The sequence below is a fragment of the Pinus tabuliformis genome, chromosome 8 (genome assembly GCF_031772625.1).
Source record: "Pinus tabuliformis cultivar Carrire ecotype Pingquan chromosome 8, CPIR1, whole genome shotgun sequence".
Classification (NCBI taxonomy): Eukaryota; Viridiplantae; Streptophyta; class Pinopsida; order Pinales; family Pinaceae; genus Pinus; species Pinus tabuliformis.
The window spans coordinates 1,662,922,110-1,662,994,198 of NC_142294.1; positions in this window are offsets into that span (position 1 = coordinate 1,662,922,110).

Below are 72,089 nucleotides of genomic sequence, written 5' to 3' on the forward strand. Positions count from 1 at the left end.
GGCACACTTTCAGCATCTGCATTCCATGCAAATCTGGTACATTCTTTACAACCACATAGAAATCCACACATGACTCAAACAACCCCATACTTGCCAAAAGTTTATAACACACACTCTTTGGTCAAGTTTACATCATAATAGAAACTAATAACCCAACTATCAACAAAAGGGAAAAAAACATCATCGTTTATTTAGTAAGCGATGGAGAACACACTATCACATTTACAATTATTCACAACACATGATTTACAAGATGCGGCCATGACAAGCTACTATTTTTAGTAACACCATCTCTTACTCAATAAATTGAACCACCATGAATGTGGCAAATTTGTTTGTTGAACATCTTTTCTAGCTGAATTCTTTAATGATGCTTGGTGGGCATGGAGTATCTGACACGTGGCTTTCTGGTGCCCAACCTCATTGCAATGACTGCAATAATTCTTTCTCCTCCAAACTTTTTGGATCATCTTGGAACACTTATTCGTAGTTCACCTCTGATGAGTTCCCGCGGAACCCTCACTATCACCAGAATGTGATGAAGTGCTCTCATCATCTGTTGTTGGTTGGTAGTTGGATGTCCTGGATCATTCCCCAACCTCTTTTCTAACATATCCAGGTCTTGCATAATGAGGCAATTCCTCCACTTTGATGGGATTCATAATGCCTTGGCCATTAATGTCGAGGCCCTTTCCTTGATACCCCATTTTCTTCAACAATTTTGATCAAATTCCTATAGTATGTTTCTCCAAAGCAACAAAACCATCATCATAAAAGGTACATGAAACTGAAGAATCACTTTTTACTTCACGCTTGTTATGTTGCAACTTTTCCAAGGCCTCCTCCTTGGCTTGTAACTGATGTTTCAACCTGTGTTTCTCCTTCTCTGCTTCTTGTAGGAGTCTCCTTAGTTCAAAATTATCCACCTAAGTGATTTGGTTGATTTATTCGAGTTCTTGGAGCCATGCTGCATTTGGTTCCCTTTTCATTTTTGGCACAACATCTACTGAAATATTTGTCTCATCACCCAAGATTAGAACCAAAGTTGATGGGTCCATCTGCTGCAATCCCAAGAGTTGTAATCTTCATTTCATCACCCGATTCTAATCCCAGGTCGATTGGTCCATGTAGAGCCTCTAACTTGCACTTGATTATCCATCATTACCTACAGCTTTTCCTCACTTATCCCTCTCTTTTGCTCTATTTTCCGCATAAACTTGCCCAGATCATTACATTTGATGTCTTTAAGCATAATTAGTTAACTTTGCTTATGTTGTACTGTTGGTTTATATTTTTGACATATAAACAGATTTTCCGCAGCTATTCAGCAATTCCGCAGCTGTTCAGCAATTCCGCAGCTGTTCAGAGATTCCGCAGCCTTTTTGTTGTTTGATATACTCCACGTGTCTTATCAAGGAATGGTCCACATGGGCATGTTAGGTTGGATGTACACATGGATCGTATGCTATTGGTTGAGCCAAACCAGTCACGTATGCCTTTGGTCAACGCAGGTATTCCCTCGGTCAAACGGTCAAGTTCTAAACGGTGGCATGGGAGCCGTGAGCAGTTGGGACACGGAACTATAGCTGGCACCTCCTCCACGCCACGAAGACAGCTAAAGACATGATCCAAACATAGATTTGTCTCCCATGATGACCGTTTCCCTCAAAAGTGCACGGAGTTGCCTACGTGTTTGCTGCACAAGTTAATTAGCTAAGACTGCGTGTTGCTGCGTAGTTAATAAGTTAGGCTGTAGTTGCTTAGTTCACGCAGAGAGTAGTTGCCTCTGTGCTTATAAATAAAACGTGTGCCAACGCTTATAGATTAGATTTTTGAATATTGTAATTTCTGCGCTGATTCTGTTATAAAAACTTTGTTTTAGAAGGTTGTTCCTACAACACTTTTCACTGTATTTTGACATGCTGGTTTTATAAAAAGAAGACTGTTCTGTTCACCTTTTCGTAGCTAATCTTTTAAGTTGGTTGCGTGGATGGAGGGCCCCCATCTATGACAGCCTGTGTACATAGTGTTTGATTTCATTTTCCTGCTTTCAGCAATCTTTATTTCTTTCATCATGTATAATAGTATACCATTTGATTTCATGTCATTTTATTTCCAGCATTCATTTTAAACTGATCAGTATTGTTTTTGCAGGTTTTTAACCCGGGATTGTTTTTTCTTTGTGTATTTGCTTTATATCTGATGGTATTTTCAGTTGACATATTCAAAGTTGCTGCCTTTACTCTATTTTCATAGCTGATTTCTAGTTTAGTTTCTCAAAGTTGTATGTTAACATATTGATGGTCTCTTTATCATAAGTTGTTCATCTTTTAGAGATCAGAATACTAATAAATTACAGCTGGCTTTGAGTACTTTTTAGACTAATCTTTAACTACTTCCTAATCGTGCTTCACATAATTCCATATGCTGAAAGCAGAGAGTTAGGAAGAGCTGAACATTATAACTAGTCTTTAAAGTAGATTTTTCTCATTTTTGATCACTTTTTAAACTCATCTCTAACTACTTCCTAATCGTGTTTTACATAGTACCATATGTTGGAAGTAGAGAGTTAGGAAGAGAAAAACATTATCATTGGTTTTTAAAGTGGTTTTCTTACCTTTTTATTTGCAGCAGCATGAATAGTGTCTAGTGCCATTAGAAAGTGGTTCTTTGCTTTCAGTTTCATTTCAAGTTATTTCTTTCAAGCTTTTTCTTTGCAAGTTTAGAAGGTAGTTAGAATCACCTCACACACTTACACACACACACACTCACTCATCTGTTTATAAAATCTCCATTCCATCTTAGGAAGATAAATTGACCACAAACAACACCCCCAAATGACAAAAAGATCTAAGAGGTTGCTTAAGTACATATAGTACACCTTCACTTTATCAGCTTACGAGCCCCGGGTTGACAATTAATGACATCAATTTAGAAACACTAAATTGACTAAACATTTTGGCGCCGTTGCCGGGGAAGTGAAATTAAGTAGCCATATTCTTAGAAAAAAAAACATAAAAATTTCAAGGAAAGAAGTTGATAACATATCAAAGTATGCTCTCCTCTTGCACTTCAAGGTGATCTGGAGGATCAGAAAAGAGAAAGTTATTGATTTGGTAGTTTCTTGAGTATGCTCTCTTCTTGCACCTAGAGTGAACTGGAAGATCAGAAAAAGAACTATTAACTTGACTTGAAGAAAAATAATAAAAAATGACATGCATAGAGCTAGAGATTCTAGGGGAAGGTTTTTAGCTAGAGCTCGAAGTTCAATTTTTACAAGTCCATCTGCTTCAAGGGATAGACAAGAGACACCTCCCTTATCTCCAACCGACACTCCTAGTCCTAGAATTCCTGGAATTCAAGAGCCAAGAGTTGACTCTCCTACACCTTCTATTGAATTTGAACCAGGAAGAGACTCTTCTCTTTCTCCTACAGAAAGACTAATTGTAATTGAGGAAGTGGAATCATCTGAAGAAGAAGGAGAAATCTCTTCTCATTCACCTTTTGTAGAGGAACCAGAAGATTTTGAAATCCCTAGGAGAACCATCATGGCAGAGGAAGAAGGAGGTGGTATAGGTAGAGGTAGAGGTCGAGGAGGAGGAGGAAACAACAACAATAATGGAGGTAGAGGTCCCCTTGGAGGAGGAAATAGAGATGGGGATAATTCATTTGGGTTTCCCATTGTTAATGAGGATTCCTGAGCCACTATGAAAAACATATCACCATCTGTCCTCCCAAATTTCCATGGGTTAAGAACTGAGGACCCTGAAACATTTTTATTTGAGTTTGAAGTGGTGTGTCGAACTTATGACTACCTGGATGACTCTCAGAAACTCAAATTGTTCCCTTCAACACTGAAGGATCAAGCCTTGAAATGGTTCATGGGGTTACTCACTCAATCCATTAGGTCTTGGGATGAAATGAAACAGACATTTTTGGATAGGTATTTGGACTATTGTATGCCTACTAATCACAAGAACGAGGTTTTTAAAATGATACAAAGAGAAGATGAGAGCTTAGAAGATTTACTTGAAATATTTCAATATAACTTGAAAAGAGCAAAAATGAGTAGCTTGGATGAAGAGACCTTAAAAGCCCTCTTATTAAAATCCATTAGGGATGAATGGATAGATATCTTAAACATGATGGGGAAAGGGGATATTTCTCAACTTTCACTCAATGATATAGCAGAACTTTGTATCCATCTCTCAAGAGGCAAATCAAAAACTCAAAAAGGGCCTAGAGATCCTTCTCTCCTTAGAGAAAATAAATCTGCAAGAGGATCAGTAAGTAGGGCTGAAATCGGCAATATGCTTGATGAATACAAAACTGACATCTTAGGGAGTCTTAGTGAACAACTAGATACCCTTAAGATTCACAATAAACAAAAAGCGGAAGTTGAGGTTTTGGCCATTTTTTGCTCGAAATGTAGAAAGAAACATGCTTTAAGGGAATGTCCCTTGGACACACACGTTGTAGAAACATGTGTAATTTGCTCAGAAACTCATGAGACTAAGGATTTTCCTTCAATACCTGGCCTCAAAGCAGTCTTTCAAGAGGATCCAAATACACTTGAATCTCTTTGTTTTATTGCAAGGAGACCTTGGCAAGGGCAACAGAATCAAGGGTTTAACAACTCTATGAATTCTCAATCCCAACCAAATTGGAATCCTTGGCAACAACCTTGGCCTCAACCTCAAAATGCTTTTCAAGCATGGATGCAAAGCATGCAAAATCCTTATGGGAGATTTGCTCAATTCTATCAATATCCTCCATCATTTCAGAATCAGCAGGCTCCACAACTTCCAAATCAAGGTCAACAACTATCATTGCCATACCCTCAACAACAACAACCTCCTCCACAAAATCAAAATTCTCAACTATCGCTTCAATCCCAACAAAAATCAAAGAACTTCCCTCTCAGCCATTACCAAATCCAAATAATAGGAACCCTCAAAATGCTTACATGATGGAAGGTCAACCATTCCCTACCTATATGGTTGTTCCTCTCAATGAAGTACAACTCAGATCAGGTAGAATCTTAGATCAACCTTCTAGAAGTGTTCAACAGCCAAGCATTTCTGAGGAAGAATCTCTCAAAGTCAATAAGGGTTCTGAAGTATCACTTCAAAACCAAAATATCCAAAAAGAAAAAGAAAAAGAATCAACCTCTACAACTCCCATAGTTGAGCAACCTACACCTTTAGCTACACCTCCTTTTCCTAAAAGATTACAAATTGACAAAGGAGTGGAAAAGAAAATATGGGTGCCTGACTATAGTTTTCTAGATGAATTGAAGAATGTCTGTATCAAGATCCCCTTGTTACAAGCCATTAAGGAAATTCCCATTCTAGCGAAGACAATAAAGGAGTTGAGTTTGAAGAAAACAGGAAAGAGAACCAGAGATACCAAAAGGATACATCTAGTTGGAAAAATTGCAGACATTATGATGGGTAAGATTACCATGCAAAAGTATGTGGATCCCGGTAGCCCTATTGTCAAGACTCATATTAATGGGGTTGAAATCCCAAATACTTTGATTGATTTAGGAGCCGCTATCAACATCATGAGTAGACAGACCATGGATCAGTTAAAGCTTCCTAACCTTCTCTTTACACCTACTTTACTGCAACTTGCAGATAGATCAATCATTAAACCTGATGGTGTATTGGAAGACATTCCAGTCTCCCTAGACTCTTGGGAATATCCAGTTGATTTTATGATTTTAACTCCCAAGAACAATCTAGGAGGACATCCTCTTATCTTAGGAAGACCTTGGTTAGCAACAGCTGATGCTTTTATCAGTTGTAGGTCTGGGGACATGTATATATCAGATGGTAATTCCACCAAGAAATTCAACTTGTATCCTCCAGCAAAGGCAATAACAGAAATAGGAGAAGATGAGTGGGTTGATGATGAGGATACTATTCAACCTGTTCTAACCATCTCTGAGATCAGTGAGGATAGTCAAATTTTAAATACATTAGAAAATTTTGAAATACCTTTAGAATATGACTCTACACAGTTTTAGTTAGATGCAGACATTGAATATCTCTCCTCTAGACAGATGTCTCTCTTCTCAATGGAAGAGTTTGGTAGTTCTACAGTTGAAATCCTTCCAGGAAAAACATTGAACATTAACAAAAACTTGGAAAGACAACAACAAGAAGAATTAACTAAACTTTTGCAAAAACATTCCACTGCATTTGCATGGGAATACACTGACATGAAAGGAATCGATCCTAAGACTTGTATTCATCACATCTATATTGAAGAAAACAGCAGACCTATTAGGCAACCACAAAGAAGGATGAATCCAAACCTTAGGGAAATCGTGAAAGAAGAACTCCGGAAATTGCTCAAGGTAAACTTCATTTACCCCATTTCAGATAGCCAATGGGTTTCTCCCTTGGTTATAGTGCCCAAAAAGAATGGTAAATGGAGAGTTTGCATTGATTATCGAGAATTGAACAAGGCAACCTTAAAGGATCATTTCCCTCTACCTTTTATTGATCAGGTACTAGACACTTTAGCAGGTAAAAAGTATTTCTCATTTCTGGATGGTTTTAGTGGGTATAATCAAATTCAGGTAGCACCTGAAGATCAAGACAAAACCACATTTACTTGTCCTTGGGGAACTTTTGCCTACCGAGTACTCGCTAGGCAAAAGTTCCCCAAGGACAAGTAAATGTGGTTTTGATCTTGATCTTCAGGTGCTACCTGAATTTGATTATACCCACTAAAACCATCCAGAAATGAGAAATACTTTTTACCTGCTAAAGTGTCTAGTACCTGATCAATAAAAGGTAGAGGGAAATGATCCTTTAAGGTGGTCTTGATATTTTGCCTACCCGCTACATTTCAAAGGGCTGTACTAGGAATCTTTTTAGATCTGATTCATGATTGTGTAGAGGTATACATGGACGATTTCAAAGTTTATGGTAATACATTTGAAGAAGCTTTGGAAAATTTGAAAAAAGTACTGATAAGATGTAAGGAAACAGATCTTTCTTTAAGTCATGAAAAGTGTTTTATGATGTTTACTGAAGGGATTGTTTTAGGACATCATATTTCAGGAGATGGGATTAAGGTTGATAGATCCAAAGTTGAAGTCATCTCTAAGTTACCTGTTCCAAATTGCCAGAAAGATGTTAGAAGTTTTCTTGGGTTTACTGGATATTACAGAAGATTTATTGAAAACTTCACTAAGATAGCATCTCCTCTTTTCAAATTGATTACCAAAGACTGTGAGTTCAAATGGGATCCTGAGTGTCAATCTGACTTTGAAGCTTTAAAGACTAGAATATCTGAAGCACCCATCTTAAGGGGGCCAAATTGGAAACTCCCTTTCCACATTTCTACTGATGCTTCAGATACAGCTCTAGGAGCTGTTTTGGGACAAAAGGATTTGATCCCTTATGCCATTTATTACACCAGTAAAAATTTGACTCCCACTGAGTTAAATTATACTGTTACAGAAAAAGAGTTCTTAGCTGTGGTGCATGCGATCAATAAGTTTAGACACTACATAACCGGCTATGAAACCTTTGTCCATACTGATCATTCTGCCATAAGATATCTAATGAACAAACCTGTTACTAATGGTAGAGTTACAAGATGGCTTTTACTCTTACAAGAATTCAACATTACTGTGTTAGATAGACCTGGAAAACAAAACACAATAGCTGATTTCTTGTCTAGAATCCAAAACACTAATGAAGATTCTCCAGTAGAAGATAAGTTTCCAGATGAATACTTGTTTGCAGTAACTACCAAGACTCCTTGGTATGCAAATATGGCTAATTATCTAGTTACAGGGAAGCTACCTCTACACTTATTTCCTAATGAGAAAAGGAAAATCATTCAGGAGAGTTCACATTATTCTTGGATTTCTAATGAATTGTTCAAAACAGGGCCAGATTGTATAATCAGAAGGTGTGTTCGGGAAGATGAAATGCCTGACATCCTTAAGGCATGTCATGATGAACCATGCAGCGGGCACTTTGCTGACAAGAGGACAGCCTATAAAATCCTTTCTCTAGGATATTATTGGCCTTCTCTCTTTAAAGATGCAAAACAGTATGTTAGAAGGTGTGACAGCTGCCAAAGAGTTGGGAGACCAACTCCTTCAAATGAAATGCCACTACAGCCTCAGGTATGCATCGAACCCTTTGAGAAATGGGCTCTAGATTTCGTTGGACCAATTAATCCACCATCAAATCAAAAGAAGTATATACTGGTTTGTACTGATTATGTTACTAAGTGGGTAGAAGCCAAGGCATTGCCTTCTGCCACTGAAAATTCAGTTGTTCAATTTCTTTTTGAGGATATTTTCACTCGTTTTGGTGTCCCAAGGGAAATTGTAACAGATCAGGGCAGCCAATTTACATCTAAATTGATGGAGAAGCTGATGGAGGAATATAAGATCAAGCACAGAACATCTACTCCCTACCATCCGCAATCCAATGGCCAAGTGGAATCTACCAATAAAGTTCTTGAAGGCATCATCACCAAGATTATTCATCTTCATAGAAGAGATTGGGCGGAAAGGTTTCCTGAAGCCTTATGGGCCTATCGAACCACATGAAGGAACACAACAGGACATTCTCCCTATGAACTTGTTTATGGGAAGGAAGTCCTGCTTCCCATTGAGTTCCAAATCAAGACCTTCAAGATGGCAGTCCAATTGGGAATGAGCCTCTCAGAAGCCCAAAAACACAGAATGGACCAGCTAAATGAGCTAGATGAAATAAGACAAGATGCAATTCTAAGGACCGATCTAGTTCAGCACCAAAGATCTAAATGGCATGATCGTCATATCAAAGAAAGAAAGTTTCAGAAAGGAGATTGGGCTCTATTGTTTGATTCAAAGTTTAAGGACTTCAAAGGAAAATTTCAAACTCATTGGCTTGGGCCATATGAGGTTGATGAAGTATTTAGTAATGGAGCAGTTCGAGTGAAAACTATTGATGAATTTCATACTCCTCTTATTGTGAATTGCCATTGCCTGAAAATCTACCAGAGGCCACTCTCAAAAGAGGAATTTGTCAAGTTGTTTAAAGAAGATTCTACAATCAGGTTGGTGGAGAAGGATTCTTCTCCTCCATCAGCCTAATCTTTGGTTTTTGAAAAAAAAAAAAAAAAAAAAAAAAAAAAAGAATAAATGTATAAGCTTGAAAACCAATCTCTGATTGGCAGTCTTATGCAGAAAACCTAAGGTGAAAATCAGGGTCACCTGACACCTCATGTTTTCCAAAAAAAAAAATCTCTCTCTCTTCCATCTCATTTCGCCATTTCATCCACTTCATTCACCATCTTATTCATTCAACCACTCTCACTCCACCTCATTTCTTTCCATTCATCCATCCATTACATTCCATCCACCAATAAAGTCATTGTCAGATTTATTTTTACACAGCTAAAGTTGTTTTGTGCAGTCAGAAGGGTATTTCTGCAGTTTCTGCAGCTGAGGAGCAATTCCGCAGCCAATATCCCAATTCCGCAGCCAATACACTTTCTGCACCTGCATAAAAAAAAAAACACAGTCTGTTTAAAGAAGGAATCTGCAGTCCAAAGGTCATCAGCAAAAATTGAAAGGTCATGTAGCAGCAACAAACAATGAAAGGTTGATGTCAGATAAGTAAAAGGAATCAAAACGCGGACACCTAAGGTATGATCTAATTTCTAAATCTATGGTTATAACATTTTGCATAGTTTACGGGTTGTGTTTTTTGCCATTCAATGTAATGATTGCCAATCCTCTCCATTACTCGACCGAAATCCCCGTACCTCTCAGCCTTAACAGCCACAATTCATCACAATTTAAAAGCCCACACACGGCTGCGTTTCCATTTAAATTTTCGTACCTAAGTGACGTAGACAATTGTACTACGACTCTCTGCATTATGATTCCGTAGCCAAATGTACACTCATGACCGAAGTCTAAGGACTTAACCGTTTCTTCCCATCATTCATAACCCTCCTACGCATGTATTATCTCATTCACGCAGATGTTTCACTTCCGCATTTTCCTTGCTTTCCACTGCTCTGCCTTATTCACCACTCTGTCATCGTAACCATACTCTGTTTTGTTTCTCTCCTCTGCTAAACTTTCACCACTGTTGTGAATGTATTACGGCTATTGTGTTGAAGCCGTAAGTCTACTGTGTGGAAACCACTGTTGAAACCGTATAACCCTTCCTCAAGAGTATTAAAACAGAGCCGTAAAATAGAGCCATAGAATCGATGGGTAAACTTCTGAGGGCAGAGCCAGAGGGCTCCAAATTTCTGGAAGGATATCCCCAAGTCAAAGACCCTTTGCAAAAGGAAAATTGGCTCCAGTGCATTCAAAAATTCAAGGGTTATCATAGGGAGGTCACAAAGACTTTTGCACGTTCTTTCAAAGAGAAAGACAACCAAGTGGAGATAGGAGATCTGAAATTCACAGTCACCGAGAGAAGTTTGGCACAGGCCACTTCACTACCACAAACTGGGGAGAGATGGTTCAAAAACCGATCAGTACAAGACCAGCAATGGAAGCAAATTCTGAAGAATCCAGGTATGGACACTAGCATCTTTACAAAAGGAATCCCTGTTAATCTTGTCAAAGAAGAATGGACAACTCTGCTTCTACTAGTACAAAAATTCTTTACATGTGAGGGAAGGTTTGGAGTTCTATATGTTTATCATGCCAAAATTATGATGCATTTCTTAGGAGAGCATGACATTAACCTTCCATACTTTTTACTCTCAAGCCTTAGAAAAATGTGCTCAATAGTCCAAAGAAACCCAAGAAACATTGAGCCACATTTATACCATCATGGGCTTGTCAAAATACTAGTTGAAGAACAATTAAAGGCCAAAAGGGATACCTGGGAAAGATTTCTTGTGAGAAACCACTTCGAAGAGGCAGGAGAAGCCTCTGTGCCTAGAAAGAGTAGAAGAAAAAGAGAAGAGGTTACCCCAGAAACTGCTGTCCAAGAAGAAACTGTCCAAGACCTTGTTGAAGAAGAAAATGTTGCCCATCATTCTGAACATGAAATTGACCCTGAACTTGCTGTAGACATTGATCAAACAGCCCAAGGAATCATTACAGAAACCCTGCAAGAAATTGTACAAGAAGCTGCTCAAAAGAAAAAGGAGAGTAGGAAGAAACAAAAGAAAGATAAAGGAAAAGCCATAGCCCAAGAAACCTACCTTACTCCTGAGAATTCCAGTGAAGAGGACACTCAGCCATTGGCACATAGGTTGGCCCAACTTCATGAGGCTGCCCTTTCCAAGAAGATGTAAAAACAAAAACAGAAGCAACAAAAAGAAAAACAGAGCATCACCACCGTGAGAAGGAGCAGCAGGTTACAAAGCAAAATGGGGGCCACAAAGAACAAAGAGTCATTCTTTATTGACTTCAGCACACCTAAAAAGGTTGCTACAAGACTTGACTTTGAGAAAAGCTCTCCACATGTTGAGCAGGTTGAGACTAGCCCTCCACGTGAGGAAAGTCCTTTTGAGCATGAGCCTGAATTTGAACATGAACCTGAATTTGAGCATGAGCCTAGTCCAAAGAGGTCACCAGAGATTGACCCAGACCAGCAGAGAGTATATAACTACTTGGAAACATTAGAACAAGCTGTTGCTGGTCCAAGCACTGTTCTACCTCTTGAACAGCAAGTTCAATCACTGAAGCAAGAAGTATTTGAGCTAGAGGTACTAAATCGCCACATCAAACAAGAAAATGAAAAACTGAAGGAACAGAGCAATGTGGACAAGATGGTCCAAGACAATACCATGCTTCATATGGGCCTTTGGCAAAAGGAAAACAAAAAGCTCAAGAAGAAATGCAGGAAGTTAAGCAGAGCTTTGATCAATTTAAAATTCAGATGTTTGATGAAAAGACCAAGAGTCAATGTGGCCACACAGAGGAAGAGGAGAAGACTAGATGTCTTAGCAGAGGCATCTCAGCAGGTGGATTGAACAATGTTTTCGTTGCATGAGGACATGCAACACCCTCGTAGTGGGGGTATGTAGAGCCTCTAACTTGCACTTGATTATCCATCATTACCTACAGCTTTTCCTCACTTATCCCTCTCTTTTGCTCTATTTTCCGCATAAACTTGCCCAGATCATTACATTTGATGTCTTTAAGCATAATTAGTTAACTTTGCTTATGTTGTACTGTTGGTTTAGATTTTTGACATATAAACAGAGTTTCCGCAGCTGTTCAGCAATTCCGCAGCTGTTCAGCAATTCCGCAACTGTTCAGAGATTCCGCAGCCTTTTTGTTGTTTGATATACTCCACGTGTCTTCTCAAGGAATGGTCCACATGGGCATGTTAGGTTGGATGTACACATGGATCGTATGCTATTGGTTGAGCCAAACCAGTCACGTATGCCTTTGGTCAACGCAGGTATTCCCTCGGTCAAACGGTCAAGTTCTAAACGGTGGCACGGGAGCCGTGAGCAGTTGGGACACGGAACTATAGCTGGCACCTCCTCCACGCCACGAAGACAACTAAAGACAGGATCCAAACATAGATTTGTCTCCCATGATGACTGTTTCCCTCAAAAGTGCACAGAGTTGCCTACGTGTTTGCTGCACAAGTTAATTAGCTAAGACTGCGTGTTGCTGCGTAGTTAATAAGTTAGGCTGTAGTTGCTTAGTTCATGCAGAGAGTAGTTGCCTCTGTGCTTATAAATAAAGCGTGTGCCAAAGCTTATAGATTAGCTTTTTGAATATTGTAATTGCTGCGCTGATTCTGTTATAAAAACTCTGTTTTAGAAGGCTGTTCCTACAGCACTTTTCACTGTATTTTGTCATGCTGGTTTTATAAAAAGAAGACTGTTCTGTTCACCTTTTCGTAGCTGATCTTTTAAGTTGGTTGCGTGGATGGAGGGCCCCCATCTATGACAGCCTGTGTACATAGTGTTTGATTTCATTTTCTTGCTTTCAACAATCTTTATTTCTTTCATCATGTATAATAGTATACCATTTGATTTCATGTCATTTTATTTCCAGCATTCATTTTAAACTGATCAGTATTGTTTTTGCAGGTTTTTAACCCGGGATTGTTTTGTCTTTGTGTATTTGCTTTATATCTGATGGTATTTTCAGTTGACATATTCAAAGTTGCTGCCTTTACTCTATTTTCATAGCTGATTTCTAGTTTAGTTTCTCAAAGTTGTATGTTAACATATTGATGGTCTCTTTATCATAAGTTGTTCATCTTTTAGAGATCAGAATACTAATAAATCACAGCTGGCTTTGAGTACTTTTTAGACTAATCTTTAACTACTTCCTAATCGTGCTTCACATAATTCCATATGCTGAAAGCAGAGAGTTAGGAAGAGCTGAACATTATAACTAGTCTTTAAAGTAGATTTTTCTCATTTTTGATCACTTTTTAAACTCATCTCTAACTACTTCCTAATCGTGTTTTACATAGTACCATATGTTGGAAGCAGAGAGTTAGGAAGAGATAAACATTATCATTGGTTTTTAAAGTGGTTTTCTTACCTTTTTATTTGCAGCAGCATGAATAGTGTCTAGTGCCATTAGAAAGTGGTTCTTTGCTTTCAGTTTCATTTCAAGTTATTTCTTTCAAGCTTTTTCTTTGCAAGTTTAGAAGGTAGTTAGAAATCACCTGTAACACACACTCACTCATTTAGAAATCACCTTACACACACACTCACTCATCTGTTTATAAAATCTCCATTCCATCTTAGGAAGATAAATTGACCACAAACAACACCCCCAAACGACAAAAAGATCTAAGAGGTTGCTTAAGTACATATAGTACACCTTCACTTCATCAGCTTACGAGCCCCGGGTTGACAATTAATGACATCAATTTAGAAACACTAAATTGACTAAACAGTCCACCGCCTACAAATCCCACAACTTTGATCTTCTCATCATCCTTTGATTTAGATTCTTGGTCTTTCTGCATGGTTGAAACTGTCTTCTACTTCTCTTTTTATGTCGTTCCTCTTAGGTCTCAATTCTGGATGCAGTTTCCAGCAATTCTCCTCATCATTCCCTTCTTTCTCACAATTAGTACAAGAGGGCCTTTCTTCTCTTCTTTTGGTTGCTACTTCCCTCTTTGGGTGGTCATCTTGCTCATGCTTCTCCATGCTTCAAGAGGTACAACCTTCACACTAGCTTCATCAAGAGACTTAGGTTCAAATAATAACAATTAATGATGAAAATAACTATGCAAAGAGGCAATATATTTCATCAACGTCTCAGAAGTGTCTAGTGGAACATTCAATGCTAATGCTTGTTTTCTAAACTCTGTAAAATTCTGAACAGTTTGACCTTTTCTTTCAAATGTTGTCATTCCATCATGGCCTTATATCTATAACCTATTGGGTAAAATTATCCTCTTAAAGCAGAATTGAACTCAGACCAGATAAAAGAAGTTTATCACTACTCTTACTACCTTGTTGTAGTTTTCCTTTCCACCAAACGAGAGAAGTGCCACACAATCGAAGGGATGTTAGTTGGATCTTGGTTTCATCCTGTTTAATTTATTTTTTGCGATAATACACTTCAACCTATCTTATCTAGTTATCTAGATTTTCTACATTATATTCTCCACTAAATACATGTAAATCAAATTTGACATCCAACTTGAAAAAGGGATTTTTAGATGCATTCCTCTGATTCTTGTTAGCATGATGAGAAGAGGAAGAAGGAGAAATTTCACTGGAGGACAGAGAGGGAGGAGGATCTTTTCCTCCACCTTCACGATTTACCGAGGCATGATCATATGGTTCCTTCTTCTTAGGCTTGATTGTCTTATCATATTTTGCAAACAACTTGTTAAATTTCTTTGCTATGGTGAAGAAGATCTTGCGATAATTTCGCTCTTTCTCCAATCGAGCTTCCTCATATGCCATGTTTTGTCTTTGTGGTACACACCCCACTTTGGGATCAAAGGACTTAATTTTTCCTTCACCTCTTTGGATATTTTTCCTGGTTAGCATTCACTCATGCAACTCATGTCAAGAAGACCTACTCAGATGCCAAACTTGATCCAAATCTTTTAACTTCAATGATGCATTCAAAATTGCATATAAAAGAGCATATTAACCAACTTAACACATGTAAAAGAAGAAAAAATCATAAAGAAACCATGAGGTAAAAGGCACACAAACAATTTTATTACAGATTTCACCCAATGTGAGCTATGTCTTCGAGCCCTGCTCAAAGTAGCAACTTTACAAAAATGACCCTTATACCTCCAATTCAGATGATGGCCTGAAATTGGAGACCTCGGCTAGAGAAATAGACAACACGATTGAATTCCTGGCATGAAAACATGCAAAATTGACTATAAACTTTTCAAATTTTGACGCTGGCACCTTTGACCCTCTAAAGGAATCTTTTTAGCATCTTGCAGATTCCCTTGCTCATGGTTCCACTCCTCTGGCCGCTCTTGGTTATGTCGAATCCGCCCTTCGCCGGTATGATTTGAATGGTAGAAGTGAGGTTAAATATAAGCTCATGGGCGAGTTTTCCAAGGTAAGGGCCATTGGCCCAATGGTAAGGCTCGGAGGATTGGTGGAGGCGGACAAGGTTCAAACCATCCCCACCCCATACTTAGTGTGAAAACGTTTTACAAAATTTTACTATATGTATTTTTAAACTCAACAGTTATAATATGATTTGTCCCGGGGTTAACATAAGTCTAGCGGTTAACGTATGTGGTTCGACGGGGTTTGTATTTGGTATATATATTTTGGAACTGCCCAGGTGGCAGGTCGACCCACCAGGATGGGCAGGTTCAAGCCCCGCCAGTTCTGCTCCTTTACAATAATATGTCTACCATTTTGGTGGGTTGGGTGGGTCCTCTAGGGGTGGCCCACCCACCACACTTATCTAAAACATATCCAATACAATCGTTGGGATGGGTGGTGGGGTTGGTGGCCTGCCACCCGAAATTGTTTTTTTTTTTTTTGGTTTTTTATAACAACATAGTTGAAATTTTTCCGCCAGAAATTAAGGGTTATTAGACAAATTAAAGAGGAAAAAAATTCACCTATTTCGGTGGCTGGATTTTGTGTGCCGGGAGTCTACCAAATTGTTGCCTCATTAGTCACTACCACTTGGCCAAGTTTGACCAGAAAATTGAGCAGCTGTAACTTGAGCATACGAACTCATATTTTAGTGTCATTCACATCGTTAGAATTAGGGTGATGAGCACTACGATATGGTCCTAGTTTCACTTCCATTTATGGATCCACTTTGATCACCCAAGTCCCTATTTATTCACACTATTCTCTTGGTAATTAGCCCCTATTTAATTGGGAAATTCCATAATTATGAATTGCATAATCCTCATAGGCCTTCCTCTGATTGCATGCACCATCAATTTAATTTAGATGATTTTACAACTAATAGTACATTGTCCCTACACTCCAATATCAATAAGGTATTTCTCTGATTTGACATGAATGAGTTAATTATGAGTGAATCTTCAATTTACTGGTTGATCATTGCAAGAAGAACCCCAATGTTCGAAAGGAAGCACCCAACTACTGCAGGCAACACCCCACTACTATAGGATGCACCCCACTACTACAGGTTACACCCCACTATTGCAGGTTACACCCCACTACTGAACCTCTCACTAATTCCTCCATCAGTTGGAACTAGTTTAACTACCTTTAACTCAGTTAGACTGAATTAAATAATTACAACTCAAAATAAACTCAACTAGTGCTCCTAATTGTAAAAGACACTCCACATGACTCTAGTTAAACCCTCAACTCGAATTAACTGAGATAAATAAGTCAAATTAACTTAGTTAACTATTACAAGTTATCATGATATGTGGAGTTACAATTTTATTCCCAATTTACTTCAAGGACAAAATTAAATTAGGATTTTCTTATTTAATTTTCAACGCTCGCTCTCAATAAGAAAAGGATTATCTGCTACCCCGATCCTGCCTCTGTGAAACTTGAATTTTCATCTTGACAATGCCTTTGTCGAAATATTGGCATCCTGCTCCTCTGTAGTAATGTACTCCAACAACATGATTCTCCTCTACATACAAGCTCATAGATGGTAATACAATATGTGAATATGCTTGGATCGATCATGAAAAAATGGATTCTCATATAGTTTGATACAACTTTGATTTTCACAGTAAATCATTGTAGGATCCATCTGCTAACCAAATAACCCAACAAGGATCTTCCTCATCCAAATAGCCTCACAAGCTTCTTGACTAGCAGCGATGTAATCTACTTTTGTTGAACTAAGTTCAAATGATCTCTACTTATTTCTGTACCAAGAAACTTATGTTGACCCAATACTGAAGATTCCCCCTAATGTGCTCTTCCTGTCGGATGGACTCCCTACCCAATCTGCATATATGAAGCCTTGAAGATTCATTCCCTCTGTCCATCTATACCAAATACCAAACTGAGTAGTGCCTCTAAGGTATCTCAACGCATGTTTAACTACATTCCAATAGATTTTGGTTGGCTTAACCACAACTTGACTAAGCTGGTTAAATACAAAACACATGTTTGATTGTGTGTTCACAAAATACATAAGTGAACCCACAAGATGTCTATAAATAGTAGTCTCCACTACTTCACCTAAAGTAGCATCTTCCTTCTTCCAATTACTTGCTAAAGGAGTCTCCATGGGTTTGCTACTCTCCAAGTGGAACTTTTTCAATATCTTGTTGGAATACTTTCCCTGAGAGACAAATAGTTCCCCATTTCCTTGCCATACTTCCATACCAAAAAAGTAATGCATCATCCATAGGTCCTTTATCTCGAATTATCTTGAAAAATCCTCTTTGAAAGATTTTATCATATTCTCATCACCTGTTAGAATCAAATCATCAACATATAATACTATAGTCAACAATTTAGCTTCAAACACAATATGGTAAAGGTTCACATCTGCTTCACTTTTGGTGAAGCCCAACCCAGTGAAATAGCTTTCAATCTTGGTGTACCAAGCATGGGGTGCTTGTTTTAGCCCATACAATGCTTGCTTGAGTCTGCACACATGAAATTCTCTGTTGAAGGCCTCAAATCACTCCGGCTACTGAATATACACCTCTTCCTCAATCATATCATTGAGGATTGTTCTCTTCACATCCATCTGATGTATCTTCCATCATATTTGCGCTGAAAGTGCTATAATAGATCTGATTGAAGAGTACCATACTAATGGTGCAAAGGTCTCCTCGTAATCAATTCCATCCACCTGAGAGAACCCCTTGGCCAAAAATCTAGCCTTTTGTTTCTCCACACTCCCATCCACTGCTCGCTTTACCTTGTAAAGCCATCTGGAACTCACCACTAACTTGTCTATTGGTCTTGGTACCACTTCCCAAACACTGTTTCTGATAATGGAGTCATACTTCTCAACCATGGAATCAACCCATACTAGTTACTACACTTCTTTCTTGAATTAGGATGGCTCAACCTCTACACTCTCACTTATTAGAGCCATGTAGCTAGTGTACTGATCTAGTGACCTCCTCTCCCTATATTGTGATACAGGTGCTCCCAGATTCTCTCTAGCATCATGCATCAATTTTTCAACCTATCTGGTGTACTTCCTTACATCTCTGGAAGTATCTGGATGAGTAGGTGCTTCCACTCTCTGCTCCTCTACATATGGAAGGTACATCCAATAGTTGTCAGGTGTACCAATGTACCCCACAAATATGACCAACTCAGCTGTTGGCTCTAGCTTTTTCTGTGCATACTTGGTAACATGACAATAAGGTGATGAACCGAAGATCTTGAAGTGTGACACATCTGGTTTCTTACCTAAAAAACCTTCTTCTGGTGTACTCATCCCGAGAGTTCGATGAGGAATTCTGTTTTGAAAATAGACAGATGTGTTGCATGCTTCAGCCCACAAGGGCAATTGTAACACCCTCCTCCCAAATCTACCCAAGGAACTGTCCAATCGGGGTAAACATGTGACGAGAAGTTACTATGATATGATTCTACCTCCTAGGTGACCTTAAGAAAGTGTGATCTATGGAAACAACCACACACGCCCTCCACATCAGCAACAAAACTCCCATGAGCCAACCCAACCACTCAGGTAACTAGCCCCTGATACCAACTAAAGTTTTAGACCACTAAACCCCCATAAACTCCCTTGATATGAAAATGCATGCATCTAGGAGGCTCTGGACACTCCCACAGTATGGGTATGCATGCATAGAGGGACTTTTCTGCCTAGTGTTGTGCTTGCGTCTCCAAGATTTGAGCCATTTTTTCAGGCCCAAAGCCCAGGTCATAACCTAGAACTCAATGACACTTCCGGGAATGAATTTTCACAACATAACAATGATGCATTTGCAAAAACAATGACAAGTGATAGATTGGACCCCTACTAGCCATGACAAGGTTTTCATCAAACATATCACAAATAACTTGTCCTGACGATGAACCACACTAGTTGGTTCGAAATGCGTCGACAAATGGTATCCCATGTGATGTTCGCCAAAAAAATCTCTCACAAACTTGATATGGATCACAGAAGCCTGAACTCTATAATATCACAAATATGTAATCTATAGGTGTAAACAAGAGATCTGAGCATATGGGTCTCATACTTATCTGAGAATAGCTAAGAAGCATTGTTCCCTTATATCATTATCTGCATTATCATCTATTAGATCATAGATACATTATTCATTCATTTACAAATCAAAACATGAGGAGATCCATACATCATCACTATCATAAAACATGCTTATAACCAACATAATAACAACAGAAATATCAAGGATACATCAACCATAGAATCCACATATACACCAGTACATTTACACATAAGATGTTAAGGAAAGAACCTCTTATTAATGAATGCAAAATACAACTTGGGATGGGACTACCACATTCCACCTAAACATAGAATGGATGTGCCAATTCTCTCTTCAGCCATTCACCCCCATGCCATATTCCAAGCATGAATGTGGGACTCAACAACAAGAACCAACTAGGGAATCCCAAGGCTAAACCACCTCACCCTCATCAATAGAAATCAGGATTTACTTTAATCCATCCCAAATCACTAGGAAAAATAATAAACATGTAATTATAGGCTTTACCATGATCTCCACTAGATCACTAGTCCAACACAAGAATGGATGCCACCTAATTTTTCCACCTACACCATGAGGAATTTTCTTCTCTCCTAGTCTCTCAAGCTTTACCACAATCCACACTGGATCACTAGGTCCTAAACTAAGACCCACCCTCCAGGCTTTACTGCATATCCCATCTCAATATTACTAGTTCTGATGGAGAGCACCCACCTCTCATCTTTACCGTATATCTCGACATTCACTGGTAGAGGATTCCTAAGCCCACCGAGGCAACACAAAATCTGGTTTTACCGCAACCCACATCCAGTTCAAGGCTAGGCCATGTGTTCTATTATTCAAAGATCCACCTCACTCAACCTCGAATCCATATGAAAATCCCTCTCAACCAAAACATGAGAACCCCATCACACCATGGATATCTAGAAATGGAAAGGCTAGCCTGAAAATCATTGTTACACCTAGAAAAACCCATGCCATAACAACAAAAAACCAATTGCAATATCATGCATTCCAAATCTAGCAAGGAAAACAGACATGTAAATCGATACCTACAAAGAATCCTTTTGTAGCTGCTTGATCCTGCTCTTCCTTCCTTGCTCCCTCCTTCCTCTTGCCTTCTTTGCCTTTCTTGATTCAATGCCAAAGTGCTCCCAGAAAAATCAAGTGTCCAAGAGTGAGAGAGAGAGAGAGAGAATAATGAGAGAGCTCCAAAACTTAATTGGAAAAAGGTACCAACTGATCCTTAGAAGCCTTTTTATCAATTAGGCATCTATTTTCTTCATTTTCCTTAATTTTCCTCCTTACATGCAACCTGTTAACTTTCACCTTCCTTTTCTTTTAATTTCCATTATTTTCATAAATAAATTTGCCAAAAAATCCACTTTGCCTTTCCAATGCCTTTGATATTGCCTTTGCCAGTTTCCTTAGCCATAATAAACCAATGAACACCCACATTAGGATGTCTTTCCTAAAATTCAACTTGAAATAAGTGTCCCATCAACCGTGTTTATTATTTTTTCCTTTAAAACTTTTATTACATGTAATTTTCACAAGGGCTATTACATAATCCTCCCCCTCGGGGGACACCGTCCTTAATGTTATCCCACACCTATACGTCAACCAAAACTGCTGAAAAGAAAACATACTGCCCATGCAGCTTTATGACATAGATCGATGCAGTATTTACAATGATCACCTTGCTAAAAATAAAACCAACATGACAACATAACAACATGACAACTATAATGACATCAGACCCATACCGCTTATTGGAGCTTTATAACATAGACCATAGAGGTATTTATATCCATAAACATATGTACATATGCCAAACATCACCAAAACATGTACCAAAAACATATTCCAAAACATCCGTTCAACCAACGAATAAGGAAGGATACTTAGTCCACATTTGATCGACCATATCCCATGTAGTTTCATCAGGCCCAAAGTGATTCCACTACACTTTAACTGCTCAGTTTCTCAGTTCCGGAGCATGAGCACCTTTCTATGCAATGTACACTTAGGCTCCGACTGGAGTTCTCCATCTAGGTCCAACTGCAATACATACCAGTCAATTACATGATTAAGATCTTTAACATACTTCTTAAGAAATGACACATGGAAAACATCACAGACTTTCACTATCGAAGGTAGTGCAAGTCGATAGGCTACTGGCCCAATCCGCTCTATAATCCAGAAAGGTACATAAAACCGTGGTGCCAACTTGGCATATGATCCAATTTGCAAGGATCTCTTCTTTGGTTTGATGTGCAAGTACACCTGTTCCTCAACCTGGAACTCCTTGAACAACTTGTTTTGATCTGCGTTGATCTTCTGCCTATCCCGTGTTGCCTTTATATTCTTCTTGATTACACACATTTCCCGCTCCATGTTTCCCAACATGTCCGATCCAATCAACACCCTATTAACTGGATCACTCCAACTGATGGGAGTATTGCAACTCCGCCCATACAATGCCTCAAACAAACTCATCTTCAAATATTCTTGATACCCATTGTTGTAATCAAACTCTACCTTCCACAGGTAGATTTTGATTATAACATGTCCAGTCCAATCAACACCCTGTTAACTAAATCACTCCAATTGATGGGAGTATTGTACCTCTACCCATACAATACCTCAAATAGACTCATTTTCAAATATTCCTGATACCCATTGTTGTAATCGAACTTTATGAGTGGAAGGTACTTGATGAGCCTTAGTATTGCAACAAGGATACTGCAATTCCTAGGGCTTCAAACTTTACTTTATCAACCCGGGGTTTCGTACAAACTTGGAGGTGATAGTGCTATATGCACAAAATATGCAACATTCTACTCATGTCACTTCTCAACTGGGGCGATAGACCACTAGGGGATAGTATTATATTGACTAGAAGGAGTCTAAATACTGACAGTGAATGTAAAGCTAGTTCTAATACAGGAAAGTAAATGCTTGTCTATTTAGGAAATGAAAATTACTAAATGGAAAATGCCATGAATCATCTAGCTAGGAAATGACACAAAATACTTGCAAAAAAAAACTAAGATAACCTTGCATTTTATCATCTAGCTATTCGAACTAATTGGACATGGGAATTTTTTCCATCATCTTATGATTCATATATGCATGCACTAACTATCTCATGTTGCATTTGTAGAAAAAAGGTCTTTTAATTTCTAAATTTAGAAATGTAAATGCTATGTTATGTTATCTGATCTTGCAGGGGGGAAAGGCATGGGAGAGCTGGTCTCAGGTGGCACTTATAGGCATGGAATCCAATATGAGGGCCTAAACTATACTCAAACTAGCATTTTTTATCAAAACAGGGTCAAACAGGCTACTACAAGAGATCCTATAGTTGCTATAGGAACTACTATATGATGTCCTAGTTTGCTACAGGATGTCCTGGTTTTCTACAGGAAATTAGTTGAAAGATTTAGGAGGGAAAGAATAGTGGAATAAGGTGTTGGAGAGATGTATGATAGTGAGAGAAGGTGTAAGGAAGGTGCACATTACCCAAGGCTAAGCTCAACACTTCAGGGAGGTTGGATTTTCCCAAGGTGGTTGTTCATGGTGGTTGCAAAACAGAGATTCAAACTATGGGCTGGTATGCCTTGGTAGAAGGTGGAGAAGGCTTAAGTGAAGCTAGTTGGATGAGTTCCTCCCTACAGATCAACAATCCTTGCAACAAAATATGTTTTCCTCTTCATCTATGCATCACTATATACCAACATGGAAAAGATGAATTGAATTTTGAGAAAGTTGATCTATCTATTGCTAATGGCTAGATATATGGAATGGAATGCCTTCTAAGCTATGGAAAACATAAGAAACAAAATAAAAATTGCTGGTGCTTCCAAGGAATCATAAACATGATCTATTTAAGCATGTAACATAATCAATGTAATAACCAAAAGATACACTTTGTTTTTGGGGCTGTTAGAGTGGGGCCCTCTAATCATGATCCCATAAGGGAGATGAGGAAGTGGCCACTGTCACAAGATTTTCCGAACTACTTTCCTTCACTACTGCACCACTTATCTACTTCTTCAAACTAATGGAAACAAGATTAAGCAATCATTCAAATACTTGTTAAGCTAAACAAAACATAAATAATTTCAGCAACTAACTATCATCTTAATCTAAGAATACAAATACAAAAAGAGGAACTTCTACTGCTAGGGTTGGGCCCTAACCCAAGAGCTTCAGCCCTCTGAGTCAACTCAGTGTTGGATCAAGGTTGAATTTCTCATTATCATCAAAATGTCAAATACAACATAGCAAATAACAGTCACAATGTTTCAACTCAAATTTCCTCTAGGCTACATCAAAAAATCGAATCCTAATGAGTCCCTTGGCTCTCTTATTTATACAAACTGAAGCTACCAACAACTTCCTAAAAAATAGGGAGACTTGGCTCCCTAACTCGAGAATAAATTGTCTTTGACTATCACTAGCTTGGCTGCCAATGAACTTGGCTTGCTTGGCTGCTAGTAACTCCGAGCTGATGAGATATGGTGGAGGAATCTTCAAATGATTTGAGGAGTAAAGGAGGGAGAACAATCTCCTAAAATATCTCTTGCTTGTCCACCTCAAGTTCCTACACTTAAATTAGCCCAAAATTGCTCCAATTCCTGCATTTAATACATATTAGGCCACATGACATAGAAACTCACCTTTACCCTTCTCACTAAGAAAAATATAACAAAATATGTAAATAAATGTGAGAAAAGTCAATTTTAATAAGCTGGAGAGTGGCATTGTGACCCATATAGTTTACCTATTGATGAGCATCATCATCGCCCCCCTACTGAAGGTGTTTGTCATCCTTTGAGAAACTTAGTCTATATCCATATTCTTCATAGCTCTCGTGGCTGCTCTGACATTCTAGGCCTCTGTTGATGGAGTTTCTTCTTGAGGATAGAACCCTGCATGTTTCTCTATCTCTTCCCACTGCTTTCTTTTCTCTTCTTCCTTCCTACCTTCTGACAGACCCAACAACAAGGGTGGATTGAGTTTCAAACCAATCCAATTGATCTTTAGTCTCTGCATGGAATTCTTATATAGAGGGGTCCTTTCCAATGCATTTCTCAATCTGTCAGCAGAACGATACTCTTTGATCCTTAGATAGTGTGGTAGGTTGCTCCATCTCCTCTGGCATGCTTGCTGGCTTTCACTCCCCAACAATCTTAAAGTGTTCTCAAAATGGGAGATGGCATGCTCTTGTGTAGCTAGGTATCTTGGTGCAAGTTGGGCATCATTGGAAATGATGTTGTGGTTACTAATGACAACCATGGAATTTATTTGTTCTGCTCTAATGTAGAGGGGCTCTCTTTCCTCTTTTTCTACTATTCTCTTTACTTCCTTAGCACTAGATTTCTCATGACTCATCCATGATGCATGGGTCATCGGCTGCAAGTCCCCCAACTTTGAATTGGGGTCCCACACATTTAAATCTATCAAGGAAAAGTTCTATAGGTAAAATTCAGATATTTTGGCCTTGTCTTCTAGGGTGCTCTTGTCACATAGCTCTATGAATTGTCTATAGCCTTGGAATGGAATGGTCCCCTGTTGTGCTAATGTCTTCATTTGAAAATGCAACCATTGATCCTTGAGGTATAATGCATATGATTTGGATGGCATCTTGCACTGAAGCACCTCCATGGAGACGCTTGCTATGGTGGCCAATTGGATATCCTTTTCCTGCAACTACCTCCTCAACCATGTGTTTTATGCATGTAATTGAGATCTCATGATGTAACATAATTACCGATGAAACAGGGACTATTACCACGAAACGGTACTCGAGCCCAAAAACCCCAAAAAAACAACCCAAAAATGAAAATTGTTTATGCGAGAACGATGTTTTTTTTGGGTAAATTTTCAACATTTTTTAAAAATGAAAGTAAAAACAATTTTTTTTAAATGGATGAAAAAACACCCTTAAAAAAATTTGTTTATTCTACAATAACAAAAAAAAAATCGAGTTACAATTTTGATTTTTAGCAATGGAGTTAAAGAGAAAATATACAGACTTTGAAAAACTGTAAAATTCCAACAATTCTCGGACATAATGTTAAAGATAAAATATCATGTCTCAAATCCTGATAATTCCAACTATTTCCATCCATGTTCTTAAAGATAAAATATCTTGACTCTAAAAAACCTTGAAATTGTAATTGTTTTCAACCATAGCATTAAAGATAAAATATCATGACTTAGAAAAACATTAAAATCTTGACAATTTTTCAACCATGCAATTAAAACCAAAGATTATGACTATAAAAAGATCTCAAGTTTTCAAAAAACATGACACTATGAAAAAAAATTGTGACAAATTTTTTTAAAATGAACACTCAAGAGTAATTTATTTTTTAAATGCAAAATATATAGCAATTTTAAAATCTTAGCCTAAGACAACTCGATACATTGCAACAAAAAATTTAAAAATCAACCATCAAATTGACATGTGGTGTAGGTGAACTCGACCCATTGTAATGAAAACTTAAAGATCAGCCATGAAATTGATACATTGTGGGGGGTAGACTCGATTCATTATAACAAAAATTTTAAAATCAATTATCAAATTGCCCATAATGGGATCGGGTTGTTAGACGAGCATCGACACAGACCCTGTAGAAAAAAAATGAAAACAACAACCAAAATAAAAAAAATAAATGTATAAAGAAATAAAAATGAAAAATACAAAGAAACAAAATTTCAGATATTGAAAATATAAAAACAATAAAAGAAACACAAAAGAATAATACAAAAGATGTTTTTTTTTTTTTTTTTTTTTAAATATTGATAAAAAGAAAAAAAATGAAAAAAAACACAAAAAATAATAAAAGGAAAGCAAATTTTAAATACTGACAAAAAGAAGAAGAAGAAGAAGAAGAAAACAAAAATTCAAATATTGAAAAAAATAATAAAAAAACACAAAAAATAATACAAAAGAAAAAAAAAATTAAATATTAAAAAGAAAACACAAAAAATAATAAAAAACACCAAAAATTCAAAAATAGAAAAAAAAAAATCAATAATAAAACAATAAAAAAATAACAAGAAATAAGGCATAAAAAAACTTTAAAACATGCCCCCCCCCCAAAAAAAAAAAAAACCTAAAAATATGGAAAAAATAACATAAAATTAACTTATAAATATTAAAAATTAGACAAAAATTAAATAAAAAATATCATAAAATAAGTAAAAAAGAAGTAATCTTCACCGAAAAATCTTTTGTAATTTTTTTTTTTAATACAAAACATTTGTTTTTAAATAAAAAAAAAAATACATAACTAAAAGATTAAATTGAATTAAAAATAAAAAAGAACCATTAAAAGAATCAAAATAAAAACCAATTAAAAAAATTAATATAAGAAAAAATATTAAAAAAATAAAAATCAAAATAAAACAATAAATAACTATATTAAAATTTAAGAGAAATTCTTCGACGTATATCACAAGATAAATCATTTGTCGACACGTTTTGAACCAACTAGTGTGGTTCATCGTTAGGACAGGTTGAAGAAACAGATCCAGCTTAGCATGTTAAATAGTCTAAGCAGAGCCTCCAACGGCTATCTTGACCAACGACTAATTTTGACTTTAGGACCAAAGTCATAAAAATTATTATAATTTAATGGAAATTAGTTATATTAGGTGACCAATAAAAAATATATAAATATATAAAATAATTTAAATGGTGTTAATGGTTAGTTTTATTTTGTGTAAGTCAGCGTGTTATATTAAAAAAGAAGTATTTATAGTACAAAAAGTCTGCACCTGCAGACAGAGGGCTGCCAGATTGCAAGCCTATCTTCAAAATTGACCAAAAGAGATAACCATACTACCACGAGCACACCGCGCAAGGTGGCAGAGCAAAAGAGCTTTACTAAAAACATACAACTAAACACCTGCCTAACTGAGGCAGCAGATAGACTTCAGAAGCAACTAAACAACTAACCAACATAGCAGAAAGGACCATAACAGACCAACCGCAAGAACCCAAAAGCCAGCTGAGGCAAAAACAACCCCTATACATATTGAGCACAACATAATTCTTGGATGCCTCCAGAGCTGGTTCAAACATTGAGATGCCTGCCTGCGCAGGCTTGGGATGATTGCTTTGATAATCCCCCGCCGGTTCTTCCTTTTGGTTTTCGACCTACCTTGCATCCTGACCAATAGTTTTCCTTAAGAGTTTGATTAACACCGTAAGCTTCTTTGTAATGATATCTACCTGTTGCTCCAATGCGCTAACCTTGAATTCCAAGCTCTCTAAAATCGCTATGTGTTCCTTAGTCTTAGCCTCAGTGATGTGCTGGACGTTACGCATTTGCTCCGCATAGTTTCCCTGCATGCTTAAGGCTTTAGCTAATAGTGTTTTCATTCTCCAGATTTCTACTTGTGTCCTCACAAATTGGGCAACCCGCATGGTGACAGTTCCTAGATCTTGGAGCTAGTCCACTTCCTCTTCCATTTCTTGCTCTTTTAGCTTCTTTTCTTCCTCACTCACCATAGCTTCCAGGTCATTAATATTTCGCTTATTCTTCTGCGATGTGCGAGTTTCATACATCTCTCTGGCCATCTTGAGATCTCTGTTAGTAGAGACGTTACGAGTACCTTCCCCTGCCATGATCGTTCTTTCACTCACGGTATAGTTCTGGGTGCTTTCAGCAGAATAGAGGGGTTCTGGCCTATAACACGATAAAACAATGCTTTTTCCCCTGCCTTTGGTTGATATTAAATAGAGGTTGCCTGGGATATTACCGGCTGAATACCGCCTATTCCTTTGCAACTTGCAAGTCATATCATAATTACTTTTGCGTGATGGAGAATTGTTTTGGTAGTGGCTCGCATTCTTTCCCTTACGACCACCTTTTCTCTCCTGCTTCAATGCCTGCCAGGTGTCCCACTCCTTAACATGGCTTAGGCGGTGCATATCGTTATTAGTCATATGATAATATATCATCTTTCTTCTGCTCGCGCCATGAATGCGCCGGATTCGCTTGTCCTTCTTTCCTCTGCCTATCTTTAATGGTGCCTGCATTGCCAGCATGTCTCATCATAGTATGACGTCGTTATAGCCTTCCCACAAATCAATCTCATTCATCGTCACCCAAATCTTGCCTGGAGAGCTGAGTGCACTTTTCTTTTAATTCCGGGCAGTCTACATTCTGCCAACAGCTGTCCCACGTAGTGTTTGGGTGCTCGATTCCATAGTTCGCCATATGGTTTGCAACCATATTAGCTTTCCGTTGCACAGCCTGAAAAATTAGACATTTCATCTCTCCCAGCAATACTGCGATGTTGTTTGTAACCTTGGCAAGTATCCAATGTTTAGTAACCTTACTTTCTTTAGCTCCCATGTAAAGCTTCCTTGCTGCTGTAATTGCCAGCTCTGAAGCTCCCTCAACCACCGCTGCGCCAACCTGTGCATCTCTGAGAATTTTGAGTCCTTGTTCCATGGCAGCAAACTCCATCTCGTTATTTGTTCCTTCCCCTAAGGCTCTACTGTAGATATGTAGAATCTCCCCTGCACTGTCCCTTATGATACCCCCAATGCTTGCCAAACCTGGATTGCCTCTGGATGCTCCGTCGAAATTCAGCTTGAGAAAGCCTGAAGGTGGATGCTTCCAGTTGACGTGGTTTCAGTTCTTGTTGGCAGTTCGTGGTGATCATGTTTCTGCCGACGTCTAATTTGAAAGCTTTTAAAATGTGTAAGTCTCTAACTGGAGCTTGGTTATCTGGTTCTGCTCTGCATCTTACCAGGATTAATTGTCTTACAATTTGGGTAATTGTATCTAGAGAATGATTTATGTCTCTGTATTCATTCTGAAAGATTCTTCTATTTCGTTCCTTCCAGATGGTCCAGGTAATAAATCCTGACAAGGTTTTCCATATGATATTAATTCTTATATTACTTGAATACTCGCCCTTCCAATTCATAATGGTGTCATGGATAGAGTCCCTGGTTCTATCTGTCTTTTGCATATTTGTTTCCGCCAAATTCCACAGGTGACAAGCCCAGTCGCAAGTGTTGAAGAGATGGTTCATCGTTTCTTCAACCAAATTTCACACGGGGCATCTAGATGGGCCATGAAACCTTTTCTTGCAGAGATTCTCCCAAGTGAGGGTTTCCTTTGCATCAGGAGCCAGAGGAAGGTTTTAATCTTAGGCCAAAACAGAGAATCCAAAACCTTATTGCTCCATTGAATCACCTCCATTTTCTCTGGATTTTCGAGATGATCTCTAGCTTCCCTGAGCGTGAAGTTACCACTCCCTTTCATGCCCCATCTTAGCTGGTCTCTTTCATCATCTTTCCTTATCTTCCTTTTGTTTAGCAGGTTGAGCAGATCTCTTATTTTGTTATTTTCCTCAGTTGAACTTTTTGTGTCGTTGAACATCCAATCTCTCCATTCCTGGTCCCTGCTGTTGTGATTCCAGTACTAATGGACAATTTTTCTTCCCCTTTCCTGACATTGTCTCTGAAGGGCTGTAAACTCTAGTCCTTCAAGCTTCGGGAATTGCTGCCAAGCATCTTCCCAGAATAAAGCTGTTTCCCCATTTCGAATTTCCCAAAAGCTATGATCCTGCACAATGTCGCGATTCCTTCTTGCTAAATTCCAAATGGGAGATCCTTTAGGAACCTCCTGCAATCTGATTAGATCCTGAATGTCACACTCTAGGGTATACTTTTCCTTCCAGTGTCTGGCCCACGGGAGATTGGGTTCCTTCAACCATCTCCACCAAAGCTTGGCTCCACAAGTCATGTTGATCGTAGAAGGATCCACTAGATTTAAGCCTCCTAATTCTTTCGATTTGCAAAGTTTATTCCATACTACAAGTGCCCTTTTTTATTTATTTATTTATTTATTTATTTTTTCTGCACTGCCAGTCCAAATGAAAGATCTTTGGATGACTCTTATCTGTTGTAAGACTCCTTTTGGGGCAGGGATAATAGAGAGCAGGTACTGCAGAATGGCTTGCAATACTGCTTTGGTAAGGACTAATCTCCCAGCGAAATTGAGGGCTCTGTGAGTCTAGTGCTGACATCTCTTCTCCATTTTAGCCAAAATTTTCTCCCAATGTTTCTTTTGCCAGGGTTTGTCCGTAAGGGGAGCACCTAGATACTTTGAGGGGAGGATACCTCTTCGGAAGCCTAGAATACTAGATAAATGTTTTTGAATGGCCAAATGTGTATTGAAAAAAAATATAGTAGATTTCGAAAGATTAATTTCCATACCTGAGGCCTTGATGAAGAGATTTAATAATTTTTTAAATCCCATGGCTTCTTTGATAGTCGGCGTCCCATGCAGCATTGTGTCATCCACAAATTGCTGGTGAGTTGTCGCTGGAATGGAAAGAAAGGGTTGTAATCCTTTGATTTTTCCTTCATCCTTTGCTTTGTAGATGAGTCTACTCAGACCTTCCATTAGGATCACAAAAAGGAATGGAGACAGAGGATCTCCATGTCTGATTCCACGGGAGGGAGAGAAAGGGTCGGAAGGGGAGCCGTTGACCAAGATAGAAAATTTAGTGGATTTAATCAGGGCTAGAATCCATTTAATCCACTATTTATCAAAGCCAAAAGCGTTCAGTATGGCTTCAAGGTAGTTCCAGTTGACCTTATCATAGGCTTTAGAAAGATCAAGCTGCAACAACATTCCTGCTATTTTCCTAGTCTGAAGAGTGTGAACCATTTCCTGGGCTAGTAAAATATTGTCCAAAATTTGTCTTCCTTCAACATACCCCGACTGCTCTTCCGAGATGAGGCCAGGAAGAATGGGTTTCAATCTGTTGGCGATAACTTTAGATATGATTTTATATATCACATTGCATAAGGCTATAGGTCTAAATTTCCCTTGGGAGTTGGCCTCTTCTTCCTTCGGAATTAGAGCGAGGAAGGTAGAATTTAGCGACTTAAGGATAGAGCTGGAGCACCTGGAATATTCTACTACTTCCCATATTTCAGTCTTAACAAAACTTCAACGGGCTTTATAAAAGTTGATGGTCAAACCATTAGGCCCAGGTGCCTTGTCATTCGGCATGCTCCTAACAGCTTCTTCCACTTCATCCAATGAGATTTCCCTACTAAGAGCTAAGTTTTGCTCATTGGTGATAATTTTAGGAATGGCCTGAGTAAGTTCCTCAATTTCTTCAGTTCTGTCTACTCCCAGCTCCTGAGCTATATGATTAAAGTGATTTGTGAGCAGTGTTGCTATTTCTTGGTGACTTTGGAGAGTTTCCCCTTTTTCATTGTTGAGGCATAGAATTTTATTGGCCCCTCTGTAATCTAGCGTTGACCTATGAAAGAACTTGGTGTTCTGTTCCCCTTCCTTTAGCCATTGTATCCGGGATTTTTGTTTCCATAAGGTCTCTTCCTGTTGACAGCGTAGTTGCCACTTTTGCATCAGGACTTTTTCCTGTTCTGCTGAGTCCTGGTTTCTGTTCCTACTAGTCCAATCCTTGTGAATCTGTTCTAACTTTTCCTCTATAATGGTTTTCTCCTTGAATATGTTCCCAAACTCAGTTGCATTCCACTCTTTAATTTTGTTTTTGATGTTTCTTAATTTGCTTTGAAGTTTATACATTCTGGTTCCTCTGATGTCCATTGGTTCGTGCCACCATTTCTCCACCAGTTGAATAAAATTAGGGTGATTCAACCAAAATTTCTCAAATCTGAAAGGCTTGTTTCTGGGGGTTCCTTGGATGGCCGCTACCAGAGAGATCAACCAATGATCCGATCCTCCACTTGGAATAATGTTAGATTCCACTATTATTCCTTCAAGTAGTATGCTTTCAGAAATAAGAAATCTATCTAATCGAGAGGCTATCTGTTTCTCACCTCCTCTTCTATTATTCCATGTGAAAGTTCCACTTTTTAGCTGGATGTCCACTAGTTTGGCAGAACCAATGAAATCAACTAAAAGCTCAGCATTCTTATTGAGTTTTATGATCCCTCATTTCTTTTCCAAAAGTGAGGTTATCATATTAAAATCTCCATCCATGATGATTTTCGAGCTGGGATATCTGAGCTTTAGATTTAAAAGAGAGCGGAGAAATGAGAATTTTTCTTCTAGCTTTTGAGGTCCATAAACATTTGTGCATAAGTAAGTTTCAGAGTTACCTATCATTTGAGTTTCCATGGCTATAAACGATCTTGTTGCTTCTGTCGAGAGGATATTTATCACACAGGAGTCCCATAGAGTTACTACCTCCCTCCTAGCCTTGACTGGCGACTTCCATAAATTCTATGTATTTACCAAGCCTTTTGCTGACATTCACCATGTTGTTGCTAGCACACTTGGTTTCATGTATAAACATGATATCCGGTTTCTCTTTTTGGAATTTTCTCTTTAGGAGTCTTTTTTTCACTTGGCTATTAAGCCCTCTTGCATTCCACGATATAACTTTCATTTTTAACTAGACAGATTATTGGTAAGAAGGGAAAGCATTCAGAGCCTTCATCTTACCAGAGTTTAACATTAAAATACCTAGTTCCTGCAATACTTCACTGTTTGTTCTGCAGCCTCTCTTCCTTCTCTGTTTCGAGCTGGTTGAAGTACATAAAAGGCTCTTTGAATGGCTGCCTGTTCCTTTTGCTATACCTAATTTCCTATTTTGCCTGTCCAGCTCTGGCTTCTGCCTTGCTGAATAGTTCATTGATCTTTTTAATCTCCTCTTCCGAAATGTTTTATATTCCTTGAGTTTTCCAGTTTTCTGCCATAACTGGTACGTTCACCCCTTCTTGCTCTAAAACCTCATTTAGCTCCATTTCCTCACTTCCACCATCACTGGTTAGCATATTTGCATCTTCATCTAGCTCTTCTGTTGGCTCCTACATCTGAACTACTGCATTGAGGGGATGTTCCTCCCCTTCTTTGGTTGTATGATCTGTCATTTCTTTGTTCCCTTCATTAGTATTTGATTCCTTATTTTGTTCTTCTGAATCCGTACCTGTCTCTAAGATTTCAAAGGCATTGCTGGTATTGCCTTGTGCTGACCCTGTTCTGTTCGTTCTTTTTCTGTTTGCCCTTTGTCTTGCTTTTTCTCTTATGAAGGCATCCCTGCTCTTTACTTCTTGCTCTTTCTTAGGTTCTTCCCCTGTTTTGTTTAATGGACATTCTCTTACTAAATGTCCATGTTCGTGACATTTTCTACAGTGGAAAGGGATTTTCTCATAGTCAATGGCTTGGAAATAGTCTTCATCCCTGTAGTCCAGCCACAATCCTTCGTGTAAAGCTCCTGAAACATCCATCTCCACACATATCCTCACACAAGAGGTGTATCTTCTTTGCAGCGTGGCCTCCGAGGCTTTGATGAAAGTTCCTAGTCGATCCCCTATCTGCTTTAGAGCTGGAAAGCCCCAGTAGTCTATTGGAAGGGAGAACTGACAGATCCACATTGGGACCTGTGTGAAGGTTTCTCTTTCTGGCACGAAGTTGGGTTTCCAGGGTCTCATGTAGAGACCAGCTGAAGCAAAGAAGTAGGGTCCCCCATCAAATTCTCTATCCTTTTCCTCTAAACTCGTAAAAACAACAGTAAAAAAACCTTTCACTCCCAGGTGTAGTTTAACATCACCTTTGGGTTTCCATTGCTACTTGATCCACTGACATAACACTCTTTCTGTTGGTCACAGTCCCATGAACTTGCAGATTACTGCATGTTTAGACATATGTTCTCTATAGGCTTGTATCTCCGGATCTGTGATCACTACTCTTAGGGCTTCTGCTTTGTTGGGTTTGCATGCTCCTCGTGCTACTCTATCCTTGCTGGGGTTTGGTACGATTTCCTTTTCCTCTTCTTCTTTTGATTGATTCCCTTCCTCTCGTTCCCCTTCCTCCTCTGTTTGTTTATCTTTGTGGGCTGTGTCTCTGCCCTGTGTTTTCCTTCTTCCCGCTGTCCTCCTTTCCAGTGCTCTCTTTTCCTTTCATTCTTGGGTTGCTGGTTGCCTCCCTGTTCTCCTTTTGTTTCTTCTCCTTGCCTATACCGTTTTCTTGCTGAAGCTTTCCATACCCTGTTATCTTCACTCCCTCCTGCGCTGCTTGTTTCTGCATGACTATTTGTCTGAAGGATGGGGTCCCAATGGACCCCCCGTTTACCATTTGTCGGGTCAATCCTTGTCCTCTTCTGAGCAGTTCCGCTATTCTGATCCTGTGCGCTTCCAGATCCGATCCTGGTTCTGCAGGCTTGAAGAACTAAACCCTAAACTTCGAGCCAGCTTCGTTCCCCACTAATTCCTTTAGCTCTTACTTCGTGTTAATGGTTAGTTAAAAAAGTATTGTTTGATAATTAAAATTATAAGTTATTTAGTATTTAAATGGGAATTAGTTATATAAAGGACCTTTTCTTATAGTATATGTATAAATTATGTGCGTGTATATATATATATATATATATATATATATATATATATATATATATAAAGTAATATACATAAAAGTTAGTTAGAATTAATAATTGAATTAAAAATAAATAAAAAAAATTATTAAAAAAAAAATTCCGCCACCCTCGGGCAGGGTTTGCCGCAGGCGCGGGCAAGGAGGCCGGCTACACTCATCTGCCTCCCCACTTGCACCCGTAGTCAACCCTACCCGGGGGTGGCTGAATTTTTATTTTTTATTATTATTATTTTTAACTTTTGTTTTTTATGTTTTTTTTTCTATTTTTTTTGTTTTAAATTTTTTTGTTTTGATTTGTTTTGTTTTTTTGTTTTTTGTTTTTAATTAAATATTTTTATCTTTATTTATTTTCTTTTTAATTTTTCAATTTTTTTGTTTTTTTGTTTTATTTTAATTTTAATTTTATAGTTTTTATGATTTCTTTTAGTTTTTTAATTCAACTTTTTATTAATTTAAATATTTAATTTTTCTTTTCAATTGTTTTTTTTTTAATTATTATTATGTGGTTGTTTTTTTATTTTTATTTTTTAACTTAAAAAAATCTTTATGAATATATATATATATATATATATATATATATATATATTTCTTTAATTTCATGATTTTTTGAATTTTTTTTTTAATATATATATATATATATATATATTTTACAATTTAATTTTGTTTTATTTTTACATTTTTATGGGTGTTTTTTTAGCTTTTTATATATTTTTTATTATTTGAGTTTTTTGGTTATGTTTTTTAATTTTTTAATTTTTTTTTTACAAATATGAAAATCACAAACATTTAAAAAAAAATATCCACACTTAATACATTACAAAATTTAAAGTGTAAAAAATAAGTCCTCTAAACAAAAAGGGTTGATGCTGCATCAACCCTTTTCAAAATCAAGATGAAAATCACTAACATTTTAAAAAGGTGTTCATACTTGCTACATAAAAAAAATTAAAGTGTTAAAAATAAACTCTTTAAAAAAATGTGTTGATGCTGCATCAACCCTTTTCAAAATCAAGTGAAAATCACTAAGGTTTAAAAAAAATGTTCATACTTGATATATAAAAAAATTTAAAGTGCTAAAAATATGCTAAAAAAAAGTGTATTCTGGCAATCACCACTTTTCAAAATCGGGTGATTTTTTGCTACCTCAAAAAAACGGGTACCAGTTCATTTTCTCGTTTGATCGGTAACTTTGTTATGTGTTCTCTGCCTCTCAACTCACTCAACTCCCTACCCATCTGTAGGAGTTTTTCTTCCATATGGCCCATATTCTTGGAATTAGCAATTTGTATCTAATGATGTGTCCTTCCTCTTTCTTTCTCAAGCTCAAAGAAGAGAGGGATTGCAAATTTATGTGGTATTACTCTGCCTCCCTTAATGAACTTGTAGTAAGAACTCAGATTTGGTAGTGGGCTAGGCTCCTACAACTCTAGAAATTCCCCCTCAGATGTTTTTGGAGAAGCTATACCCTCCTGCACCTATGGTGTTGCTTCCTTGCCTTCCCTATGCCCTTGTTGTCCTTCATGTACCTTTTTTTGTGTTTCCTGTAGCACTGTTTGAGGATCTTGTAGTAGGATTTTTCCTTTTTATAAGAGGGTCATAGGTGCCTTGGTTTTCTTTGCTGATGTTGACCTAGTGATAGGCCTTCTAACATAGTTTATGGGAGCCTTTGGGGTTGCTTGTTGTGATGTGCCTCCTCACTCCCCATCCCCAAGGAAACTAACTCTTCCTACTTGCTTGGTGACTCTTGAATTAGGATGGGAGTTATTGTAGGTGTTTGTGGCTTACCCTGCTTGATCTTAGTGCTTCTTCTTGTTTTAAAATAGAGGGGAGTCTACCTCTATCTTTTTCCCTTGGACTTGATGGGTGTGCTTAAGGCATCCAAGGCAACAACTGCCTCCTTTTCAATGTGCTTAGCAGACAATCTTGGAGATTTCTCCCCTTATCTGCTATGTTCCTCAGGGCTGGTATCTACCTTCTGCTCCTCCTCTTCTTCTTTTTATTCTTCCTCTCCTTCTTCTTCTTCTTCTTCTTCTTCTTTTTCTATTCTTGTCTCCTTTTTTTATGCTTCTTCTTCTTCCTCTTCTCTTATCTCCTCTTCATCACTAGAGGTTGGGGTCCCACCATATTCAAGGGCTTGGATTTCAAGGACAAGCTCTCTGTCCATGGCTCTAAATGTGGACCAAATAATATGAATTCTCATTTGGTTTAAGGCATCCTCCAGTATCAGTTTAATGAGTCCATGATGTGCCAATTGATAGTGTTTCCCTTCTTGCACCTTCTGGCTCATGTCTATCATCAACTGCAACAGGAAATAAGACACATTGAGCCTTTGGTTTATGGGTAAATCTTCTCCAAATATAAACTCATGGAGGAGTCTGAATTGGTAGCCATAGACTACACTAAGCCTCCCTTCACAAGAAATGTATTTGAGAATGTTGTAGCTCACCTCATCCCAAGGATAGGGAAGGCTCTCCCTCCTGACCCCATTTTTGTCTTCAATTGGATCTTCATCATCTAGGAAGAAGTTTTATCAAAGGTGATGCTAGCCTTGTCCTCCCTTCTCCATTTCACCCCTTGAGGAAGTGTGGTTACTCTGCTGATCACCTTAGGGTTGATTGTAATTGACAACCCTCTCACCATAGTAGTAGCACTTGTTCTTGCCTAAGGGTTGAGTGCCATGGAAAACTCATGGGCTATATCATCATCGTACCCCCTGAGCAACTCAAAGAATCCCAACCAATGATGCCTCCTAAAGGTATCTACCACATGGGGATGTAGATGAATCTTGGATGTATCTATGGGTTCTTTTCTATTGAATCCCCCTCCCAATTCTCTTCTTTGGTTAGCTAAATGTAAGAAGTTTTGTAAGCTCGATTCAATACGAGTTCAGGCTGGCTAAGAGTTTAAAGTATTTTTAGGAGATGGATGCAATTTATACCCTTTTCTATATCACACAATTCTCTTAAATTCCCATAAATTCTATCTAAATCTCAAGCCCATTGCAATTATTAGGAGAAAATAGATTCTTTTCTTATTTCCCTTTTTTTAGTTATCAAACCATGAAAACAAGAGAGATGGGCCACTTACTTTTCATTGCGATGCTTGGGATGATGAGAATATTTGAACAATTTGACCCTAGGAACCCCCTTGCAAGCTTCTTTTGGAATTCCAGTGTTTCATGTAGTTTTATGAGTTTCCTCTAGCTTCTTGTAGCTTTGATTCCTATAGGGTGGCTAAAATAGGATTTGCTTCTTCAATGGATTTCCAAGGTAGTCTCGGTCTCTCTGATCTCGAAATGAACAATTGGTGCATGAAATTTTGGAATTTATTCTATTTATGGAGCGTTGTGTTGGTTGGAAGTGGAACAAGATTTCCTCATTGGGACTGTTGGCCCACCATTGGTGATCATGCACTCTCCCTTGTAATCATCCCCCACTCTCAGATAATTGAACTGACCACCTTTTTGACTGATGCTCATTGATTTGACACTCCAACATGGCATGCTGAATGCGAGTTCACTTTATGATCTCAAGCTGAGGGTGGCCAAGTTAACTGGGCACCTATGCCTACCTTTTCTGATCGATGCATGGTAGAAGATGGCTTGTTGTGCTGCTTGCTCAAGTAAGTGTTCCTCTTTGGTCATTTTTTTTTATTTCCTCCTGCTTATGTAGCTTTTTTCTTGTTGTTTAATGTGTATAGGTATTTGGTATATCCTTGCTTCTCCTACTGTTGTGGAGATATGGTGAGAAGAAATAAGGTCTTCAGAGATGTTAGAGCTCCTTTTTCCTTTGGTTATGAAGGAGAATGCAGGCTTAGGCTGGTTGCATTGATGACACAGGCTGCTATAGGAGATCTTGTAGTTGTTATAGGAAACCCTGTAGCCGCATTTTATTCATTATTTATTGATTTTTTTCTTGAGGGAGGATGGGTAGTGGTGTAGGGGTTGATGATGGCAATGAAGGCTTAGATGGAATGGTGGATGGTTGAGGCCAGTGAGGACATGTCCTCTGGAATTCCTTTTTAATGTTTTTTTTTTTTACATTTTCCTGTGTTTTTTTCTTTATGGACACAGAGGTACGTATGGATATGACTTGATGTTGAGTGAGAGATGATGAGCTGTAGGGTACCAAATTAACCTAGAATAGGCCTGCATAGTTGTTTTCCTATCGGGATCCTTTTCCTGTATCATTTCAATACATCCTATACTGCTACATGATCTTCCTGTAGCAACTACAAAACATCCTGTAGTAGGCTAGAAAATGCTCAAAAAATGATTTTTGATGCCTGAAAGTGGAAATGAGTGATGGGGACATGGTAGGCATGAATGAGATGAAGTGGATGGAGGAAGAAGTGAGGTGATACTTGGCTTGCTATCCCTATTATTTTGAGTCCTTTATTACCTTCAAAAACCTGCAAAATGATAGAATTTATTAGTGGGTAGGTATGAGGTCCCAGCCATGCGTTTTTTGTTTTTTTTTTCTCCTCTTTGTTTTTTGAAAGACACACATGTTTTCCCAAAGGAGGTTTCCAACCTGTGTACCCACCCTAGGTGCTGCAAAGGAGGTTTTCACCTAGGTCCCCTTCTTGTGTTTTTTTTTCAAAAATAAAAGCAATCTTCAAGAATTGGGTGATCTAGAAGCTAAGACACTTCCAATCACACTTACTTCCTTATTGATTGTACCGATGAACTCTTCCCTTGACAAAGGTATTGTATAGGTTTTAATCTGTATCCATTGACAAGCAAGTGGATACATTCCTCATCAATGGTCCTGATTTGAATAACCCCATTTTCATGAAATGTAGAAATTTTGACTGTAGATTAACATGATAATGCAATATAACTAAAGAAAAATACTTTAATCTACTTCTACAATCAAGCTTGCAGAAGCTTAATAGAATTGAGCAAGATCAACAAGGACACATATAACCAGAAGCAGAATCAATGCACATGAAACACAGAAGAATACTTTGGGGAAAGCCTCATCTAAAAACCCCACTATCTGTATTATCATACAAGGTGGGATTACATCAATATTACACAAAGATTTAGCTCTCATAGCTAGCCAGCTCTTAGTACAGTCCTCCTGGATGCTCATAGGAAAATAAGGCTTCTCACAAATCTTCTCCTCTGCCCTCCAAACCTCCTATTTCCTAGTGCACTTTTCCCTAGGTGACCCATCTGTTACCCAGTGTAACACTGATCTCACAGACTGCTCCAACACACTGTCAGAACTTCGCAATCCTCAAGGAACCTTATTCCTTCTGCATGGATGAGTTTCCTTTATAGGAAAATCATGCAACTAATAGTACAATGTCTGTATCTTTAATCTCAATTGGGTCTTTCTCTGAATAGACATGCATGTGTTATTTATGGGATAATTCTCAGTTATCTGGAGTACACTAGTTAGATGCATGCATGCATTAACTGAATGAACTCACAATTAGTTCCTCAAACTGTTTGGAACTAATTTAGCTGGACATAACTTAGTTAACCGAGCTAACTAATTACAACTCAAATACAACTCATCCTTATCTCCTTAATTAAGGGATAATATCCTTAATTTAAGGGATAATTGTTGCATGACTTCACAAAGACTTCTAGCTTGAATTTCTCCAACTAATTAATCCAAGATGAATTAATTAACTATTTTCTAAAGCAACTGGTGAGACTAAATTCAAATTTTAATTCAAGGACAAATTAAAATTGGAATATTCTGAATGCTATTTTTAGCATTTCTATTTTTATCATTTCTTGTTGCTATTTTCAACACTCCCTCTCAACAAGAAAGGAATTCAACTCGATCCCGATCCTGAACCTTTGGAATGCTCTGCATGCAACAATTCTCTCTAGTGTTGTTGCTCCAGAAACTCTAGAGACAAAAAAAAACATCCAACCTGAATCAGTGTGATGCATCTGTTATCAAAGTCTCTAACTGCTATTGCCTTTCTCAACTGAAAATATTTGACTCCATCAATCCCACTGATTCCTCCTACTACTATGTACTTTGGGCTCCCGTAGAAAGGTACGATCCATGAGATAAAACCTCTCAATGAACCCTGCCTAATTTCATCCTTCTTGAAACTATCACTTCACATCACCCCACCTCACACCTAGAGGTATGGCTACATGTGATCCCTCAGCCCTCTTGGCTCGAAATTTCCCCCTACTAGAGGTCTCAACATGAGGGGATGCCTCCGCTCGGTCTCCTCTCATCTTCCCCAATTATGGCTCCTCCACAATTGTCTGAGACTTCTTCTGGGACTGCAGGTTGTGAGGTAATTTACTCTCCCTCTGAACCACCAAGTCTCTAACATTTTCCTTGCTCCTCAAGGCTTTGCATGCATCTTGAACCTTAAGAGAATACAAGTTCTGTACCCGTGAACTGATCTGTTTCACCTATCCCATGGTGATGTGTCTAAGGAAAACCTTTCCCTTACTGAAGACAACATCGTAGCCTTTGTCCTCCAACATCACGATCGATACTAAATTCTTCTTTAGTCCAGGCACATACTTCACATCTGTTAAGGTGATAAGAGCTCCATGCTCCCTTTGAAAAGAAACCATGCCCACTCCTGAAACACTATACCTTTCATCGTCACCCATCTCTATGCGCATCTTGAGGTCTTTCTCCTCCAAGGTACTGAATAACTTTTATCGTCAGTCATGTGGAATGAGGTTCCAATGTCAAGAAACCAACCACAACCCATCATCAATGACACCATGCATGTGATGAGGGTGAAGTCCATCTTGAACTGAGAGGCTAATGCCTCACCTTCCGATCCTTCTGAGGATCCCTTCTTAGACATCTTCGATGGGCAATTAGTCACATAATGACCCATTTCATGAAAATTAAAACATCTCACTTTATACTTGTCAACCTTCTTCCCTCCATGAGAATAATTTGAATCAGAATGGGATGCCTTCCCCTTTCCTTTCCTTGCCTTACTTGCTAAGGCCAGATTTTCTTCATTATCCTTGGATGAAGAACCATCTCGTGTGCTCCTCCTGATCTCCTCCTGCATGAGATCTGACCATAGTCATTCCCAATCTGGAAGTTTCTCCCTTCCATTCACAGAGTCCTGGTAGCTATGCTAGCTCTTTGGAAGGCCAAGGAGAGCGAGGCTCACCATATCATCATCAGCAGTAGTTATTCCCACACTTACAAGCTCATCTCCATAGGTGGTGAGCTTGTTCAGATATATGGAAATAGTATCACCATTCTCCATCTTGATTCTTTGAAGCTTGTACTTGAGTGCCAATTTCCTCTGGCCGCTACTATTCTGGAAGAGGTCCTTCAATGTCTTCCGCATTGAATATGGAGTATCCTTCCCATGGAGACTCGAGACAATATGGTCTCGAACTCCGTCAAGGATGATACGTCTTGCCCTCACCACACACTTCTTCCATTCAGCCAACTCTTGTGCATTAGTTGAACCTGGATTTGGGATTTCTTGATCAATGAAATACTTCAAGGCGTTGTCTTCTAATACAACTTCCATGCGATCTTTCCATGCTATGTAATTTGAGCTACCATCCAAGGAATACTTGAGTCTCAAGCCATAGAATGCCATTGACCAACCTTGAAGTATGAGATGAATTCGATTTGCACCTACAACCCTGAAATTCAAACTTCGAATTCTCTTCTCAGTATACTGTCCAGAACTCTCGATCACCTTTGCTCTGATACCATGTAGAAATTTTGACTGTAGATTAACTTGATAATGCAATATAACTAAAGCAAAATACTTTAATCTACTTCTACAATCAAACTTGCGGAAGCTTAATAGATTTGAGCAAGATCAAGCATAACACAGATAACTAGAAGCATAATCAATGCACATGAAACACAAAAGAATACTCTGGGGAAAGCCTCAGCTAAAAGTCTGGCTATCTGTATTATCATACAAGGTGGAAATACATCAATATTACACAAAGCTTTAGCTCTCACAGCTAGCCAACTCTCAGTACAATCCTCCTAGATGCTCACAGGAAAACAAGGCTTCTCACAAACCTTCTCCTCTACCCTCCATGCCTCCTATTTCCTTGCACAGATTTCCCTGGGTGATCCAGCTATTACCCAGTGTAACACTGCTCCAATACACTGTCAGAATTGTGCAATCCTCAAGGAACCTTATTCCTTCTTCATGGATGAGTTTCCTTTATAGGAAAACTCATGCAACTGATAGTACAATGTCCCTGTCTTTAATCTCAAATGGGTATTTATTTGAATAGACATGCATGAGTTATTTATGAGAGAATCCTCAGTTATCTGGAGTACACTAGTTTGATGCATGCATGCATTAATTGACTAAACTCACAATTAGTTCCTCAAACTGTTTGGAACTAATTTAACTGGACATAACTTAGTTAACTGAGCTAAATAATTACAACTCAAATACAACTCATCCTTATCTCCTTAATTAAGGGATAATCTCCTTGATTTAAGGGATAACTATTGCATGACTTCACAAAGACTTCTAGCTTGAATTTCTCCAACTAATTAATCCAAGATGAATTAATTAATTATTTTTTCAAGCAACTGGTGATACTAAATTCGAATTTTAATTCTCAATTTTAATTCAAGGACAAATTAAAATTGGAATATTCTGAATGCTATTTTTAGCATTTCTTGTTGCTATTTTCAACATGAAACTTCTCTATCAGATATGGGCACAGCCACCCGGTCATCAATATTCCTTTGAAGTCCTTGAACCTGGAGTCATATAGCAAAGCCCAATCCCCTTCTTGAAAAACCTTGTCCTTGATGTTCTTATCATGTGAAACATTCCTTTGTACTTGAATAACTTCACTGTATAAGAAGGCTTGCATCCTGAATTCATCCAAACCATTGAGTTGGAGCATCCTCTCATGTTGTGCCTTTGTAACATCCAAATCCAACTGTGATGCCATTCTCAAAGCATTGTATTCAAACTCAATGGAGAGAAAATATTTCTTTCCATAGACCAAGTCATAAGGGGTGAAGTCAGTGGTTGTCTTCCAGGTTATATTATAGGCCCAAGGGACCTCCACAAGTCTATCAGCCCAATATTTTATGTTGTTGCTCACAACCTTGGTGACGATGCCTTCCATTGCTCTCATAGTGACCTATACTTTTCCATTGGCCTGAGGATGATAGGTAGTTGATTTCTTTTGTTTGATCTTATTTTGCCTCAACAAATTCTCAATGAGGTGTGATGTGAATTGAGCTCCCTAATTGGTGACTAGTTCTATAAGGTACCCAAACTTGTAGAATACATTCTCCCTTAAGAACTCAACCACTTTCTCTTTTGTTTCTACCTTTACAACCTTGGTCTCAACCCACTTTGTCAAATAATCAGTGCATACAATTATGTACTTTTTCTTCCCTGATGGTGGATCAATGGGCCCAATGACATCCATGCCCTAGTTGTCAAATGGATCTAAATCCACTTGAGGCTACAAGGGAATTTCATCCTTGGGAGTAGGATTCCCCATTTGTTGGCACTGATCACATCTACTGGTGTATCTTCTTGCATCTTGGTGGAGAGTGGGCCAGTAGTAGCTAACTTGCAGTACCTTGAAGGATGTCCTCTTGGCTACAAAGTGGCCTCCACAATTCCCATCACAATAGGCCAAAAAGATTTCAAAGACTTCCTCCTCCCTGACACATATCCTCAAAATTTGATCTGGGCCTAGCTTGAAGAGATTTCCCCTAATCCAAGTGAATGGGGCACTCTTCCTTACAATTCTGATCTTTTCCTTGGATGACACATTTGGAGGGAATTGTGCAGCAACTAGGTAGTTGGCTATATTAGCAAACCATGGAGAGAGAATTGAAATAGAAAATAAATTCTCATCTAGTAGCTGATCATCAACCATCCCTTCCTCACCTACAGACAAAGCAAGTCTAGACAAAATGTCTGCAACTACATTTTCCCTACATGGGTTATCAATGACAGTTAGATCAAAATGTTGTAACAAAATCAACCATCTAATAATTCTGGCATTCACATCAGGCTTGTTCATCAAATATTTGATAGCAGCATGGTTATTATGCACAAAGGTCTGATAACCAATGATGCAGTGTCTAAATTTTTTCAAGGAATGGACAATAGCTAGGAGCTCCTTTTCAATCATAGTGCAGTTTAATTCAGCCTTTGACAAATTTTTGCTAATGAAGTTAATGGCATAAGGCAACTTGTCATCTATCAGGCCTAGATCTGCTCCTATAGATTTGGCATAGGAATCAGCATGGATGTGGAAAGGAAGAGCCTAATTTGGGCCTCAGATTATGGGTGCAATAGTCAACTTGTCCTTCAATATTTCTAGGGCCTCTTAGCAACTATTTGACCAACAAAATTTAGAGTCCTTGGCCAGAAGTCCAAACAATGGTGAGGCTACTTTTTTGAAGTCTTTGATAAACCTCCTATAGTATCCTTCTAAGCCCAAGAAACTCCTGACATCCCTTTGCTTTTGAGGAGTAGGGACCCTTTTTATGATAGCAATTTTGTTTAGGTCCACTTGTAGTCCTTCCTGGGATATTGAGTGACCTAGAATAGTCCCTGCATTCATCAAAAACTTACACTTCTCAGGACTAAGGGATAGGTTCATTTCAATGCACTTATTTAATACTTTCCCCAAGTTAGAGAGATCCTCCAGGAAATATCACCCTTATGTAATGAAATCATCCACATAGATTTCTACAGAGTCATGGTGATCCAAATTTAAACAGGAATGAAACAAATTATAGAGAAAACCATAAATATATAGATGCAGCAGAAATAATACTTCATTTCATTAATGTAAAATACTGAAATATGCTTACAAATAGAAATGGAAATACACTAGCTAGGGCGATGGTAGCTTATCTCTGAGAAGAGATGTGGTGGCTACATGCCTCTGAACTAAACTATAATGAGGATCAAGGCCATTTTTATTATTGAACAATAAGAGAAAACCCTAAAAAACCAAAACCCTAACCCGAGGATATGTAACACCAAGAGTTTATGGGCCCCGTTGGGGTGAGTTGGACAACCAACTTCCAGGGTCGTGACTTGGTCATATTATCTCCGTTTGATGTGCATGATAACCCGTTGGAAAGATCTCTCTGAGGATTACGATGGAAAAGATGACTATAGTTAGAAAATTGTTGGAGGAAGATTTCCAAAAAAACGTCGTTTAGGGCCTCAAAACAGCTCCAAAAGTTTAGGATCCGAAAAACTTCTAAAAATAGTAAATTGTGCTACAATTAAGGAAACTAAAAAACTGAAAGAAGCAATGGTGGGGTCCAAGTGGAATTGGCAGGTGGCCACCAATATCCACTTGGATCATTCCTCCCCCCTTAGGAAGCAATGGTCCCCATTGCATTGAGTTCCTCCATGAGATGAGGAAACTTCTACTGAGCTTGGTCCCTGGTGAGCCACTTGCCTTGGTGAAGCAGTTGGTCTGCTTTGACAATTTGATACAGTTGGATATTCTGCTGGTGAGTGTTCTTGATCTATGTGTCCATGATCCGATCAGTTGCAACTTGTTCCATGCAATCTGGATTTAACCCTGTGGGTGTGAGTTGTTCTGCAATGTCAGATGTGTCTAATAATGGTGGAAAGTATGGCTGAAGGTGGTCCACATTGAACACTGGGTGCAGGCCAAGGAATGGGGGAATACTGAGCTCAGTATTCCCCCATTCGTGTTGGTACAGAAGAAGGATGGGACTTGGAGAATATGTATTGACTATCGGGCGTTGAACAAGATCACTATCTAGAATAGGTACCCGATCCCATATATTGATGACCTTCTGGACCAAATTAAGGGGGGGAATATTTCAACAAGATCTACTTAAAATCAGGATATCACCAGGTACCAATCAAACCCTTCGATGTATGGAAGACTTACTTCAAAGCCAAGGAGGGATTTTTCAAGTGGTTGGTTATGCCTTTCAGATTGATGAATGCTCCTACAACCTTCATGAGGCTGATGGATACAATCTTGCAACCATTCACCAACTTATTTGTAGTGGTATACTTGGATGACATCCTGATCTTCAGCCAAAGTTGGGAAGAGCACCTTCACCACATCTGATAGGTTCTCCAAACATCGTGACAACACAAGTTATGTGCCAATCTAGAGAAATGAACTTTTGGCATGACCCAGATTTAGTATCTAGGATACATTATTGATGAATGGGGGGTGCATGTGGATCCGACCAAGATACAATTCATTAGGGATTTGCTAGCTCCAACCACTCTGACAGAGCTCTGCAACTTTCTGGGTCTTGCCAATTTCTACCACAAGTTCATGTAGGAATTATCTCATATCACTTGGCCCTTGAGTCAAGTCACCAATGGAGGAGCGAAAGAAAAATTATTTTGGTCTGAATCTCAATAGAAGGCATTCACAGAGTTGAAACATCACCTCTGCTCTACACCAGTGCTCACATTACTAGACTTAAAACAACCATTTGAGATCGAGACAAATGCTTCTGACTATGCTATTGGGGCAGTCCTTACTCAAAAGGGGCATCCAATGGCATATCATAGTGAGACACTTTCAGATACAGTCTGAAAATATCCCACTTATGACAAAGAGGTGTATTCCATTGTGCAAGCATGCTGATAATGGAAGCATTACATTTTGGGGAAAGAAACGACCATCCACATAGATCATCGACCCCTACAATTCATACAGATGCAAGGGAAGTTTCAGAATGATCGCTATCAGAAGTGGTCAACATACCTGCAACAGTTCCATTTGAATATCAAGTATAAGAAGGGGCAACATTAACATCGGGCGCCACACAAGTTTCATATGGGTGACAAAGTCTGGTTTCATTTGCAAAAGGAACGCCTTATCGAAGTTTATCAGAAAACTAGACCACTCCAATATGGTCCTTACACCATTACCAAGGCTTTGGGAGGCAATGCATTTGAGCTTAGCATTCCCCCATTCCTTGGCCTGCACCCAGTGTTCAATGTGGACCAGCTTCGACCATACTTCCCACCATTGCTAGACACACCAGACATTGCAGAACAACTCACACCTACAAAGTTAAATCTAAATTGCATGGAACAAACCACAACTAATCGAATCATGGACACGGAGATCAAGCACACTCGCCAGCAGAACATCCAATTGTATCGAGTTGTCAAAGCAAGCCAACTCATTCACCATGGCAAGTGGCTCACCAAGGACCAAGTTCAGTAGAAGTTTCCCCATATCATGGATCAACTCAACGCAATGGGGACCATTACTTCCTAAGGGGGAGGAATGATCCAGGTGGATATTGGTGGCCACCCACCAATTCCACTTGGACCCCCACCATTGTTTCTTTCAGTTTTTCAGTTTCCTTAATTGTAGCACAATTTACTATTTTTAGCAGTTTTTCAGGTCCTAAACTTCCGAAGCCATTTTGAGGCCCTAAACGACGTTTTTTTTTTTGAAATATTGTAACATCGATTATGCTGCCAAAAATGATCTTTCTTGTCATAGTCCTTGAAGAGATATTTCCAACAGGGTATCATGCGCGTAAACGAAGATAATATTGCCAAGTCACGATGTCGAGAAGTTGGCTATCCAACTAACCCCAACGGGGCCCATAAACTCTTGGTGTTACATCTCCAAGGGTTAGGGTTTTGGTTGTTTATGGTTTGCTCTTATTGTTCAATAATAAAAAGGCCCTTGAGCCTCATTGTAATGCAGTTTAGAGGCATGTAGTTGCCACATCGCTTCTCAGAGATAAGCTACCATCGCCCGAGATAGTCTTATTTCCATTCTATTTATAAGCATATTTCAGTGTTTGATATTAATGAAATGAAGTGTTATTTCTACTGCATATTTGTATTTATGGTTATATCTGTAATTTTTTGTGTTCCTATGTAAATCTGGATCAATGGTTTTCCTCATAGACCGAGTAGACTTCTATAACATTCAATGGACATTCATTTTTGGGGTGCCTTCTCATGCATCTAGGGAAAAAGACAGCTAAGGGTCTCTCTGCTTCCTCTTGCTTCCTCTTGATATGCATGGTGTCCATTTTCAAAGTAAGGGTATGCAACATTTCACTCTTAAAGTCTTCTAACATGTTTCCAATTTCACTCTTGATAGATGTGTTGGAAGAGGATGAATTGGCCAAAGATTGACTAGCCCTGCCCTTCTTTCTGGCAGCCCTAGAATGATTTTTGAAAACTTTCTTGATATCATCATAAGATAGATGATAGATGTCCCCTTTGGAAAACATGTTTAGGGTTTCTAGGATATCTTCCCTAATCCCTCTAAGGAGGACTAATTTGAGTGATTTAGGATCAAGGGTGCATCTGGCCCTTTTGTAGTTGAGTTGGAACCTTTCCTCATAATCTTCCAAGGATTCATCATGTCCCAAGGTCATTCTAAAAATTTATTCTTTAGTGTCCTATTGTAGTGGCTACAACCACCCTCCAAAATTTTGCCTTAGCTTCATTTTGGAGCCTCCCTACCAACCATCCTAGCAGCATGTCTTGCACTGTCAAGTACATAGGCTTCATTGGTTTTTTAGCAGCTTGCTAGCCTGTGCATGTTAGTTTGCTTCACTCCCCTAAAAATTTTCCACTTTGAAATTGGGCTAGTTGCTGGCTAAGAAGCTCCCTCAGAAAATTACACAATTCTGGAAGGGAACCAACCTTCCCTCCAGAAATTGCACAAATATGTTAGGCTCAGAAATTGCACAATGCAGTCAAACAGTTTTCCTTGGGAAAATTGCACAATCTGGCCCAGCACTGCAGCTCAGCCCAAGAAATTGCGAAAATTAGTTGGGCAGACTACTGAGCTCCAAAATCGCGTAGAGCAATCAGATAGGCTTCCTTGCAAAAACTGCACAATCTGGCCCAACACTGCAGCTCAGCTCCAAAATTGCATATAGGAGTCAGATATGCTTCCTTGGAAAAAATGCATAATCTAGATAACATTGTAACTCAGCTCAGAAATTCCGCAATTCTAGGTAGCAATCACCTGCTCCTCCTAGAAATTGCATAATCCCTCTAGGACAATCAGCCTGACTCTTCCCATAAATTATGCAAATCCCTCTATTAGTCAAGCAAAGTGTTGCATGTGCCTTGAGGTTGGCTAGTTCCCTCCGGGACCAAGAAAAAATGATTTGCATGCATGGGATGCTCTTCCTGAAATAGAAAATCGCAGCATGAAAAAGGCATCCCTAGATCTAGGGATCTATTTTTAGTAGCTAGAAGTTACATGCAAAGCTCATTTTAGAAGCCTCTCGCAAGGTGTCCTCTTTCCTAGATTTGTGGCATGCATGTCAAAATCTTGACCTTATCAAAACTCATCAACCAGACGCTACAAAGCTCATTCCTCACATCGACCTTGTAGCTCTGACATCCCACATTGCATCCAAGAGTCTTCGGCACTTTTAGCTTAGCTATTTCATGGCAAGTCTTCTTTTCATGTCTTGCGCTACGTTTCTATCCCTTTTTGTGTTTCACTTTGTGTCAGTGTTGTCCATTTCATTTAAATGAGCACTTGCTATTGTTTTGATGTATGTTAGCTTGTAGAAGCACCGTTTCAGTTTTTGTTCGCATCTCACTGCTGTCGCATGCATGACACTGTTTTTGCATTGATGGTCACCATCGCGGTGACTTGCTTCACACACATGCATGCTTTCCCATTTTCTGAATCCTGCACTTACTATTTGCATGCATGATCATCCACTCTTGTTTACACTCAATATCACCATGCATTTAGACTTCTCATGTTTTTAGTCGCCCGTTGGCGAGACTAGGCTGCCTTGGCTTGGACCTTGCCTTGCCCAACTAGCCTTGTGCATTTTTGGAAGTGAAGGGTTTGCCTTCCCTTTATAAATTGTGCAAGTCTGGCCTAGCACTAACCTCCAAGCTTACATTGTACAATTTTGGGAGGCAGTGCCTCACTGGCCCCAGAAACTGCGCAATGCAGTTTGTTGGTTTGCATGTCACTGCTCACTGAAATTATGCATTGTATAGTTTTAGTCCTCAGCAAGCTAGGTTGGACTATGCATTACACAATTTCTGTAGTCAGTCAACCTCCTGATAGGCCGAACTATGCCTTGCGTAGTTTTGCCAGTCAGTTTCCCAACCTCTCTGTGAAAATTGTGCAATCTTCACGGACAGTCACACATGTATGTTGTATGTCAGTCCTTTAGTTTGTTTTGGTTTTCAACTGACAGATTGCTTGCCATGAGTGTTTTTATGTCTCTAGGTATCAAAGGTGTTCATCTACCTGTCAGCAGCACAGGTACAATGGCTTCTAGGAGAGTAGAGCCAAAGACATTGTTGAGAGCACAACTAGGGATGCAGTCGATCAAGTGTCTATGAACTGGCATATCTATGAAGACATCAAGTTGTTCATGGACAAGGATATCAAGATGAAATGGCAACAACGTCACAACGAGCAGCACCATTAGCAGAAACATAAGGTATCACATCTACATGCGACAAATGCAAGAGGAAGTTTGTTGATAGCGGAGAGGTCAAACAAAGTTGCAAGCACAAGCAAATCCACTTGTGATGAGAGGAGTTTTGGAGATTGAGGCTATGAGGCAACGACACGACAAGAGGATAATGCAAAGGTAGAGAGAGAATCAGAGAAGGAGTTACAGGTGCTGAAGCAACAACTCAAGGAAGAACAGGAGCTACACAAAAAACAAAAGGAGTTGTGGAGGGAATATGCACAATAAGAGGCGCAACATGCATACACTGATGAAAATGTGCCCATACAGGCTATAGATCCATTCAGCAACTGGCATGGAGTAGATAGGATGAGTAATGATGTCGGCCACAATGCAAGGGTATTCAAGAGCATGGATGTCATTGTTTGCACACATGTGATCCCACCCATTTGGTATGCTCACCGAGGCAAAGAGAAGAGGCAAGTCCGACTAGAGCTGAACATGTATTTTGACAAGTTGATGTGCATGGTCACCAACACACACTCAAAGATCATTATAAACACTATGCATCAGTATGTTGCTGGTCCAACTACACTCATGATGATGATGTGTATGTTATCAGACAAGTTGGACAAAGGAGCGATATCAATGTACTCGGATGCAATAGAGGCAAGAGTTCGCTTTCAGGACGATGCCATAATTGAGCACACAGACACCATCACGAACGACCAAGCTTGGCATAGGTATGCCACTGTCGATCATCGCAAGGATGTCAAAGAGTTGGTATTACCACAACTATCTGAGTGTTAGTGATAGCTTGCATGGCTTAATCAAGCCCATTTTGTCTCAGATGGGTACACGTGTAGATTGGATGTAACATCTTGTCAAGTGGAAGTTCAAGTGTCGATAGTTGAATGTAACAATCATAGAGTAGTTGAAGATTCATGAGGGTAGGTAAACAGTCACAAAGTGGAATGTCAAGGGTCACCCCACCCTTTGCTATATATAGTACCTCATAGCTCATTGTAGAGGCTTTTGGTCAGCCAAGCTTCCGATAGGAGTATCTTAGAGAAAGATTGGAGGGTATTGTAATGAGCCTTGGCTTCTCCATAATGCAGAACTAGTATATCTCTTTAGAGGAGCAGGTGGTAGTGACTATAATGTTCTGCTATCGGGACTAGTGGTTGGTCATGGTTGTATTGTATTATTGGAACTTTCACTTCTTAATATAATAGAGCCAACATGTTTCATGCACATGTTGTTATTGTATTTCAACTATCTTGTTTACTCTAATGATATATGCATATGTTTTCTTACGCATTCATGTATGGACTCTTCTATATAAGTATGTATGAATATTACTAAGATGTGTTGTTGTTTCAACCATCACTTTGGATTGTTAGCTTACTTACTTTCCAGTATGTGATGCATCTTCGCTCGTGTGTTTCCTTCCAAGCCATGTGCTTCCATAGGTTTCCAAGGGGTGCACTCACTTCACTATCCATGTGTTAGAACCATTCATGCACCTTCCTTGGCTGGCTACACATGTCACACCCTTGATAACAACAAGGACATCTTACTTGCCTCTGTGTGCAATGACCCATTGCTGACACTCCTACAACAAATGGGATGAGGTCTAGATGGGACTTCTTACTAGGGTGATACCCTAACATGTTGGCGGGTCCTTTACCGTCAACATTTTGACGCTAGAAAGAGGGCTAGATGACAAGATGAGTCCTTACAATATGTTTTGAATCTCTGAATACCTATCATGACTAACTACAAAGTTTCTCTTCCGTAGTGTATGTCTTATGGAAACAACTTCGAAATCTCATAAAAGCTCTGGGATAACTCGTTACATAAAGCATACGATGGTGGAGGCTACGTAGCATTGGTTAGGCACATGGTTGGCATTGTAAGCTCATGCGAAAGACATGGAATCTTTGAAGAATGCATGACCTGCGTGTTGTTCGTATACACGCTTCAAGGTCACCAAATGCACTAATGTGCCACGTTGCCTGAAAAATATATTCATTCTCTTTCTCATCTGGTCACAGAGATAGACCACACTTTCAATCACTTTAACTGTAAATCACTAAATAAAGAAATTTTGGAATTACAAAAAGCACCCGATGAATTCGTTGAATAGTTTCACACACGCTTTTGTAATATTACATACCGATTTCCTGAAGATGAAATTGATTGGGAATTTATCGATGGAAGATTTGAGTATCTTCTTCACATATCCAAAAATATGCAATTATTGAAATTATCCGAACTATGCTCAACACACTTCAGTGATGGAGCTGTGCAATCACATGCAGACACAATTGCTATCACAAGTGTTTGTCTGCCTTCACCTCTTCAAACAACTCCACCACCGCAGAGTGATGTGGGAGATCATGCACACACATCTGTTGAATTGTCAAATCCTCTCACCCCACCTTCTCTTGATATCTGCACAAATTTGACTTGCAAGCCTATTGGTTGTCACGTGGATTCGTTCTTGTTGGTCACTTTAATTTCTTATTAATTCAAACAACCAAGTGCTACATAAATTGTCAACCCAGGGAAGTCTGTTTATTTCAAAGGCAACTACGCACTATATATACTCAATCTTAAAAGAAATAAAAGTTGTAGTAAAAGCTGGTCACACCCTGCTTTAAACAAACTGAAGCTCCACTCTGAGTTACAGTAAAAACAATCTATTGCAGACAGCTACCAACAAATGCTTAATTTCATTAAAGGAGTAACTTAATGAAAAAGAATCAATCTGCAAAGGAAAGCACTAGCTATGTTGTAATAGAGAACAAGACCCTATTCCCAGAGCGGGAATCTTCAGCACCTGTTTTTGATTACCAAGCTGCCAACTCACTCTGTAAACTCAATTGCCAATACAACACTCATGAATTAACTGTGGATAAAATAAATAATGCAACAATCAATTGGAAAGAAAACATATTTTCAGCAATAATGCAAAAACAATATTCAGTAAATAGTACAGTTAACAAGGCATGAATAAAAGACACACTTAACACACTGCAAAAATATAATGGGTGAATCTTGTGATGAAGGTGGGCCCTGTCCTTCTCACAAGATTCCCCAGGAGACAAAAACTAGAAAGAAATGTTTAGAACAAGATTTTATTCATTCATCAATATATCATGTTACAAGAAAAAAAGATTCCAGTTCTATTCCTTCAACTCGACCTTTCCCGCAGTCTGTTCGTCCCCCTCTAATGTAGATGTCTCCTCTTTTTAAAGAGGAGACATCTATTACAACAGATTACATTGTAAGTCCTATTTTAACCCTTTATACAAAAATAGGGAAATTAGTTTTCCTATCAACAAAATGTTGTTATAGTCATGCTGTCTTTAGATCATGGTCATTAGATCCAATGTAGCAGCGCCTTCGGTGATCTTCTTCTATTGCTGTCAAATCTAGACTGCAATTCACAATTGTTTAGCCACGAGATTTGTGCATCGTTCCCACTGTTTCAACAACTGTAGAAGTAATCTTGCAATCTCCAGGCAGTTTTAGCAATGTGGACTGCACATCGTTCTTTAACCGTTCAACAACTATCAATTCAATGATTAACAATGAAGATAGCGTAATTATATGTAAATAATTAAACGTATAGTGATGAAAAGAAATATTGTGTACCTTTGGGATAATTGGGTTAAAAAAATAACAAGGACTTCAAATATAAGTTGAAAAAGGATGACATCATAGAAAAATGTATGGTCAAAAAGAGACAATATGAGGTCCTAATAGTTCCCTCAACCTCCATCCTCGCATTCTATTGATCCTCCGGATTGTACTGTCTTGTGCTCTTCCGATATGGACTCCACACTTTTTGCAAACGAGGATCAAGTTGTTGACAGACTTAGTTTTATGCAGCCAAACCGTTCCATCATTCATGATGAGTGTGTGCAGGTATATAAAGAAGAACCCACAGTGAAGGATGACTCCCTTCCATCCGCGCCTCACCCACTCAATCCTGATATCCCTTGTGATTCTACGATTGTTGATTTCCCCTGTGAAAACTCATTTCTAGATGTTTCTACTTCCGATTGTTCATAGGACACAGCTGATGTCAGTATTTCATTACATTACGGAGAGGACACATCTTCCTCTAAAAATCTATCCAATCTTTCATCTATCATTTCTGAAAACACATAGGGTGAACATCTTTGCTTCTCATCTACCCTATGCACAATTCATCAAATCATGAGGACACCAATGAACACCCCGAATTTCTTGACCTTGGTTGACGTGATATCTTTACTTCTTCATCTAATCACGATGTTGATTCAATCATTGTTAATCTGTCTAAGACACTGGTCTACGGTGATCTATTTGTCGATGAAGTCGAAATGCCGCAGACTGTCGAGGCACTTCAGCCTGAGTTGATGGTTATGTCAGGTCCTCGCTATCTTGAGGTTGGTTTCACTTCGGATCATGAAGTTGTTGAAACACTCAAGGCTCCTCATCACTCTCTGCTTTTCATTGAAGATCAACCAAACACCCAAATTTCGCTTCCTCCACTCGAACTACACAATCCCATCACTCTTGCATTGGAGGAATCTTACATAGCAAGCAAACTTGCGCAATGTAAGTGGTCTACCTTTATCGCATTTTCTTGCATGTCACAATCAAGAGAATGCATACACTTAACATTTGCACACATGGTAGCACATCACCATGGCAAGTCCATAGAGTGAATGTCATGCGCTTTCACTCAATTATGTTTGTTGGGAACAGGTCCACTGGGGGTCAATTTTTGGGTTAAAAAACCAAGTTTTGGGGTAGAAGGCCCGAAGTTTGTATAAAGAAATTTAAAGTCTCCACATTTTGTGGTTACAGATTGTGAAGATATCTAAAGTCAAAAAGGGTTTTCCTCCCTTAGTCTAGATAGGTTTTTTCGGTTTTAGAGATCTGCCCTTGGTCCGCAGACCATGGGATTGTATAAAAGGAGGTCTTAAAGGAGTCTAACGGAGTCAGAAAGTGAAGTAGAAGTACTTGATGAGTCTTTAAAGGGCTAAGAGTGAGAGTCTTAGCATAGAAAGAGGCTCTGTAGCTGAGTGCACAGAGACCTAGGGTAGAAGTCCCCAACTGAGTGCGCGGACCCCTGCAGTTGTGTGCGCAGGGCAGATAGAGTCTGTATTGAGAATCCGAAACATCAATAAAGAGAAGTGTTCTGAAATTACTATGTACTTTCCATCTATGTGTGTGTTGTTTTACTTCTGCTATGAATGTTGAGATTATGCTATGTTGAATACTGGGGTTATGAATTAATGCTATATTGATGCGCAAAACTATGTATTTCACTTTGTCATATGAACACAAGTAAGAATATATGTTTACACGAAGATAATTGTAATACATGTTAAATTTAACCAATAATTAAGCTAATCTGAGTAGACCTAGAAGTAAGGATAATCTGAGTAGACCAATAATTAAGCTAATCTGAGTAGACCTACAGAGGTGCGTAAGCACCTGATCTATCTACTTAGGATCCGCGAAGGGTGATCAGAGACTTTCACGGAGGCTGCAAGGAAGAATAACAGAAGTACATTGATAATCCCTAAAGGGCTTATCGATCTGCGTGAAGGCAGAGTGAAGGTCTAAAAACTGACATCATAACCATCTCAGGGTATATAAACTTGGTTCCGGCTCCCCCCATATTGCTTCGAGTGAGACTTCAGTCCACACTGCGAATTGATGCCGAAAGGACCAGTAGTGTAGGGATTTGCTTGGCTAGTTAACACTGAACCTGGGTCAGGGCCCATCAAGCCAAAAAATGGTTTCGTTGTTGGGACCGGGATCTACATAACAAGATGTGGGATGTTTCATCATTGGAATCTAACTAAGAAAGAGATCGGAGGCTAGTTGGATAGAAATATCCATGAATTCGTAGAGCAAGAGAACAGGAATCCACGATTGAAAAATGAATAGTGGTTGGAGAGATATCTGCACATAGAAATACACAAAATATTCTTATGTTCCTTCTCAGTTGAGTTGTACAAGTGGATTGCAAAGTTGGTAGATGGACAATGGAGGTGGAGGCTTGACAATCCGATTGTTTGGACACCGAAGTTAGTGTGGATATTGGAAGCCTCTGAATATAAGATGCTCACAGCAGGTATTATTGAACCAATTGAAGAATTTGATTAGGTAAGCCCAATAGTGGTTCAAGAGAAGAAACAGAAAGAAGAAATAAGGATATGCATGGATCTATGGAAATTGAATGACGCTTGCGTGCATGATCCTTTCCTGACCCTATTCACTGACGAGGTCCTGGATAATGTGGGAGGCCAAGAAGCATACTCTTTCGCTGATGGGTTCTTTGGGTACCATCAGATTAAAATCACTCCTGAGGATAGAAGCATGATGACCTTCGTGACTGAATGGGGATGTTTTCAGTACACCGTAATTCCTTTTGGGTTGAAGAATGCACGAACGATCTTTTTGCGCGTAGTCATTGTGACATTCAAAGACTTCATTCATAAATTTCTGGAGGTATACTTTAATGATTGGACACTGTTTGGATTGGTCAAGCACCATGTTGCGAGTCTGTGCCTGATGCTAGATACATGTGGGAGATACCAGATCATGTTCAATATGAAGAAGTGTCTGTTTTGTGTCCCTTTTGGGATCCTGCTGAGCAATGTGGTATGCATACAAGGATTGATGGTATATAGCTGTGTGCAACTCTAGAAAATACCAGATACTATAGGAATTTCATCAATAGCTATGCCCAGATCACCGCACCTATGGAGACATTGCTAAAAAAGGATGCTACGTTCTGTTGGAATGATGAATGTCAGAAGAGCTTAGATGTGCTAAAAGAGAAAATGGTCACCACTCCGATCCTAATCTTCCTGGAATCGAAGAAGGAATTTCATGTGCACATGGATGCATCATGTATTGCACTGGGGGTTGTGCTAGCACAGGCTGATGAGGGAGAACTAGATCACCTATAGTATTCGCAAGTAGGAAGCTGTCTAAAGCAGAGAAAAATTATTCCATGATAGAGCGTGAAGGATTAGCTATGGTGTACGCGCTCCTAAAGTTCAGGCCCTATTTGTTGGGCGAACACTTTAAGATGTATATAGATCATTCCGTGTTGGAGTACCTGGTCAACAAGCTTGTGTTGGGGGGGAGGGAATATGTAGGTGGATTTTTTTGTTCCAGGAGTAAGACTTTGAAGTTATTGTGAAGTCAGGACAACTGAATGCGAGACCTCATCATCTGTCGCTCATTGAAACAGGAGAGGAAACTACTAATTTGGAGGAAGGACTACCTGACACACAACTCTTTGTAGTGCGCGTCATGGACAGTCACTTTTTGAAGATATTATCCACTTCCTGACAACAAGATCGACTTTGGAGGGTTATACAAGCCAACAGAAGAAGGAACTAGTAATGTGCGCGACATACTTTTCTATCATTGCAAGACAGTTGTACAAAATGGGGTCAGACGAAATATTGCGATGTTATGTGCCTGTCTTTGAACAAATCAGCATCCTCACTGAGGCTCACGAAGGAGCTGCAAGAGGACATTATGCAGGGAAAGAAACAACGCAGAAGATTCTATGCGCTAGGTTGCGATGGCCAACCCTACATAAGGATTTGAAAGCATATTGTACGGCATGTGAGGCATGTCAAAGGACTGGCAGGCTATCACAGAGGGATGAAATACCTCTGATGCCACAGGTAATGTTACAACCATTCAAGAAATGGGTAATTTACTTTGTGGGTCCAATTTAGCCTCAAGGAAAGAAGACGGGTTCATGGTACATCATCATCGCGACTGAGCACTTGACTAGGTGGGTGGAGGTGTAGCGTGTGAAGGATTGTATAGGCACGACAACAACAAAGTTCATTTTTGAATATGTGTTGAAAAGATTTGGCTATCCAAAGATCTTGATGATCAATCGTGGTATGCACTTTCTTAATGAAATAATCAGCATGTTGACAGATGAATTTCAGGTGTATAATCAGAAAAGTATGCCTTAGCATCCACAGGATAATGGGATGGTGGACGCATTCAATAAGATCATGGAGAGTGTGCTACGAAGGTCTACAATGCTAAGAGAAATGACTGGGATATGCGCATACCCATGGTGCTATGGGCCTACAGAACGACTTGCAAGAAGTTGACAAGGAAAATGCCTTTCAAAATCGTGTATGGCATAGAAGCTGTGATGCCAATGGAATACATTGTACCTAGTCTATGAATAACAGCACTCATAGGAATGGCGAATCGTAGAGCCCTGGAAGAGAGGCTTACGCAGCTAGTAGAGCTTGAGGAGGACTGATTTCTAGCTGCCTTTCATCAACAAGTTCAAAAGGAGTGCGAAAAGGCATGGCATGATCAACACATCAAACTGTGCACCTTCAACGCAAATGATCTGGTCTTTTTATATGACAGTAAATTTGATAAATTAAGGAGATTATCGATGGTGGAGTAGTTTACTGGTTAAATTGCATGGAGAACCCTTCGTAGGGAAGGTGAATGGCAGCCGATTGAAGCCATACACCGACGATCCAGCTAGGTGACTATATGAGGGAAGCACAGTCTTAGCACTCTAGGCAGCTGAAAGGAAGCGCGGGACTATAAACTACACTACCTGGGTCAGAGAGTTGTGCGATTGGGGTACTGCATGAAACAAGTATATGTCACAGAGCTCGTAGAAGTGCGCAGGGAGCTGTGCTACCAAAGGAAAAACCACGCAGGATAGCCAAAAAGTGACCGTTAAAGTCACTATTCATGATTTGACGGTGAAAAAACAACCAAAGGGAATGGGTAGGGGACATTTAAGTCAGAATTTATAGACCAGATCTTTGAAAATCTGCCGCTAATCTAGCATTAATGGATCGATTTTGGGGGGAACAATTGGGTTTGAATTTGAAAGTGCCTATAAATTACAAGTGGCTACCGAGCAAAATGGAGGGAACAGTTGGATTTAAAAAACAAATGTCCCAAAAATGCCATTTTTCCTTTCCAAATCCTTTTCCATTTCCTTTTCCATAATAAACCAATGAGAACCCACCCTAGGATTTATTTCCAAACATTAATCTTGGAATAAGTGTCCCATCAATCGTGGTTATTATTTTTGCCTTTATTAAATTTTATTACATGGAATCTTCACCATGTTTGTCACAACAATAGTAGGTTGATCTTGTAACATTGCCCATGTAGCTCCCACAATAATTTTGTTCTTCCTTTTAGCTACCCCATTCTGCTGTGGGTTATGATGTGATATTAACTCCCATTGAATGCCTTTTGATGCAGATAAGTTCTTGAATTCATTCAACACATATTATCCACCATTATCACTTCTGAGAGCTTTTACTTTCCTGCCAGTATATTTTTCGACAAGTGATTTAAATTCACAAAATTTAGCAAACGTATGATCTTTCTTTTGCATGAATAAAATCAAGTACTTGTGAGAAAAATCATAAACAAATATTACATAATACATGTGCATGGCCATGGAGGCTGTCAAGAATGGTCCCCACACATATTAGTGAAACTTTTCAAGGATTGCTCTCGCTCAACTGTCTTTATCATGAAAGGAAGATTTGGTGTACTTCCCCAATGTACACCCTTTTCATGTGTCTCTTTTCTCTAGTGTACCCTTGGGAAGTCCTATAGAAATTTTATGCATTATATTCAAAGCTCTGTGGTGCAAGTGACTGAATATTCTATGCCACAATTCACTGATGTCTCAAATCTGCACCTTCTCTACTTTTGTGCTCAAAGCAACACAATCTTATAAATCCAATTTGTATAGGTTCTTCACCCAAACCCTGATCCGCTTCACCTTTCTTGAGACTATGTGACAAAGGAAAGCCTTTCCCTTGCTAAATATCACATAGTAGCCACAATCCTCCAACATGGCAACTGAAACCAAATTCTTCTTCAAACCTGGAATATACATGACATCTTTTAATGTGAGAGGAGAACCAAACTCCCTATAAAAGGTAACAATACAAATGTCGGTTGCACTATACCTCCCATAATCTCCCATATTGATTTGCATCTGGAGGTCCTCCTCCAAGTCATTGAAGAACATTTTGTTTCCGGTCATATGGAATGAGGCTCCACTATTTAGGTGCCACATACTACCCATCACCGATGTCACCATGCAAGTGATGAGGGTGAAATCTAGCTCAAATTGTGAAGCAAGAGCTTCACCTTCCACTCCTCCTGAGGGAGTATTACCAACCCTCTTGTGTGGACACTTTATGGCATAGTGTCCCAGCTGGTGACAGTGAAAACATTTAATCTTCAACATGTCCTTCTTATTGCGGCCGTGAATAGAATCTAATTTGGAATGGGATGAATTCCCCTTCCCTTTCTTTGCCTTTCCAGCTAAGGCACAATCCTCCTCATCATCATGCTTGGATGAGGATCCATCTCTGGTGTTCTGCCGAATCTCTTCTTGTACCAATTCAGACCACAACTGGTCCCACTCTGGTAGCTCCTCCCTCCCATTAAATGAGTCTTGGTAGTTGTTCCATATTTTAGGAAGGCCTAGAAGTGATAGGCTCACCATATCGTCTTTAGAAACTATAACACTGAAACTTCCAAGAGCTCATCTTGACATTGGGTGAGCTTGGTCAAGTACTTCGGTATTGTGTCATCCTTCTCGATGAGCCTAGTATTGCAACAAGAATGTTGCAACTCCCAAGGCTACCAACTTTAATTATAAACCTAGGGTTCATACAAATTAAAGAGGTATTGACATTATATGTGCAACATACAATGTGTTCTTCCTTTGTTGTCATGATGTAATGGAGTGCATGTAATGAAATAAAATCCTAAAATAATTGCCGAAAATGAAATGCTCGAAATGGAAACCTTAACCTATTGCAAGAAAGAAAATACAAGGAAATAAACCTATTCTAATTGCATAAATTAAATATCATGAAGTAAATGTAAATCATTACATTTCAAAGAGTTTAGGCCCATTAACAGAGTTCATTGGATGTGGAAATCATCATTGTATTATTCATTTCATAAATTTGTCCATTAGCCCAAATCGCTGAAATGTTTTACATGGGTAAAGAGGCAAGTACTAAGTGGTATTTAGTCTTCTCTAGTAATTTATTTAAAGCCTAGGGTATTGATTCAACCTTATGGGACAATAACCAAGATTCTTGAGTGAATATAGGTAAGTATATACATGTTGAAAGGCTGCTATAGGAGATCGTGTAGTTACTACCGGAAACTGCATATTTACTATAGGAAACTATAATTCACCGAATGACCAAGAAAATCAAATAAAAATTGGATGGGAAATTTTTTTTTATTGACTACGATGTCTTAGGTCTCCATTCCAAGGGGAATCACTCAAAAATACCTCTGTTAAACCATGCTAAAAAATAACAGAAAATTACTAGTCTACAATCTACAAATTCGACAATTAGTGAGCTAGTAAATCTATCTAATGCCTAACCTAATCAAGTGAAAATGAAATGTGGTGATTTTTGTTATTAAATATAATGTTTTTTATGGATTTGAGACTTCTGTGATTAGTATTCTGTGTAGTTGTATCTTCCGGATTCATCGCATCTGTTGTTTAAGTGCATCGACGTTTCGAACCAGCCTCTGTGGTTCATCATCATTCTCATCCTGATGATGAACCACAGAGGCTGGTTCGAAACGTCGATGCACTTAAACAACAGATGCGATGAATCCGGAAGATACAACCACATATAATGTTTTTGTGATCTAATGCAAGTGGGATAAACTCGATTGAAGCTCGTTAACGTTCTCTAAAAAATAGCATAAATTTAATGTTATTTGCCACAAAGGACTTCTAGAAATCTAGATTTGAGAATAAACAAACTAATCCAAGTAACTCAATTATTACTATGACCTTTCAAAGTTGTTCCAATAATAAAATGATGCTTGTGATCTTGCAAAATAACTTATTTCAACCATTTAACCCAATCCTACAACAAGAAATTATTAATACTAAATGTAAAAATAGAAAGAAAAAAAAGGAACAAGAGATGCATGTGAATAAGAAGTGAAAAGAAGAAAATTAAATGATACAAAAGGGCTCTGAGACTTCTGGGATGGCCAAGCCCAAGGAAACTCAGAGTCCTATGGAGTAGATCATGGTTTAGATGCTAAACATGGCACCAATATTCATTATTTCCATCAATACAATTACATCCCTGCAAGAAATGATAATGGAGTTGCAAAAATATGAGTTCTCTCCACATGAAGACTAAAAAAAATCAACCCCTAGAGGAAAATTCGACCCAGTACTTATAAAAAATGATTAGGAAGCATTCCCCATGAAAGGAGGAAGCTTTACCCACCAAAATACCTTAATTAGTGGATCTGGTTCCCAATACTAGGAATTTGTATTTAATGATACAAAACACATTCATAGATTTTCTCAATCATTGAAGCTCCAGAATCTGTGAAATTATTTCAGAATATCTTCTTGATTTATTATTAAATATTGATCCTCCTGTAATAGGGAGAAAGTCCGTAAATTATCTCCTACTCCGAATCTTCATAATTTCCCAATATTCTTACAATATTCCATAAAAATAAATAATATTAGGCACAAATATGCAATTATCGTAAAGCTTCTTAATGAAGATAGTAAAGATAAAAATACATTATCTAATGCAAAAATAGAGGTTTAATGTGCTGAAGGATGGTTAGATGGGCCTTAATTTATGTCTAATTTAGAGGCCCATCATACCCCCCTATTGAAAGTGTTGCTCATCCTCTAAGCAACTTAGTGACCTGATTGTGCCTCATTCATGGCCCTGGTGACCTCTCTCTTGTGCATTCCTCAGTCCTTGCTCTTAACAATCTTGGTTGTAAGTTCTACAATGACAAGCACAAAAATGTAGTTATTCATTTCTTGATTGTTTAACAGTCTTTCAAGAAAAAAAAAACATAACTTTCCTCTTTGCGAATGAACTCTGTTCACTTGTAGATCCATTTAATTCATATCCTCTCCCTTGAAACCTTCATTCCATTTTCACTCATTTTTCCAAAACTATTTGTGCATAGAAAAATCACAGTGTTTCTTGAAACCATTAGCCTGCCTTCTTCCCCTTATTCAACATGGGTTCTTGAATATTTTTGAGTTTGGAAAGGTCTTCCACATACCTTTCCAACCTCCTGCTACCTTTTTCCACCATTTGGGCACCTCTGAAACCTTCAAAACACCTTCAGATTAGAACTAGTACATCCTGTAGTAATTCCCGTATTAACTACAAGAAACCCTGCAGTAATTCCTGTAGTAACTACAAGAAACCTTGTAGCAACCTATTTAAACCTATTTTGAGCAGAAATGATAATCTGAGCCTAGGGTGGGCCGTCAACTTGACTTCCATGCCTTTCTCCCATTTCTATAACATCTTTTAGGCCTTGGACAAAAGCTAGAAAGAGATTAGAGACCTCTTGGAAAGCCTCTTTTCATCACTGCAGTTTGAGTTCTATTTTGATGGTGGATGTTTTCTTGCCTTTTGTTGCCGTATTCTTCTCTTTTGTGGCCTGGATGATTGCCTAATGACCTTGGAGTTCTCTGTTTTGATTAGGTCTCTCTCAGGCATTGCCATTTTAGGTTTTAACACAATTTGTTCCTTTTATTCCTTCTTGTAGTAACTGTTATCACCCAAGAAACTCCCCTAGGTTGTATATCAGAGATGCTCGGGAACATTACAAACTCAAAAAAATGTTGGAAAAATAGTGGATCAATGAAAGAAATGTTGCATATTCAAGCCAGATAACCACACCTACTATGCTTAACCCCAGACATGGGTGAACACCCCCAGACTACAAGGCTTTCAACCACCAATTACTCACAGTTTGAGGAATAAGTGATGTTGGAGAATACTGATCACACCAGCAGATGCATAGGACCCTATGATGGCTAGTTGCAACCAGTTTACAGGTCTGTAAATCTATTCTCTAATGCAAAGACAGGATGACAACTCTCTGGCATTAAAACAATAGAAACCTGCATACATATTCAATAATACTAACTGGATTCTAACAGAGAGGTGGGATGACAACCCCTCTACTACTAAACATCAAGAGAAAATTGAAAATGCATACAAGCACAGCCTGGAACAAGGAAGAAGGAGTGTAAAGTGAGCAATTAACAACAAAAGAAGCTTGTATTAACTGAAAATGAAGACCAGAAGCTGCAAGTGTCACAATAGTTACAGTCTCCAAAAGTTGAAGCTTACAACAAGATAACATTCATCAACCTCATTACATTCTCTTTTTTGGTATGTATAGAGTTTGTTTACAAAAAATATCTGCTAGGCTATGCGTGGAGGTGTCTTAATGGACCACCAATTGCATTTACAATTAGATATGGACCTTTCTGGTTCTCTGTTGTACTTCACAAATAGGTGGAATGCTGTGTTTATCTGTTGAAGGCATTTAACTGCTTGAGGTTGTACTTTCCTTCCCTGGCCGTGCTATTCTTTAACTGTGGTTGCTGAGAATTCAATGCACATTGTATCGAATGATCTCTTCCTTCTTCGCGCGCACAAAACATGCTGAAGACACTGAAAAATGCATGAAAATGGACGATGGCCTGCGAATGAATACTGACCATTGGATGGCTCAAATGGACGGCCTAGATCTTTTGGCGGGCAGCGTTGGGAGAAAACAGGATCGCGATTGATTATAGACCATCGGATCTGACAAAATGGATGGCGAAGATTCAATCTGAGAGGCTATCGAGAGCAAACAGGAATGGAGGGACGAGGGCCGTTGGATCACGGGCGACAGATCCAACAACTGACGGGAGAGGAAGTTGCACGACAATTAACAGGTGGGGAGCCATATCGGAAGGGCGGTAAGTGATTTCCCCGCACCGCTTTTCGGCGTCAGGCGGTTTACTACACATGAGCATGATCCAGTAAAATGATGACATGTAGCTGGTGGGAAACCACTTCCCCGCGGGTTATATGACGTGCAATTTATGGGAGTGGGGAAAGCGTCAATCGTTGGATCTCCGCAGGATGATCGGATGGCCCAGATTTAACACGCATATTTGGGGTTGATGTGACAGGTAAAGCTGCAGTGGGTTAAAAAGAAAAAATGGGTTTATATAAGGTTTAAATGATTATCGGGGGTTTTTAAAGGTTATTGGGGTTTACAAAGGTTAATGGGAGGTTTATAAAAGGTTATCGGGAGTTATGAAGGTTTTCGAGGGTTTATAGGTTTTAAACCAAAAGAAGCCCAAGAGCCGGAAAAAGGGTTTAAAGGAGAGTAAAGAGGATATAAGGGGATGGAGGAAATGGAGGTGTGGGGAGTTATAAGGGCATAATGAAAATGAAGGAAGAAAAGATTAAATGAACTGCTGCTAGCCCCTCCTTGCAGAAAACACCACAGCCAAGTTGTCTTTGACCCTCAATAATGCTCAAACATGTAGTAGAGCTAACATTTGTCTCCTTCTAGGGATGAGATCTTCCCTGTGAGGTCTCAAGAACCTACAGATCAATGCCTTTCCAGTTGAAAATAAATTATCCAAAATTCCTAGTGTTCCATTGGGCATGGAGTCTACTGCATCTGTGCTACACTGATAAAAGAAAATATTTACAGCCTTTAAGGCCAAAAACTTAAACAACATAAACCTTTAAAAACCGCCCATTAACCGAGCCATCAAAAACTGCTTCTCCCCCCATACTTTTCAGTATGAAGGTGTTGTTCCCTTGAACCTGTGAAATGATGAAAGGCCCTGTCCAGAAAGCATCAAATTTCCCATGATTTCCTTTCTTCTCCTTTAGTGCATCCCATTTCAAAACCAAGTCACCAATCTGAAAATTATTTGTTTTTGCCTTCTTGTCAAAGGCTTCCTTGATCTTTTTCTGATGTGTTGCAGCCTATTGCACCAGCTGTTCTCTAATCTGATGTATTTCTGCTAAATTAGTAATCCTATTTGCCATTTCTTCTTCCTCATTATGTTCTGTCTGAAGGAACTTTTCCACTAGGAGAGTTAGCTGAATTGGAAATACGACCTCAGTACCATATACCAGCTTGAAAGGAGAATTACCTGTGGATTTTTTAACGGTCACTCTGTCAACCCACAATGCATACTTGAGCTTTGAATCCCATTTCTTTTTATTGTCCTCTAATAGCTTTTTAATTATCCTGATCAGAATTTTATTAGAGGATTCTGCTAGACCATTTCCTTGAGGATAATATGAGGTGGAATGAATCAGTTTAATGCCCATTGAATCACACATATCCATCAACTCTTTGGCCCTGAAAGCTGCTACTTTATCTGTGATTAGTTTATGTGGACAACCAAATCTGCTGAAGATATTTTCTGTCAAAAATTTCATGACCACATTATGATCAGCCTTTCTAGTAGGGACTGCCTCAATCCACTTGGTAAAATAGTTAGTGGCTACTAATATCCATCTGTACTATCCACTGGAATGTGGATTGATTTCTCCAATGAAATCCAAACCCCATTGTTGAAAAGGTCCTTTTGCCTGAATTGGTTTTAAGGGCATGGATTTCAACTGCTATTTTCCTTCGAATATTTGGCACCTGTCACAAGATTTAACAAAAACAAATACATCAGAAAATAAAGTGGGCCAATAGTACCTAGCTCTGAGAATTTTATGGGTTGTAGTTTTCCAATAATGATGTCCTCCACACATGCTGTTATGAAACTCCTGCATAACTTCTTTTGACTGTTCTTTGCCCAGACACCTTAAAAATATTCCAGATGGATCCCTCCAGTAGAGCAGGTTTTCATTGATGCAATATTTTGTTGCTCTAAGTTTTAAAGTTCTAGCCTGACTTTGAGTAAATCCTGAAGGGATCTCTAGCTTCAACAAGAATTTAATTATTTCAGCATACCAATTACAAGAAGCTAGATTCTCAGCGACTGACTGCTTTCGGTTTGGTTCAACTACTTCCTCTTCTTCATCTGTTTGACCAATTTCTGCAATTGTGCATAGGAACTCAATATCTAATGATCTGCAATTTTCTTCAGCCAATAACTTGGCAAGACCCTAACCTCTGAATAGCTTGGTGGGCTTCAGTTCTATATTAAATTCAATCATTTTTGAAATCCATTTTGCCCTTCTTCCATCAACATCAGGTTGTGTCAAGACATATTTTATTGCAGTAGAGGGTACATATGAAATTATCTTTGAATGCAAGATATAAACTCTGAAAGCCTTCAAGTATTTGATAAGGGCATATGCATGTTTTTCAATAATATCATACCTTAATTTAGCATCCCTCAAGATCTTGTTGAAAAATTCCACTGGATGCTCTGAACCTTTTTCATCTACCTGCAATAAAACATCTGTAATAGTATCTTTAGAGGCAAATGAGAAAATATGGAACTCTTTGTTGTAATCTGGACTTATTAATGTGGGAGCCTCCATTATCGCTTTTTTTATGGAACCAAATGATTTTCTTGCTTTATGAGTCCATTTGATTTCTGCCCATTTCTTCAACATGGAGGTCACGTGCTTAACCAATTCTGCAAAATTTGGAATAAACCTCCTGACAAAATTAATTTTGCCCAGAAAGGACTAGATATCCTTCTTTAATCTAGGGACAGACAAAGTCTGTATTGCCTTTACTCTTTCTGGGTCAATCTAAACACCTGCAACAAACACTTCATGTCCTAATAGCTTTCCTTCTTCCAAAGAAAATTGTCATTTTTTGGGATTGACTGAGATTCCAAACCTCTTGCACTTCAAGAGTACTTTTTGAAAATGTTGTAAATGATTTTGATGGCTGCTGGAGTAAACTGTTATGTCATCAAGGTAGATAAGAATGAATTTGTCCTTCTCTCCCACAAATGCTATATCCATAGCTCTCTGAAAGGTTGCTCCAGCATTCATCAATCCGAAAGGCATTTTGGCATACATGAAAGTGCCCCAAGGAGTGGTAAATGCAGTCTTTTCTTGATCATCTGGGTGCACAACAATCTAATTAAAGCTTGAAAAACCATCCAAGAAAGAAATTACTTTGGCACCTGAGACCCTTTGCAGCAAATGCTCCATCTTTAGTAGAGGATAGTTGTCTTTCTTGGAGCATTTGTTTAGATTTATGAAATCAAGACATAGTCTAATTTCTCCACTCTTCTTCCTCACCACCACTAGATTGGCTACCCATTTTGAATACCTGAGATGGACCATGATCTTGGTAGACAACAATTTTTTAATTTCTTTTTCAACTAGAGGAAGAAGCATAAGATTTATTGGTCTCAGCTTCTGTTTGAAAGGACTAGTGTCTTTCTCCAGAGGGATTTTATGCTGAATAATGTTCTTATCATATGTTTTTAGGTTACTATACTCCCAGGCAAAAACATCAGCGAATTGCCTCATTAAATTGCAGTATTCAGCACTTTGATCAGCAAACAAATGAGTGGACAAATTTACATATCTAGGCTGACCTAGACTTCCTATATCATGCTTACAGACTACAAATTGGTCTTCTTTTTGGGCAACTTTGTAAGGCACATCATTTTGGTCAAACAGTATTTCAAGAGGAATTAGACCCTTAGGAATATGGTTACTAGGAAGCTGGACAATGCTGTTTTTACCAATTTTATTTCTAAGCTGGGATGGGGGGCTTTCTTGCAAGGCATCGTTCTCTTGGTCAATTTGCAATTCAGAAAACTCATCAATGACTTGATGGAACCTATTTATCTCATCATCATCTTCGAAGACTCTCCAATGGTGGACATTATTAGGCAAGGATTGTCTATATTTCATTTGCACCTCATAAACGAGTCTGGGTGCCATGGGAGGTATAAATAGACTAGCAGAAACAACAAGGGAATCGGCAAGCTGATTTTGGGCTCTAGGAATGTATGAAATACATAAATGATCAAAAGAATCTCTGATTCTCCATAGCTCATCTCTATATGATTTCAGCCTTGGGTGTTTTTCTTGAAATGTTTTATTTACTTTTTGAATAATCAAATCAGCATCTCCAAAAACTTTCAAGTTCATGATTCCTCTATCTTTTGCTGCATTAAGTCCTAACATCAAAGCTTCATATTTTGCTATGTTTTTTGTGACTTGAAAAACCAGCTTAAAAGACATCTGAATGCTTTCTTGTTGTGGAGATATTAGCACCACCCCTGCTCATGCAGTCTCCCTGGTACATGCCTCATCAAAGAACATCTCCCAAACCTGACTTCCTTGCTCTTCTTCAGCCTGAGCTGTTGGTTTCCTGATCTGCATTGAGGCCTTCTAAGACTCTTCTATTTGGAGAATACAAGCTCCAAAATCAGTGTCCACTGCATATATGTGATGATTTGTAGGATTCTTTTCATCACTGATGATGTATGCCAGCTGTGCTTCTCTATACAATCTCCTGCTTTCTCCTCCAAACACTGGGACAGTGGCATAAGATAAATCATTATTTAATGTCCCACCTAGTCTCTTAATCCACTCTCTGGACAGCAGCATGCCAAACTTAGGAGGGACATCTACTACCACAATATCCATCATCACACTCTTCATGGGTAGCTGAGTTAAGGTAATGGCCAGATCTTTAATCAATCCAAGACATTTCACCTTCCTTGAATCAAAAGAAAATAAATCATGATATGGTCTAGTGATATCTAGGCCTAACTCTTCCATGACAACTTTAGGCATTAGATTGTGACTGGCCCCTGTGTCTAGCAAGAAGTTGTGAAGGATTTTGTCATGAATGGTCAAGAAGAAATAAAAAGATGGAGAATTATTATGAGCAGGTTCAGTCATAGGGCTAAGCACAATGGCAGGCTTGTCATCTTGCAAATTAACAGAGTTAGTGGAGGTTTGTTTGGTCTCTAGCTCAAGGGCTTCAAGGATAGGCTTTCTAAACATTTCACTCTTCACCAACTCTACTAGAGGCACAAATATTTTCAGTTTCTGAACTTCTGACTCAAAGCTGAAAGAATAATATGACTTATCAGAACTTTTTACCTCTTGAACTGGAGCTTTGAGGATGACTGGATCAGCTGCTGGTCTTCTCTGCTTGATATTCTGTGGTTCTGTTTGGACAACAACTCTTTGTGCAGGATTCTCTTTGACATTTTTTTCATTTGACCTCAGATTATATCTTTGTTGCCATTCAGTTTGTAAGACAGCTTGTCTGTCCCACTCCTGGCGGTTTTGTTCTTGCAGCATTGATTCTTCATAAGCAGCCAATGTCAAAAATGCAGCACTGCGTTTATCTTCCATGCAGTGAATTTCATCCTCATCTTCCTCAAATTTTTCCTCCTCCATGACTACATTTTGGAAAGGAGCCCTAACTTTCTATTCTTCTTTTGATTCTTCACCCCTTTGCATTATTTGTAACTACTCGTTTGCTCTTCTGAAAGGATTTGGGTTTCTTGGAGTAAATGTGTTCTGCTGCCTTGTTTTCCCTAAATTTTGTTCAACTTTCAGCTTAGAAATTTCAACATCCAAAGACTCTATCATCTTAGTCATTTTATCTAATTTAGGCTCTGAAGATGATGCAGAAGAAGTAGAAGCCTGACCTCTCTGCCTCCTTCTGTCAGCTTGATTTTTTATTTTTTCTGCAGCCATAATATTAGACTCTACTTTTAGGGCTGCATCCTACATATCTGCCAGAGTGGCACATCTCCTTTCTCTCAACAATAGGCAGAAATCTGAGTCAAAAGCATTAGCATAAGCGAGTTTTACAGAGGTCAGGGT